The sequence below is a fragment of the Acinonyx jubatus genome, chromosome B1 (genome assembly GCF_027475565.1).
Source record: "Acinonyx jubatus isolate Ajub_Pintada_27869175 chromosome B1, VMU_Ajub_asm_v1.0, whole genome shotgun sequence".
NCBI lineage: Eukaryota > Metazoa > Chordata > Mammalia > Carnivora > Felidae > Acinonyx > Acinonyx jubatus.
In genome coordinates, this window is record NC_069382.1 from 91849342 (window position 1) to 91921430 (window position 72089).

Below are 72089 nucleotides of genomic sequence, written 5' to 3' on the forward strand. Positions count from 1 at the left end.
TCCTTCTTGTTTCGTGGACACTACAAGCATGGAAAGCATTTCTTCTATTTTCATGTTACCTTTGATATACTACAATGGTCCCACTGCAGCCTCTACCAAGGCTGAGAATTAAACTTAACAGACTGTGAAACTTTTTAAGCCGTTTCCTTGTTATATACACCAGGCATCATATCATTTTTTAGTTTATCCCAACTTTTCTTAGACTCTATTTGGATAATCGGTCATATAGTTTTTCTGCATTCAGGTCTGGTTCACCAAAGTAATTCTGAATGTTTGCCAAATCCCAGGCCTACAACAGAAGGTATAGAGTTCTTCCCCTAAACTTTCATTATCTCTTGTATCAATCCTGCAAACTTCCAAAGTAGAGGTTAACCTCTCTTATTAGGGGCAGAGGTGGGAAAAAAACCTACTTTGCTTATGATGTTTCATTCAAGACTTTGACTTTTACATTACCTTAATGGCCTAGGTCTCTTAATTATGAAAGTCAGAGAATACACTTTTATTCTATTTTTCATTATGCAACATCTCTTAAGTCTGGGCCCAGAAAAGCCTATCTGTATGAATAAAGTGAAAAAAATGCTTTGCAGAAAGGGAAAAATTAAACTAAGCAAAAATAATCTGTTTATAATGGCAAAACTTTGTATAAGAATAATATATAAGGCTTGGAAAGTATAAAGGAAAAGGTGAGTTGGGTCACGTGGATGGTTCAGTTGGTTAAGTATCCAACTCTTGGTTTTGGCTCAGGTCATGATCTCACAGTTCATGGGTTTGAACTCCATGTTGGGCTCTGTTCTGACAGAGTGGAGTCTGCTTGGAATTCTCTCTATCTTCCTCTCTCTCTGTCCCTCCCCATGTGTGTTCTCTTTCAAAAATAAATAAATAAACATGAAAAAAAAAGAAAAGGTGAATTGTTTGGACCCTGATAACTAGAAAATTGTATATAAAAATATAAAGTCATAGTCAATTAAAAAACTGGAAAAAAATTTTGTTACTTTGAAAAAAACAGCTATTCATGTAACATTAAATATGGCATAAATATTCATATATAATGTAAACATTTGCTTATAAATATATCAAGAAAAACAAAAAGAAGCAATGAAAAATTGAGTGAAAGCCATAAATATTCAATTCAAAACTAAAAGAAATTCTCAATAAATGTGTCAATAAAATATGTTTGAGCATATTAGTCATCAGACTTGACTTAAATATAGATAACTTTATTTATCTATCAGTTTGGCAAAGACTGAAAATAACTTGATACCTGAAGAAGTCAAGAATATGGAAAGCAGATCTACTCATACAGTTCAGGATACATATGAAAAGTGTTCTGCTATTTTGAAAATAATTTAATAATGTATATTAAAACATTATATATGCATACACTGTTCTTCAATTTTACTTTAGGCACATAAGATTATCTAACCTATTAACTTATAGCTGTTCAATCTAGATATATGTCACATAATTAAAATTACTAACTTATCTGCAATAGGGAGTTTATTAAAGAAATTTTGATAATTGTATAAAATGAAAGACTTCTCTGACATTAAAAACTATGATATAAATCTGCATTATGTCTGGGTGTATAAGTACATATATATATATATATATATATATATATAAAGAATTTTAAGTAAATTATTAAGTGATTAAAAAGAAAGTACTTGTAGAGAGAGTATGATCATACTAATGCAAATGTGTTTGTTCCACAAATATTTTTCTAGCACTAGTGTGTATTAGAACCTGTGTTAGGAACTGGGAAGAAAACTTTAGACACAGTAATTGTAATCTTTTCCTCATTCAGTTTTCAGTCTAATAAAGAATAAAGGGGAGCACCTGGCTGGCTAGGTCAGAAGAGCATGTGACTCTCAGTCTCAGGGCTGTGAGTTCCAGCCCTACATTGGGTGTAGACATTACTAAAAAAAAAAAAAAAAAAAAAAAAAAAAAAGAATAAAGTCAATCCTTAATAAATAGTCATAGAACTTCTATCATGGCTTCTCTTTATCTCATTTCTATCTAATTAAATTAACATATTTATATTAACCTACTTCTCTATATTTTATATATTAATTCAGTATATATTCTTCAAGGTACTGAAATTGTAGCAGTGGACAAAGTTTACATGTTATTACCCTGTACATAAGTAAAAATACAATACAGGTCCACTGGAGATTGTGATTATAAATGTTTGAAGGCCATATATGCATTGATTCCATTCACTTCTAGCACATCTTATTCCTTATTATGCATGTCTGAAATAGCTCATTATAATAAAGACTGAAACTCAAGACCTTTAAAAACTCCATGTGTGGAAGATGGCAGCATAGGAGGACGCTGGGCTCACCGCGCGTCCTGCTGATCACTTATATTGTACTTAAACCTGCCTAACTAACCCAGAAAACCACCAGAAGACTAGCAGAACGGAGTCTCCGGAGCCAAGCGCAGACGAGAGGCCCAGGGAAGAGGGTAGGAAGGGCGGAGAGGCGGTGCGCGCTGCACTGACTAGTGGGAGGGAACCGGGGCGGAGGGGCGGCCCGCCAGCCAGCCGGCCAAGCAGAGCCCCCCGAGTCTGGCTGGCAAAAGCGGAGGGTCTGGACAGAGTGTGTTCCTACTGCAAGCGGGACTTAGCAACTAGGAGGTCATAAGTTAACAGCTCTTCTCGAAAGCGGGAAGGCTGGAGGACAAAGGGAGGGAGAGTTGCTGAGCCCCGGGGGGACAGAGCTCAGCTTGGCCGGGAACAAAGGCGCTCGCCAGCGCCATCTCCCTCGCCCATCCCCCAGCCAAAATCCCAAAGGGAACTGGTCCCTGACAGGGAACTTGCTTGCACCATGCAAACACCTAAAGCTGTGCTTCTGTGGATACATCCCTCCAGCGGGTCTGACTCCCTCCTGGTGCCGCAGGGCACCTCCCGAAGTGGATCTCCGAAGGAAAAGCGAGCTGAGCCTGTCCCTGCCGCCCCTGTGCACCCTGCCGATCCAGCCCAGCTAATACGCCAGATCCCCAGCACCACAAGCCTGGCAGTGTGCAAGTAGCCCAGACGGGCCACGCCACCCCACAGTGAATCCGGCCCCTAGGAGAGGGGAAGAGAAGGCACACATCAGTCTGACTGTGGCCCCAGCGGTGGGCTGAGGGCAGACATCAGGTCTAACTGTGGCCCCGCCCACCAACGCAAGTTATTCAAGACAGCACAGGGGAAGTGCCCTGCAGGTCCACACCACTCCAGGGACTATCCAAAATGAGGAAACGGAAGAATTCCCCTCAGAAAAATGTCCAGGAAATAACAAAAGCTAACGAACTGATGAAAAATGATTTAAACAATATAACAGAAAGTGAATTTAGAATAATAGTCATAAAATTAATCGCTGGGCTTGAAAACAGTACAGAGGACAGCAGAGAATCTCTTGCTACAGAGATCAAGGGACTAAGGAATAGTCAGGAGGAGCTAAACAATGCTATCAACGAGTTGCAAAATAAAATGGAGACAACTACGGCTTGGATTGAAGAGGCAGAGGAGAGAATAGGTGAACTAGAAGATAAAATTATGAAAAAAGAAGCTGAGAAAAAGAGAGATAAAAAAATCCAGGAGTATGAGGGGAAAATTAGAGAACTAAGTGATGCACTAAGGAGAAATCATCTACACATAATTGGTATTCCAGAGGAGGAAGAGAGAGGGAAAGGTGCTGAAGGTGTACTTGAAGAAATAATAGCTGAGACCTTCCCGGATCTGGGGAAGGAAAAAGGCATTGAAATCCAAGAGGCACAGAGAACTCCCTTCAGACGTAACTTGAATCGATCTTCTGCACGACATATCATAGTGAACCTGGCAAAATACAAGGATAAAGAGAAAATTCTGAGAGCAGCTAGAGATAAACGTGCTCTAACATATAAAGGGAGACCTATAAGACTCGTGACCGATCTCTCTACTGAAACTTGGCAGGCCAGACAGGAATGGCAGGAGATCTTCAATGCGACGAACAGAAAAGATATGCAGCCGAGAATCCTTTATCCAGCAAGTCTGTCATTTAGAATAGAAGGAGATATAAAGGTCTTCCCAAACAAACAAAAACTGAAGGAATTCGTCCCCACTAAACCAGCCCTACAAGAGATCTTAAGGGGGATCCTGTGAGACAAAGTACCAGAGACATCGCTACAAGCATGAAACCTACAGACATCACAATGACTCTACACCCATATCTTTCTATAATACTGAATGTAAATGGACTAAATGTGCCAACCAAAAGACATAGGGTATCAGAATGGATAAAAAAACAAGACCCATCTATTTGCTGTCTACAAGAGACACATTTCAGACCTGAGGACACCTTCAGATTGAGAGTGAGGGGATGGAGAACTATTGATCATGCCATGGGAAGTCAAAAGAAAGCTGGAGTAGCCATACTTATATCAGACAAACTAGACTTTAAATTAAAGGCTGTATCAAGAGATGAAGAAGGGCATTATATAATAATCACAGGGTCTATCCATCAGGAAGAGCTAACAATTATAAACGTCTATGCGTCGAATACAGGAGCCCCCAAATATATAAAACAATTAATCACAAACATAAGCAACCTTATTGATAAGAATGTGGTAATTGCAGGGGACTTTAACACTCCACTTACAGAAATGGATAGATCATCTAGACACATGGTCAATAAAGAAACAAGGGCCCTGTATGATACATTGGATCAGATGGACTTGACAGATATATTTAGAACTCTGCATCTCAAAGCAACAGAATATACTTTCTTCTCGAGTGCACATGGAACATTCTCCAAGATAGATCACATACTGGGTCACAAAACAGCCCTTCATAAGTATCCAAGAATTGACATCATACCATGCATACTTTCAGACCACAATGCTATGAAGCTTGAAAACAACCACAGGAAAAAGTCTGGAAGACCTCCAAAAGCATGGAGGTTAAAGAACACCCTACTAAAGAATGAATGGGTCAACCAGGCAATTAGAGAAGAAATTAAAAAATATATGGAAACAAATGAAAATGAAAATACAACAATCCAAGTGCTTTCGGATGCAGCAAAGGCAGTCCTGAGAGGCAAATACATTGCAATCCAGTCCTATCTCAAGAAACAAGAAAAATCCCAAATACAAAATCTAACAGCACACCTAAAGGAAATAGAAGCAGAACAGCAAAGACAGCCTAAACCCAGCAGAAGAAGACAAATGATAAAGATCAGAGCAGAAATAAACAATATAGAATCTAAAAAAAACTGTAGAGCAGATCAACGAAACCAAGAGTTGGTTTTTTGAAAAAAATAAATAAAATTGATAAACCTCTAGCCAGGCTTCTCAAAAGAAAAGGGAGATGACCCAAATAGATAAAATCATGAATGAAAATGGAATTATTACAAACAATCCCTCAGAGATACAAACAATTATCAGGGACTACTATGAAAAATTATATGCCAACAAACTGGACAACCTGGAAGAAATGGACAAATTCCTAAACACCCACACACTTCCAAAACTCAATCAGGTGGAAATAGAAAGCTTGAACAGACCCATAACCAGCAAAGAAATTGAATCAGTCATCAAAAATCTCCCAACAAATAAGAGTCCAGGACCAGATGGCTTCCCAGGGGAGTTCTACCAGACGTTTAAAGCAGAGACAATACCTATACTTCTCAAGCTATTCCAAAAAATAGGAAGGGAAGGAAAACTTCCAGACTCATTCTATGAAGCCAATATTACTTTGATTCCTAAACCAGACAGAGACTCAGTAAAAAAAAAAGAGAACTACAGGCCAATATCCCTGATGAATATGGATGCAAAAATTCTCAATAAGATACTAGCAAATCGAATTCAACAGCATATAAAAAGAATTATTCACCGTGATCAAGTGGGATTCATTCCTGGGATGCAGGGCTGGTTCAACATTCGCAAATCAATCAACGTGATACATCACATTAGTAAAAGAAAAGATAAGAACGATATGATCCTGTCAATTGATGAAGAAAAGGCCTTTGACAAAATCCAGCATCCTTTCTTAATAAAAACCCTTAAGAAAGTCGGGATAGAAGGAACATACTTAAACATCATAAAAGCCATTTATGAAAAGCTCACAGCTAACATCATCCTCCATGGGGAAAAACTGAGAGCTTTTCCCCTGAGAGCGTTCCCCTGTCAGGAACACGACAGGGATGTCCACCCTCACCGCTGTTGTTTAACATAGTGTTGGAATTTCTAGCATCAGCAATCAGACAACAAAAGGAAATCAAAGGCATCAAAATTGGCAAAGATGAAGTCAAGCTTTCACTTTTCTCAGATGACATGATACTATACATGGAAAATCTGATAGACTCGACCAAAAGTCTGCTAGAACTGATACATGAATTCAGCAAAGTTGTAGGATACAAAATCAATGTACAGAAGTCAGTTGCATTCTTATCCACTAATAATGAAGCAACAGAAAGACAAATAAAGAAACTGATCCCATTCACAATTGCACCAAGAAGCATAAAATACCTAGGGTAAATCTAACCAAAGATGTAAAAGATCTGTATGTTGAAAACTATAGAAAGCTTATGAAGGAAATTGAAGAAGATATACAGAAATGGAAAAACATTCCGTGCTCATGGATTGGAAGAATAAATATTGTCAAAATGTCAATACTACCCAAAGCTATCTACACATTCAATGTAATCCCAATCAAAATTGCACCAGTATTCTTCTCGAAACTAGAACAAGCAATCCTAAAATTCATATGGAACCACAAAAGGCCCCAAATAGCCAAAGTAATTTTGAAGAAGACCAAAGTAGGAGGCATCACAATCCCAGACTTTAGCCTCTACTACAAAGCTGTCATCATCAAGACAGCATGGTATTGGCACAAAAACAGACACATAGACCAATGGAATAGAATAGAAACCCCAGAATTGGATCCACAAACATATGGCCAACTAACCTTTGACAAAGCAGGAAAGAACATCCAATGGAAAAAAGACAGTCTCTTTAACAAATGGTGCTGGGAGAACTGGACAGCAACATGCAGAAGGTTGAAACTAGACCACTTTCTCACACCATTCACAAAAATAAACTCAAAATGGATAAAGGACCTGAATGTGAGACAGGAAACCATCAAAACCCTAGAGGAGAAAGCAGGAAAAAGACCCCTCTGACCTCAGCCGCAGAAATTTCTTACTTGACACATCCCCAAAGGCAAGGGAATTAAAAGCAAAAATGAACCACTGGGACCTCATGAAGATAAAAAAAGCTTCTGCACAGCAAAGGAAACAACCAACAAAACTAAAAGGCAACCAACGGAATGGGAAAAGATATTTGCAAATGACATATCGGACAAAGGGCTAGTATCCAAAATCTATAAAGAGCTCACCAAACTCCGCACCCGAAAAACAAATAACCCAGTGAAGAAATGAGCAGAAAACATGAATAGACACTTCTCTAAAGAAGACATCCGGATGGCCAACAGGCACATGAAAAGATGCTAAACGTCACTCCTCATCAGGGAAATACAAATCAAAACCACACTCAGATATCACCTCACGCCAGTCAGAGTGACCAAAATGAACAAATCAGGAGACTATAGATGCTGGCGAGGATTTGGAGAAACAGGAACCCTCTTGCACTGTTGGTGGGAAGGCAAACTGGTGCAGCCACTCTGGAAAACAGTGTGGAGGTTCCCCAAAAATTAAAAATAGACCTACCCTATGACCCAGAAATAGCACTGCTAGGAATTTACCCAAGGGATACAGGAGTACTGATGCATAGGGGCACTTGTACCCCAATGTTTGCAGTACTCTCAACAATAGCCAAATTATGGAAAGAGCCTAAATGTCCATCAACTGATGAACGGATAAAGAAATTGTGGTTTATATACACAATGGAGTACTACGTGGCAATGAGAAAGAATGAAATCTGGCCATTTGTAGCAACATGGATGGAACTGGAGAGTGTTATGCTAAGTGAAATAAGCCATACAGAGAAACACAGATACCATATGGTTTCACTCTTATGTGGATCCTGAGAAACTTAACAGAAACCTATGGGGAGGGGAAGGAAAAAAAAAAAGAGGTTAGAGTGGAAGAGAGCCAAAGCATAAGAGACTCTTAAAAACTGAGAACAAACTGAGGGTTGATGGGGGTGGGAAGGAGGGGAGGGTGGGTGATGGGTATTTTGGAGGCACCATTTGGGATGAGCACTGGGTGTTGTATGGAAACCAATTTGACAATAAACTTCATATATTGAAAAAATACAAAATAGAAAAAATAAAAAGTCAATGTGTTACATCGTCATAGATTAAATTCAAACTATTTCCCTTGAATAAATATCTCCTATGATCTTTTCCTAACCTCTAAATAACCAGTGTTATTTATTATTTTTTGTTATCACAAACTCTTAGCTTTTCTAAATTGCATTTTTTGCAGATTTCAAAGTATTTCCCATTTCCCCAGTGTTTAGTGTCCTTATGTGTGGAATGAATATCCCATAATGTAGATCCTGAAATCCAACTCAGTCTTCAATTTCCAGCTGCAATGTTAACTTATCTCCTAAATCTCATGCTCCCCATAAATGTTATCTCAATTCTCCACTGAAGACTCATTGAATTTGTCCAGGTTGGCCTTTGTTCTCCTGTATTGTTTTTTCTTCATTTTAGTATGTAGCTTACACACACACACACACACACACACACACACACACACACCCCTATGGGTATTTATATGTATATACAAAAATAATCTCTTTAAAAATTTTTTTAAATATGTTTAATGTTTATTCATTTTTGAGAGACAGAAAGACACAGACCTTGAGTGTGGGAGGGGCAGAGAGAAAGACAGAGAGAGAGAGACAGCCCCAGAATCTGAAGCAGCCTCCAGCTCTGAGCTGTCAGCACAGCCTGATGCAGGGCTCGAACTCACAAACTGTGAGATAATGACCTGAGATGAAGTCAGACGTTTAACTACCTGAGCCACCCAGGTGTTGCGATAATCTCTCTTTTTTTAAATTATAATCTCAAAATGAGGCACATTTTAAATAATTTTTGAGTTGTCCAAAGCAGAAATTTAAAGTAATATTAAAATATGACAAATATTCATTGGGTGTCTAATACATACCAGATACTATTCTAAACAGTGTGCATATATTCATGCATACTAATAATTCCAAAAGTATGTGTTATTATTATCCTTAAAGAACATTAATCTTAATCATTCAGGACATTTGCTTTGAACAGGTTTATTGAAAATAGCAACACACATAGGAAAGCATATTTGCTTTTCCCTCAAATCTCTAAAGCAAAAGTCACTTAATACCATTTGCTCACAAAGACCATAATTAGTGATGTTTAGCCATTACAGGTTTGTACACAAATAAAACAGTCCTCAGTGAAGCATATGCCCCAAGACCCTGGGTCTGTCCTTTTCAAACCCCTTTTGGTTCATGAACATGCTAACAGGTTGTACTCTTTATTAGACCCTCCAAATTTGAAACAACAGAAAGAATCTAAGAATTAAACAATGAAAATCAGTGTGTGTTTTACCTTGAAAGCCTTCCCCATGTGTTTTAAATTGCCTATCCAACTTTTTAGTACTACCATGCTTATACTTCTCAGAGAATCTTCCTTCTCTTAGTTTCTTTCTTTCTTTCTTTCTTTCTTTCTTTCTTTCTTTCTTTCTTTCTTTCTTTCTTTTTTTCTTTTTCTTTCTTTCTTTCCTTCCTTCCTTCCTTCCTTCCTTCCTTCCTTCCTTCCTTCCTTCCTTCCTTCTTTCTTTCTTTCTTTTTTATTAAATGCAGCCTTTCATTACCTTTTCTTGTTTCCCTGCAATGCCCACTTTTTGTACTTGCCTCAGGCCTCATAACTGAAACCTCAGGTCAAGTAGGTGGCAACTGCCTGTGTTCTAAGCACTAGAAGACTGAGGTTGTGATTGCTCATTACCATAAACGGTGGGAACCGGGTCTTCAGGGGGAAGAAGATCTATTAGTTACATAATGAAGCAGGACTAAGGAATGGCTCTTTCTCTGCCGGCTGCTGAGGTTAGTGGGGCACTGTTGCCAAGCTCACGTGCAGCGTCCCATGGGCATAACTGCTCCCTTTCTTTCACAGATCCACTGTATTTACTCTCTTATTCTTACCAAACATAATCCTTTCCCCGTTTATTGTGGAAAAATGATTTCGCCATATAATTCCCCAGCCTTCTTTTTTTTGTTTTCTGGGTTTTTGTTTTGTTTTGTTTTGTTTTGAAACAGCAATTGCAGCTGCTTCTTGAGAGGTTTAAAAACATCAATCAGTTTCACAGCTAGAGGTAGAGTGATGAAGATTCAGCTCCTTTTTTTCTCATTTTAACTTGGTTCTTCTATGAGAAACACTTTTGTTTGTGCTTTTGTTTTTGTTTCTCGCACAGAGTGCAACTGCTGGAGGAAATACAGAGTGAGAAGAACAGCCTGATCTTTGCCTTTGCCTGTGACTGGGGACAGAGAAGGTAAGGGAACAATTTCCTTCCCTGACCACTAATCATGGCAGCTCCACAATCCTGGCTGCCTCTGCTTTTCAGTCGCTTCTTTGGGCTATTGGCTGAATATTATTTTAAACTCTGGGATGCCTGGGGTGGCCCAGTCGGTTGAGCCTCCAACTTTGGCTCAGATCATGATCTCACAGTTGAGGTACCAGCTCCAGCCCCGCATCAGGCTGTGTGCTGACAGTTCAGAGCCTGGAGCCTGCTTTGGATTCTGTCTGTCTCTTTCTCTGCCCCTCCTCCACTCATGCTCCATCTCTCTGTCTCAAAATAAAATAAACATTAATAATTTTTTTTTAACTCCAATGACCTTCCACCCCATTTTTTTGAGTGTTATTGTATCAGCTGCCTAGTCCTCCTTCACTTGGTCAAACTCTATTATTACTAATGTAATGTTGCTTATGTGAATCAATTGTTTTTTTCCCTGTATTTTGTGATTGTAATATGTGTTTTAATTTTTTAAGAAACTGATATGTCTTTCCCAGTTTACATATCCTTAACATAACATGCAAAATAAGGCTGAAAATGGAGACTAGAAACATATTGTAGAGTTCCCTGAAGCCATAGTGAGGATTCATTGCTGAATGAATCCTATGGGTGATGGGGAGACAATAAAGGTTTATTGGTTCACTAAATGTCCACTCAAATACAATATGCCAATCATCTTAATTTTGTGATGCAGTATGTGCCCTTCATTCCCTATTAAAATAAATCTCTTTATCTTCAATTATTCCTCAGTGGCAGAACTTTAAGATCTTTCATCATAGACCTGACTTAGGCTAAGTGCTCAATAGATGGAAGATGTAGTAAATTTAAATGTGTTTTACTTAGTAAGTAGATAAGGGAAAACTTTGAATAGAGCTCACTTTTATAAAAGTAAATTCACCACAGTGCATATAGTATGCTTGGGCTCAGGAGTCAGTAAAAAATATATAACTGAGGAATTGCTTGCAAGCTTATTTTTATAACCCTAGAATAATGATTACACAGGTGAGATTTTATAAGGTCAGGGACTAGTGAGTTGGCAATAGCTACACAAATAGAAATAGAGTGCATGGACATTATGCTGGTACAATCTACAGGACTTTGCAAATTATTTCTTTGTTTGGAGAAAGAAGTGAGAGTAAAATATTTTTAGCCTGGTTTGAGCAAGATAAGTGTAAAACACTGAATTTCAAGAGATAACAGGGTGGGTGGAAAAGGAATATTCGAGGGGAAAAAAGGAAATTGAATTTTATATTTTGAAACTCTAGCTATTTTTCTCAACTATGACCATAACTAACAATGTGGCATCGAAGTAGTCCCTTAACTCTCAGGATCTTTATTTATCATCAATAACAAAAAAAAAGATTAAAGATAAAAATGCTGGGGCACCTGGCTTGTTCTGTCTGTAGAGCACCCAACTCTTGATCTTGGCGTCATAAATTCAAGCCCCACTTTGGGCCTAGAACTAACTAACTAACTAAATAAATAAATATTAAATTTAATTTAATAATTAAAAAAAAATCAAAGTGCTTCCAGACCCTTATTCCATGATTTCTGACAAGGAAACCCAAGTTATAAAAAGCAAGGTTAGACAGTGGGATGAAGGAGTGAAAGATATTTTCACATCCAATGGGAAGTGTTTTGTTTCTTTTGTTTTAAATTGAAGAAAAAATAATATATAGCTAGAGATGAGAAGATAGTTTTTAGCACCTGGCCTTATAGGACATTATTAAAAAGTATTAACAGAACAGATAAGTACCTAGTTTAGAATTGGCCAAGAAAAGGGAACACAGTAACATAGTTATGTTTCATACCTACAAAATATATTAAAATTTAATACATAAATCATATAACATATGTGTTACGAGGCAAGCAAATTGAGGACTGTTTTCTCAAATTCCTGAGAAAAGTTGAAATGAGGCTTCTATTGACTGAGAAGACCAGAAATAGGGTTAAGGACATAATGCATACCTCAAGGCTTAAAAACTGTGCATGAGAAAAGAGGTGATTCAGGAAGCCACTATTAAATAATTGAAAAAAAATGAAGATCACATTTGAGGAGAGATAACATGAAATTTAGTTTTATAATTAAGTATACTTTCTCCAAAAAACTTTCTCATCTTCCATTTTATGCATTTGAGGATGATAGAGAATCTGTTTCTCAACTGGCTGACAATATTATTTGGAAAGAAAATTACATAGGGTTACTTTAGTGGGTGATATTCTGGGTCAGAGAACTAAGATGAATCAAAGAACTTGAAGGGGATTTCCAAGGAGACTGAAGAATGGATTCAGAGGGACTACAGGAAGTTGGGTTCGTATTTCAGGTTTCAAAATGAAGAAAATGGTACAAATTAGTGTTGACAAGGTATAAGGTATAGTCACATCAGGGAAGATGGTGGGAAGATGAGGTAGAGGCCACTGAAGCAGAGCATGTAGAACATCTCTGAGGTCAAGGCTTTGTTAGGGACATAAATATAGCTGTTAACATATCCGGAGGACTTTTAGTGCCAGACACAGTCTGTTTTTTTAAGACTTTTTATTAAGGAAAACCAAAGAATAATATAATGAATACATTACCATTTTTCTACAATTGTCAACTTACAGCTGATCTTTTGTAATCTATATGCACACCCACCCCTTACCCTGGATTGTTATGAAACAAATCCCTGACATTGTATCACTGCTGCCATAAATACTTCAGTATGTTCTCTAAAACATAAGAACTCTTCGAAAATATACCCACAATACTTTTATCACACTGAAGAAATTAATATTGATTCCCTAATATCATCTAATATCCAGTCACTGTTTAAATTTTCCCAATTGTCTTGTGATTTACTTTTTTTATTTTTTAAATGTTTATTTATTTTTGAGAGAGAGCATGGTGTGTGTGCGGGGGTTGGGGGGGGTGCAGAAAGAGAGGGGAACCAAGGATCCAAAGTAGGCTATGTACTGACAGCAGACAGCCCGATGCAGGGCTTGAGCCCACAAACTGTAAGATCATGATCTGAGCTGAAGTCAGATGCTTAACCAACTAAGCCACCTAGGCGCCCTGTCTCCTGAATTTTTTTTATTTGAATTTTCACAAATCAAGATCTGACTAAGGTCTACACATTTCAATTGGTTGATGCATTTCTTGAGTTTCTTTTAATCTATAGGTTTTCCTTTCGCTATTTTTCCCATTTATATTATTTATTTATTTATTTATTTATTTATTTATATTCAAGTTAGTTAAAATACTTGGCTTCAGGAGTAGAACCCGTGATTCATCTCTTACATATTATACCCAGTGCTCCTCCCAAAAAGTGCCCTCCTTAATGCCCATCACCCATTTAACCCATCTCCCCACCCATACCCTCTCTGACAATCCTGTTTGTTCTCTGTAGTTAAGAGTCCCTTATGGTTTGCCTCACTCTCTGTTTTTATCTTATTTTTCTTTCTCTTCTATGTCCATCTGCTGAGTTTCTCCAATTCCACATATGAGTGATTTCACGGTATCTGTATTTCTCTGACTGACTTATTTCCCTTAGCATAATACCCTCCAGTTCCATCCACGTTGTTACAAATGGCAACATTTCATTCACAATCTGTTTCATACTCCAGGTATATATCACAGTTTTCACAATATAAAGAAACATCTGCGAGATTAAAGTTTCAACAAATCTCAAAGGTTCATCATCATCATCATCATCATCATCAGTATACCCTTGAAGTCGATGCTGAAGTTCAGGGGAATAAATGGGTAATAAGCATACATTGAATAAATGTATAGTCATACATAACAATGAAGAAATTGAGAGATGAGAATATGGAAATTTGGGAGAAAAACTGATTTAAATATGAATCTCTAACACATATCAGGGAAAAAAGTTTCCCGTAAAAAAATGACAGATGTGTTGGAATTAGCAAGATGAAAGCTTAGAGAAAAAATTCCTGGAAGTGGATGCAAGAAAGCCAAGAGTGAAATAGAGAGTTCACATCACTCCCTTTTGTCTGAGGAGGAGCTCAAGATGAAATTGAAGAATAACTCGCACTTTACATCACAATAAATGTGTAAATAAATTCTAACTCTGTATAGTAAATAATACATTTGATAGAATAGATAATCTATTTCCTCTTTTTATTTTGAATAACTGCAGATCAGGGTTGTTATTAACATGTTTTCAGTATATATAATACAAGAATGGAAAAGCATTGATTTAGATGTTAATAGAGAAATAAGAGGAAAATACATCTATCATGAAATGTATGGCATTTGCCTTGCTTTCTAAAAGCTCTAAATATTCTTAATTTATTTTTTAAATTATTTTAACATTTATGTATTATTGAGAGACAGAGAGACACAGAGTGTGAGCAGGGGAGGGGTATAGAGAGGGGGAGACACAGAATCTGAAGTAGGCTCCAGTCTCTGAGTTGTCCCCACAGAGCCCGACACAGGGCGTGAACTCACAAACTGTGAGATCATGACCTGAGCCGAAGCTCAACCAAATGAGCCACCCAGGCGCCCCTAAATATTCTTCATTTAAAACGGAAAACTAGAGCCAGGACGTTTAACAGAGGCAGGTGTTAAACTGCCTTTCTCAGTACAAGATTATAAACAGATTTTGTTGTTTCATTTGTCTTCATTGAAGAGACTTGCCTTTTTCCCAGCATTGGACACTCCATTCCTAGCAGCTCTGACACTCCATTGTGGTATCTACATACAAGTGTCTATGCTATCAGAGGAGGGAGTGTTCATTGAAGTTAGATCAAACTGGGACTGAACTGTCACTGGGTGGAGTAAGGGGATCCAAGTATTATTTAAAATGGATGAGGGGCGCCTGGGTGGCGCAGTCGGTTAAGCGTCCGACTTCAGCCAGGTCGCGATCTCGCGGTCCGTGAGTTCGAGCCCCGCGTCAGGCTCTGGGCTGATGGCTCGGAGCCTGGAGCCTGTTTCCGATTCTGTGTCTCCCTCTCTCTCTGCCCCTCCCCGTTCATGCTCTGTCTCTCTCTGTCCCAAAAATAAATATAAAAAAAAAATAATAATAATAAAATAAAATGGATGATCAAGGCATGACAGATGACAGCTGGTGATTTGTCCTCACAAGCTGGTACGAATAGTGGATGGTCTTTGCTCATGATTTTCCTCAGAACTTCTTCTGGAAGTTTGGTCCCTTCCCCTGTTGAATCCCCTCCCACAGCTGATATCAGCAAAAATGATGTATAAATATTTTCCCCCAAATTGAAAGTTGGTGGGCTATGGTCCTAGATACACTAGAAGTGCAATTTGTTTAGTGATTTTTAGCATTTATTTTTACCAAAGCACTGATTTTAGTGCTTCAGTGGATAAAAGATCAGTAAATTTTAAGGCATTTCTTAACATTTATTTCAAGAAGAAGACTGATAAATTCAGCCCAAACTGGATTGGGACATATCAAGAGAGGGTTATAAATTAAGAACTGTGGAAGATCATAGAGGGAAATTTCACAGAGAAGTTTCCCTGAGAGATGTTTGAGATGGACCTTGAAAAACTGGATTACTTTCAAGTGACAGAGCTAGGGTTTGGGGATATTGTAGGTAAATGTGGTAGACTGAGGTTAAGATCAAAGAATACCTGTCAAAACCTTTTGAAATGTTGATTAATTCTTCTGGATAGGATAAGGCTATGGATTTAAATTTGGCCATTATTTGCATGGGAATGCTAGTTGATGTTAAAGGAATGAACAAAATTCCATTAAAAAATTATGGGGTGAAAGTAAGTAAGACTGGGCACAGCATAGAAATAAAGCTCAGCAACCAACAAACCCCTCTGCTTCCTGCCCCCCCCCCCCGCCCCCAAGCACTCTCCACACGTTTCCCTTACTTTAAATCTCATAGTTCTGCAGGTTTTTGTGCCTTATACTATCTTTATATAATGGAGTGTAGGTACTCTTTTGTATTTGGCTTCTTTTGCACAAATGCTTGATTTGAATTCATAACCCATAGAGTTGCATGGTAACATACGGCATTCTTTGCTTACTATTAAAAATGGCACTGAATAAAGGTGGTAATAGTAAATGCTCTTTTCTTATAACCAAATTAAGGTTGGTGTCTACCAGTTGGTATAATGTAAGCTTCAGGTTTATTGGAGGTATCTTTTATCAAATAAAGAAAGTTTCCCTCTGTACTTTGCTGAAATGTTTTTGTAATAAAATGTTTGTTACCAAATGGTTTTATAGTAAATAAATAAGTGAATAAATAAACATTTAATAAAAGAGTTTTATAATAAATTTCATACTCTATCTATTTTAAAAAATGTTTATTTATTTTGAGAGAGAGCACATGTGAGCATGCGCATGACAGCTGGGAAGGGACAGAGAGAGAGATGGAGAGAGAGAATCACAAGCAGACTCTAACACGGGGCTCAATGCCGTGAAGCCTGAGATTATGACCTGAGCCAAAATCAAGAGTCAAACACCCAACCAACCAAGCCTGCTGGGCACCTCTGTGTATCTTTTGATGTAGGCATATGCTTTTTTCTCATTTTAAGCTGCTTAATTAGGGAGTTTTTTGTTTGTTTGTTTTTTTGTTTGTTTTTTTATTGTGAAACCAACTTTGCAACCCATTTTATATATTGTTGAATTCAAAATACTAATATTTTGTTCTGAATTCTTCTGTCAATGGTTATGAGCAATATTGGTCTTTCATTTTCTTTCTTGGTTGTGTCCTTGCAGATTTTAGATTTTGTTGGCCTCATATAACAAGTCAAGAAGTGTTCTCTATTTCTGAAAGAAGCTGTACAAGATTGGTATACTTCTTCCCTAAGTGTTAGGCAAATTCACCAGTGAGGTCATTTGGGATGAGTTTTCTTTGTGGATACTTTAATTCAATAATTAACATAGAATTATCCAGATTTTCTATTTCATCTTTGTCATTTTTTGTAAGTTGTTCTTTTTAAGTACTTTTTCCTATTTCATTTATGTTGTCATATGTATTGGCATGAAAATTTGCAATAATATCCCCTTGTAATCTTTTTAATATCAATAATTTATGTAGTGTTACCCCATCTTATTGGTAATTCACATTATCCCTCTCTTTTTCAATCACTTATGAGAGGGGCTTATGAGTTTTGTTAACATATTTTTAAAAAGCAACTTTAGCTCTGCTGATTTTTCTTCCTTCTATTGAGTGTCTGCTTTCACTTAATTGATTTATCTTCTTAACTGTATTATTTTATTTCTTCTTTTTGGCTTTATTTGATCTTTTTTCCCTAGCTTTTTTGGAAAATAACTTAGATCAGTTTTAATTTTTGTCTTTATTAATATATGCATTTAAGGCTACAAGTAGTCAGCTAAATATTGATTGAGCTAAAACCAAAAATTTTTGATATATCATATTTTCATTTTGTCCAAATTATTTTCTAATTTCCATTTTTTAGACCCAAAATATATTTGGAAATATATCTTATGTTTGCAAATCATTTAAAAAATTTCTGATCTTAGTCCCCAATAGTTCATCCTCTGACTACAGGGATATAGTCCTTATTTTTTCAATTGTATGAAATATTTTCAAACTTCTTTTATAATATATCATATGGCCAAAATTGATTTGGAAAATACCATAAGTAGAAACAATGAGAATACAGTTACCAAGGAAATTCTTTTTATAAATGTCTATTAGGTCAAGGTAGTTTCTTCATTCATCATAATCACATTATTTTAAAAATATTAGATGGTAGTATCAGTTACAGTTGTGGATTTGTCCATTTTGTAATTTTGTGATTTTTGCCTCAAATATATTGAAACTATGCTATTGGATTCATACATATTAGTATTATTACTTCTTGTTGCTTTGATCTTTTTCTTCTATTATGAATTCACCTTTATCATAAATAATATTCATTTGACTTAAAAAATCTATCTTGTGTGACATTAATATAATCATACTAGCTTTTTTATATTGGAATCTACATAAGAGTTTTGCCTAAAATTACTTTCAAACTAATTATGCTCTAATTATTAAGTGACTTTTGTAAACAGCATATAGTTACAACATTTGCTAGGTTTTTAGCCTGAAAAAAATTATCTCCATATTTGAATGTTTTGTCCATTTATATTTAATGTAATTAGATATAGTTAGCTTGAATCTGCCATCTTACATTTTGTCTCTGTTTCTTTACTCCTACTTTCTAGTTTCTTTAGATTAACAATTTTTTTCCATTTTTTTCTCTAATAATTTGTTAACTTCATTTTCATCCAGTTGCCATACAATGAAGTACAAAAATTTAATGTGAAAATTGTTTTGATATGGGTATAAGCCCACAAACCCATCAATGTAACCAAGGTAGTAAACATATACATCACCCCCTTTCCCATCAAAGGTTCCTAGTGTCTCTTTGCAATCACAACTACCTCCCTACAGCCCTTCTCCTAGGAAACCACTGCTAGGATTTTTTTTATTACTTTGTATTTAATAGATTTTTTATATGCATGAAATCATAAATGTGTACTTTCTGTCTAGCATCTATAATTCAGCAAAGTTATTTTGAGATCCATATTGTTGCATCAATATTTTTTCTCTTATGTTGCTAAATAGAATTTTTTACATGAGACATATTATAATTTCTTTATTTATTCACATTGTGATGGACATTTAGGTTGTTGTAGTTTGGAGCTCTTATAGGTATAACTACCAAGATCATTATTGTATAAGATTTTGAATGAAACTCCTTTCTTTATCTTGAATAAATATTTAAGAGTAGAATGACTGGGTTGTAAGAATGACTGGGTAGAATAACTGGGTTGTATAATTAACTTTTTAGGAAAATGTCAAATTATTTTCCCAAATGGTCATTCATTTTACATTTTCATCATCAGTGAATAAGAATTCCAAGGGGCGCCTGGGTGGTGCAGTCGGTTAAGCGTCCGACTTCAGCCAGGTCACGATCTCGTGGTTCGGGAGTTCAAACCCCGCGTCAGGCTCTGGGCTGATGGCTGGGAGCCTGGAGCCTGTTTCCGGATTCTGTGTCTCCCTCTCTCTCTGCCCCTGCCCCGTTCATGCTCTGTCTCTCTCTGTCCCCAAAATAAATAAACGTTAAAAAAAAAAAAAAAAGAATTCCAGTTCCTCCACATACTCATTAACACATAGTATGGTAAGTCTTTTTAATTTTAATCATTTTAATATAGTGATATGTAGACATATCTTATTGTGACTTTATTTATTTTTTTAATGTTTATTTTTGAGAGAGAAAGAGTGAGACAGAGCATGAGCAGGAGAAGGGAAGAGAGAGAGGGAGACACAGAAATCTGGAGCAGGCTCCAGGTTCTAGCCGTCAGCACAGAGCTCAGTGCAGGGCTTGAACCCACAAACTGTGAGATCATGACCTGAGCCAAAGTCGGAGGCTTAACTGATTTAGCCATCCAGGTGCCCCTCTTACTGTGACGTTAATTTGCATTTCTCTAATGATTAAATAGGTTCATCATCTTTTCAAATACTGATGTGCCATTCATATACGTTCTTTGCTGAAGTGTTCAAATTGTTTTTGTATATTTATTTGGAAGCTTTTATTACTGAGTTTTGAGTGTTTTTATAATTATATTATAGACACAACATCATATATATATATATGATTTTCAGATATTTTCTCCTAATCTACGTCTCTTGGTCTTTTTATTCCCTTAACATTATTTTTCAACAAGCAGAAGTTTTTAATTTAAATTTAGGCCAACTTATAAATTTTTAATGGATTATACTTTTGGTATTGCATCTGAATAATCTTTGCTAATCCAAGGTTATAAAGAATTTCTCATATGTTTTCTTCTAGAAAATGTGTAGTTCTAAATTTATTTAGGTCTATGATTCATTAAGTATTTTCTATTGTGTAAACTATGGATTGAAGTTAAATATTTGTATATACATATTTAATTTTTCTAGTACCATTTGTCAAATGCAGTTGAAAAGTTATAAATTTCTTGCATTTTGCAGGAAGAGTATAAAAGTATCATTTAAATATTGATAATGATACTTGAAACATGTGTGTGCTAATCTCTAGAAAAACCACAAGTCTAAATAAAATGTAATGTATTGAAATAACTCATAGTCTTTTCTATGATTTGCATAAAATTGATCTACAAATCAAAAATAAAAATTGAATTAACTAGAACACCCCTATATATGTGGAAATTAAGAAATGTGTAAATAAACTATATGTCAAGTAAATAATGAGCTTGTGTCAAATAACTTGCTAGAATGGATTTTAGGTATATTTTGAAGAACATGAAGATGAAAATGCAAAATGTCAAAACTTGTAGAATGCAGCTAAAGCCATGTTTACAGGAAAGTTATATAAGCACAAGATTTATCTCAACAAGCCTGGTATCACCTGATGCTTTTGTCTAGGGACACTTGGAGACATAGTGCCAAATCTTTGCCAAAAAAGCAATAGAATGTACTAGTTAACAATTATTGATTTTCCGTATTAAGATGTATCAGACACTAAGGAATAATCTGTAGCAGATTTTCAGCTTTGTCTCTAGATAATGTACAGATTTGTGTTTATGTTATCAAGGTTTGTATTATTGATGCTGGCTAAGAGCATGGTTTTAGCTAGCTAACAAGAAGGGCATGAAAGACTTGCTGTGTCCTGTTAGATAGAAACTACTCTGAAGACCTCCCTAATGCTATTCCAAGCTTGTTTGCTCTTCTTGCTATGTATTTTTTTGTTCGTTTGTTTACGTTAAAGTGTTTTGTGATAAATGTTTTGCTCTTGTAAGTCCTTTCAATTATCTAGACCAATATAATTAGCATAGTTAGAATATTTGGCAGAGTAATAATATAATCTGTTAATAATAATGCAATCTATTCAGTAACTTAGAAGTGTTTAGAGGTTTTTGTTTAATGAGAAAGGTCGAGAAGTAAAGGGTAGCAGAACATACCACCCCAAAATATGATTGTAGCTCGTTCAGGGCATCCCACCCCTAAAATACGCCAAAAAGGACAGGAGGAAGAGGAATGTGTGGTACCTGGGTTGCTGCTGAGCCATTTTTGGTTTGAAGTTGAGCAAATGTTACTATCACTGACAGGTAGGAAAAGCTTATCAATGGGATTTAGAGGTGGAAGGCCCAAAACTTGAGATCATTGCTAAATCAATAAAAAAGTAATTTAGACAGACGGGAACTCAAGTAAGAATTTGGAAAGCTATTGCTGAGCTGTGTATTATGCAGTAGGGACCGAAGAGTTATCTCCCTAGCTCAAGACACAGTGATCTAAGTGTAGTTTGGGCTTACTCAGCATCCCCAGTTAATCACAGCCCTGTGCAAATATAAATGGAGGGAAAGATCTCCAATCTGATGAGCTGTTAAAGGTGAGAGTTATGTAAAGATTACTATGAGAAGAAGAATTGCCCAAACCCATCTATATATTAAATGGAACATTCCCGAGTCTGCTAAATTTTAAGAAGGTAAGCTACTTTGAATTGAGTATATGATGATGTTAGGGTGCTAATTTATCCCCTTAACTGAAGTCATGATTGATGTCACATATTCCACCTCTTTGAGCATCTTATTTCACATTGTAACTAAAACACAAGATCAAATACAAGAAGCTGTCATGAATCTACTAGCTACCAGCACATACTAGGGTTGCATGATGGAAAGAAGATATGAATTACTCAGAAAAAAATAGAAATAATTAAAAAGAGGATTACAAAAAGGCAAAATGTTTAAATCAAGTGTAAGTGTTTAGGAGGGTAGTTAAATGTGGTACAAAAGTAGGACATAATTGAAGTGGCCACTAAAGTGATTATGGATGATTATGTGAGATTAGGTAGTCAGACTGCTCTAACAACTGCTAAGGTGAAAAGAAAGTAATAGACTTCCTCATTCACCCTAGTCCTGATGAATTTAAAACCTGATAATGACACAAAAGTGAAATCTATAATTGCTTCAGAATCAGTGCTGATCAAAATACTGTAAATTGAAAAAAAGGATTATGAGTCAGAATGACTGGGTAGCTGAGGTCTCACCAAAACCTCCAGAGAGAATCTGAGATCTTTTTATTGGTGTAGCTAAAATAGTTTGGAAATGGTGAAGAAGCATTATTGGGATTATAAGATATGGGTGGTTAACATATTCTGATATCTAAACCTGAAAATGAAAGTCTGAAGGGTATTTTGTTAAATTTATAAGATGTAGTGATGCTACTGTAGAATATTCCAAAGTAAAAATGTGGCATAATATGTAAATTTATAAGGGTACCAGGTGGCTCAGTTGGTTGGTGTTCAATGCGTGATTTCACTTCAGGTCATGATCCCAAGGTCGTGGAACCAAGCCCTGCAGCAGGCTGTGTGCTGAGTGTGGAGCCTACTTGAGATTCTCTCTCTCTCTCTCTCTCTCTCTCTCTCTCTCTCTCTCTCTCTCTCTCTGAAATAAAACCAAACAAAAAACCCAGATGTGAATGTATAAACGAGTTATCAAGTGTGATAATCATGTTGCCTATAGATTTATGCATCACCAGAATGAATGTAACATCAAGAGAAACTCTTGATTGAGGAATGAGAATTTCATGCAAACTGTCCTTCATTTTTTTGGTCAGATTGTTGTTTACTTTTATTTCATTTTTAAAAAGATTTATCTAGGTATTTTTGATATATGATAAACTTACAATATACTACACACACTTAAATTATACAAGTTAGGTGTTGACATGTGTAAAAACACATTGCACTTGCAAAGTGAACAAATCCATCACCTTGAAATATTTCCCTATGCCCCTCTTTAATCCCATCTTCCTAATCTTCTCACTCTTCCATCCTCAGGAAAGTATTGGTCTGATTTTTTTTTTCACTATGGATTAGTTTGCATTTTTTAGAATTCTCTCTAAATGGAATCATTTAATATGATTTTTTTTAGAGGGGGCTGTCCATCTCCTTTTCCTCAGCATAATTCCTTGAGATTAATCAATGTCATGACATATATCAAGAGTTTTTTTTTTCTTTTCTTGCTAAGTACTAGTCCATCGTAGAGATATGTGCCTATATATATATATATATATATATATATATATATATATGTTTCACCATCTACCTGTTGATAGACACTTGGGTTGCTTCCAGTTTGGAACTATTAGAAAACATCAGTTATGAAAATTAGTGTAAAAGTTTTGAATGACTATATATTTTTTATTTTCTCTTGGGTTAATACCTAAGAGTAGAATGATTGGTAGGTGCATCTTCAATGTATGAAGAGACTGCCAAACTATTTTTCCAAAGTAGTTATATATAACATTTTATATTCCTTGCTCTAGTGCATGAGGGTTCTACTAGTTCCATATACCAACACATGGTATGATCAGTCTTTTGAACTTTAGTGCTACCAGCGTGTAGGGTTTTCCCATTGTGGTTTTCATTTGCATTTCCCTAAGGACTCATGGTTTTGAGCAGCATTTCATGTGTATTTGCCATTTATATATTTTGTGATGACACTTATGTTCACTTTATTTTATTAAGTTGTTGGATTTCTTATTGAGTTTTAAGAGTTCTGTATCAAAGGTATGACTTGAACTTCTGTCTGGTTATGGTTTGTCTTTTCATTCTCTTAATAATGTCCTTTGTAGAACCCATAATTTTCTTTAGTTTAATTTTTTTTTTATTGAGTCCAACTTAAAAAGTCCTTCTATTGGTTAAAGTTAATATATTGCATATATTCCACTTAAAGTCTTCCTAGTCTTCACACAAGATTCAATTTAATTGAACCTATTTAGTAAGAGGTATTTAAATGAGAAATTAACCTACTACTCTATATAAAGACAGAATGGAAAACATTAATTTTGTTCCCTTTACCAGGTGTACCATTACCCATCCTGGTCATACCCCTTCTGTGCCTTATAGCAATCACAGTTATAACAGATTTCACTGGACAATGGTTCAAAGATACACAGCCCCATTTTTTTCCCCCAGAAATACCTATAGGAGTAAGACTGGGTTTTGGACCAATATCCTAACATAATAAATATAATACGTCTTTAGCAGCACAGTCTGTTTTAACCATTATCTAGATAAAAGCAGTTCTCAATTGTGTATCTTCAAATTATGTTATATAAGAAGGAGGCACCTTGTTGTTCTTTGTCCTATGTTCCATGTCTAGTCAGAGCTACAATGGCATGGTTATCAATGGCTTATCCCATTTCTATTAGCCAGAAAGAAAAGCATAAACATTCAACATCTACTTAATGCATGAACACACACACACATTCACACACACACACACACACACACATACACACACACACAATTCAAGAATAACAATAATTAAAATAAGATCAGTATGTATTCAATGCTTAATATGTACCAGGCATTGCATTAATCATGTTATATGTTATATACACAGGTTGTCCCTAGAATCTAAGCCAAACCTACAAATGGATTTTTGGAAAACAGTTAATTGTTTTCCATCTCACAGACCCAGAGTCAACCTACTCTGTATTGATTTCATCTTAGGAAGTACATTGCTTGTTTCAGACACCTTGCTTTAGGTACACCAAAATTTTAATAAATGTGACTTTGGAGATAAGTGTTTGATATTTGTTTGCTCCCTAGTAACCTTTAGAGTTTTCATATTAATAGAATCTCTCACACATAGAATATTGTTTTCCATTAACGAAAGTACATATATTGTTGTTACCTATTTATTTTTACTTGTTGCCCTAATCCACTATAGGCATCCACTATGTTGTTTTTTATTCACTATAGTCATCTTTGTCTATTAAGGATTTTGTACTTGACTTACTATGTGGCAATCATTGAGCAAAAATAAACAGACTCATCATGTAATAACTAATAAGGAAGTGAGTTCTGAATGTCTTAGTTTGACTGTAGACATTTTCCTTACCTTTTCTATGCTTTATCCCTAAAAAGAAGAATAAAATTAATAAATCCCTCACAGGGTATGGAATAGAGAGTTTTGCCAGAGGCTCAGATAAATCTCTTTTATCTTTAAAATTGCTCATACAATGAATTGTAAAATCATGGATTTTAATACTTGGTAAATCTTAGTACCTATGTTTATTTATATTATTCTGAAAGCAAATACAGTGTTTCTGGATCAAATGCAGATTACTATGACATCAATAACTGCACCAGTTCCCGCATTCCATCCTCCCCCCTTCAGAATGATGCCATGAAAGCCAGATGGATTTTGCACACCTTGCACATACAAAAAAAGTTTTATACACCCCAGGAGAGGGACTAAAAAATTATGAGTCTTGGAGTTTATAGACTAAACACTTCTGAGGGATGAGGGAAACATTTGCTCCCTAATGTGTTATAATCCTTTGGAATGTAAACATGCTGCTCCATAGTTCCAGGTTTCATTCTACTTTGAAGTGTAAACAGATTTTAAGATAAATATCTAAATCTCTCTAGAGGTCTCTCACTATCTAGTCCATCATCTTTTACCTTCCAAGACCTGACCTTTGACCCAAGTTCCAGTGTTTTTGCTCTGAGGAGACTAACTGAACAAAAACATCAACGTATTTACTTCCTGATATGTTAAATTTAAATTAAGTCTCTGTACAACTATGAGGACTAAATGTACTCCCCCAAAATTAAACATGAAACTACTAAACATGTACTTTTCTGAAACTCAACAAATGGTAGACTATTTTTTTCTTTGTGCCAACAATACAACTAGCCTGTATGACTCAAAGAGTGTTACACACATAAGTCAAACTATTTTTTTTAATGAAAATTAAATGCAACATGCTGTTTTCATCTATCTAATTGTCCCTACATGGGATAAGATGAAAATATTGCATTTCAAATAATTGTACATCATGCTATGTTTCCTCAGAGACTTAATCTACATGCAACATTTTTGGAAACAGCCAAAGCTTTAATAAGAGAAAGTCAATGAACCTCATGTACCTTTTATAAAACATGACATAAGGCAATATAATTAAAACTAAACTTATTTCCTGTGGTGAAATTAACTTACAGAAATGAAGGTGTTTATTTATTAAATGGGATCTCTGGAGCTCTCGCCTTATACTTTCCCCTCCTGGGAAGGTTTTGATTGTTTGCTTCCTTTCTCTTGCCTGCTTGCTGTGTAATTTAAAACTGATGCCTTCCTTTGGGAAACAAAATTTGATAGGGGAACAGCCTGTGCTACCAGCTAAACAAATTACCAACGCTTTACTCACTTTTCTTCCTGTATTCTTTTTTTCCTTTTTTTTCCTTTAAGAATCCAAAGAATTGCGTGCAGGGGTTTACAAGTGCTGCTGTACGGTTCGGATTTAATTTGTAACAACATGGAGGACATACTGGTCCCGTTAGTGACAGAGCTGCTTGATGAGAGTCAGCTTAGAAGCAAACAGGTTCCTTTTCTCTTTTTCCCCAATGCCTGAAGTTTGTTGTTGTTTTTTTTTTTTTTTTTTTTTTTTTTTTTTCTGATAAGCTTTTGGTTTCCAAGGAACTAAATTTTGATGGTGACTGATTAGATTACAAAGGCAAAATAATTGAAATAAAAACCATTATAAAATTGCTTCTTATAAAAGCAAAGACTAAATGATTTGAATAGCATAGTACATTCAATTAGTATCAGAGCATCTAACCACCTAATCGTTCATTAAATAACACATTAATTGAGTATAAACTCTGTTTCAGGTATTATGGAAATGATTGCTAATGCAGACTTAAGTATGAATAATATGCTTTTTTTTTTTTTGCTGGAGGCTGTTTATGTAACAGTCTGTTTACTTATTTTGAGGAAGACATACATGTAAATATATTTAACCAACCTGACCCCAGATTGCAATAAGCTAAATTTCTAAATTCACACTTGATTACTAGATGATGGTAAGAAATATCTTTTACAAGTGTAAGTAAATGCGGTCAGTTAATATATGCACTGAAAAACTATTTTTCTTTTTTTTTTTAATTTTTTTCAACGTTTTTTTATTTATTTTGGGGACAGAGAGAGACAGAGCATGAACTGGGGAGGGGCAGAGAGAGAGGGAGACACAGAATCGGAAACAGGCTCCAGGCTCTGAGCCATCAGCCCAGAGCCTGACGCGGGGCTCGAACTCACAGACCGCGAGATCGTGACCTGGCTGAAGTCGGACGCTTAACGACTGCGCCACCCAGGCGCCCCGAAACTATTTTTCACTTAAGCTCATATTTGTTTGAAAAGGATGTTCTAGACCATAGTATTTACCAAGACAAATCTAACTTTATTACAAAGGTTATTTTTTCTAAATATTTATTTTCTTTGTAATTAACAAATTTATTCTAGAGCTTAAATTATTCAAAGTTTAACCTAGAACATAGTTATTTAAATACTACTGTTTTAAATAAAGAAAGCCTTATTACCACTATTTATTTAATTTTACCTTTAAATTTGTGGACAATTTATAATGGCACAGGAAATTCTCCAAATTGAAGAGGACTTAGAAATCTGAAAATACCTAAAAAACTGAAATATTTCCATGTGGCCTCATGGACAGTGTCAAGGACTGATTATTTGCCCCCTTCCCCACTTCCCCCTAAAATATTCATGATGAAACTTAATGCCCAGTGTGATGGCATGCTGGAGTGGGGCCTCTTGGAGGTGCTTAGGTCATGACAGTGCAGCCCTCATGAATGGGATTAGTGCCTTTATAAAAGAGATCTAAGAGAGCTTTCTTGTCCTATTTCTGCCATGTAAAGTTACAGTGAGAAGATGGCAATCAGTAAGGATTGTCCAGTTCTCACCAGACACTGAATCTGATGGCACCTTGATCTTAGTCTCTGCAGCTTCCAGAGCGGTAAGAAGTAAAAATTGTCTACTGTTTATAGATGCCTATTGTTAGTTGTATTTAGCTAAGTCATTCCATGGTGTTGTGCCTTGGCATTCATTTTGTTTGTCCAAGCACCTGGCAGTAACCTTGAACCAACACTAGCCTCTCATGCAAGCACAACCTCTGCATAGTAACCCTCAGAGTCTCAAGTAAATGTAAGTTCCTATTATGATTTGTGATCAACAGTCTCCCTGCCTCCTATCACTTTTCCCTTATGCTCCCCTTAGATAAGACTCCCACAAGACTCACCCAAATCTCACTCTTTTGGCTCGAATTGACCAATTTGGCCTTAGCCTGGAAACTCCAAAGCACTCTACTCATAGATCCTACTAAAGTCATATGTCCCAGGTCCTGCCTCTCTTTATCTGTCTACACTCTATCTTGATCTCCCCAGTGGTCCTTGCAGGCATGCCACATACTTTATCTAGGACCTGTGAGTAATAAACTTCTCTATTTTAGTTTCTCTTGTGATCTCATTTTGACTCATGACTCACCATTCAGCACCCTGTGCTCTACTTAACCAGTGCTAATTTGACAAATATATAATAGTAAGCCACCCAGTTTATGGTATTTGGTTACAGTAGGCCAAACAGACTGAAACAGAGACTTAGTGACAGTCCACACTGTAATGCAGTCTTCCTTATACTGTGTCCAGTGTTTCTTCAATAGAAAAGACTAAGAAAATTAAGTATTTTGTCTACTCATTTATCCGACAAATAGGGATTCACTGAGCATCTACTCTGCCTGACATATTGCTAGGTGCTAAAGACAAAATAATAAAAAGGCCATTACAGGGCTTGTAATCTAATCAGGAGACAGGCACTGCTAATTATAAAATATATAAAGAAAATAATATCAAATTATAAGAAATGGTACAAAGGAAATAAACATAGTTCTAATATAGAGAATAACAGAGTTCTGAGAGTGTGTATTTGCTGTATAGTTTACATACAATAACCAAAGTAGACTTTCCTATATATGAAATTTAAATGGGAAGAGAAGTTGGAGTGAAACGTGTGAGGAGAGACTGACTTTGTATTACAGAGACTGAATGAAGACCAAAGATTGCATTGTATGAGGATGAATATAAGTATGTATGTCCCATATGTGTATATGTCCAGAAACTTAATTTTTCCAAATATAATAAAAATGATGAAATAATTTTAAGCAACAAAATGACATAATGCATTCCTTCACCTTCCCTCACACTGAAGGGATATAAGTGTAGACACTGCTTAAGAAACTGTTGTAATTGTCTAGTGAAGGAGGTCAGTGTGTAGATTACGATATTGATGCTGGTGATAGAGAAGAGTAGGTAGATTTGAGAAATATAGGACATAGTATTAAAGAGCATGTGGTAGAAGAAATCTCATTTGAAGGAGTATAAAGGAAAGAGAGGTACCAATGTGACCATTAGGATTATGGCTTAAGCAATTGAATAAAACTGTGATTTCCTAAGATTGGTGAATTTGGGGTATTATTGAGGCATTATTTGTGGAAGAGAGGAATTAAGATTTCAGTTTTGGACAAGATAAGTTTGATATGTCTGTGAGAGATAGCCAAGAAGAAATACCAAGTACATACTTGGAGGCATGTGTAGGAGATTACAGAGATTTGGAACAGAGACATAAATTTGAAACATAGCATTGAACTGAACTTTAAAACTTGGAAATCAATAATATAATTGATTGGGGAGTTCCAGGACAGAAAAGGGACTAAAATGATCCCTTTGAAGTACATAATTTCAGAGGACAGAGGACAGAGAATGGAATAAAGGAATTTGAAAAGAAAATGTCAGTGAGGTAGAGGTAAAAAGAATAAGAATTGGTGACAAAATACTACCTTTTGTATAAGAATGATGATGGGCTCACCTCTCTCAATGATGCCCAAAGATTAAAAAATATGGAAACGGAAAAGCTTATCTTAAATTTCTGAATGTTGAGGCCACTAGTGACTAGCATGAGAGCAGTTTCACTAGAATCCTGGCATTGGGAGGTGATTTTATACTTGATTGAAGCGTGAATAGAAGGTGAGGTATGGACACACTGTAGACGCGGCTCTTTAGAGGTAACTGAAAGGGAGCAGTGAATTTGATGGTCTCTATATTTTTCTATAAGGCAAGAACATTATTAATTAGAATATATCTGTACACCAATGAAAATTCTTTGGCTGAAATGAAAACAATGGTAGTGTGAGAGAAGAGTTAAGTAAAGTTGTAGATATTAGGAAGTCTAGAGAAGACATGATCCATAGCGCAAGTGGAGAAATTGTCTCTTGGTAAGAAGAGAATGGTTTATAGGAGGAAATAATTTCAACAGGAAGAAAGATGATTGGAACAAAAGCAGTAGGTGCACAGATTTCAGAGCATGACGGTGAGAGATATGTATCTGTTTATTTTCTCAATGAAATGTGGATAAAACCACAGCTGAAAGTGAGAAGAGATAGAGATATACGGAATATTTATTTTATTTTTTTTCAACGTTTATTTATTTTTGGGACAGAGAGAGACAGAGCATGAACAGGGAAGGGGCAGAGAGAGAGGGAGACACAGAATCGGAAACAGGCTGCAGGCTCTGAGCCATCAGCCCAGAGCCTGATGCGGGGCTCGAAGTCACGGACCGCGAGATCGTGACCTGGCTGAAGTCGGACGCTTAACCGACTGCGCCACCCAGGCGCCCCCGGAATATTTAAAGAAAGCAAAGTCTGCAAAGTTAACATTTCAGGAAGCGAGGAAAAGGAAGTTCATTATAAATAAAAGGGATTATAGGATGGTTGTATTTGTTAAAGTTAGATTATGAATGACAGAAAAAAAATAACAGTGACTTAAGTAAGACTGTAGTTTTATTTATTTTTTCATGAATCTTATTTATTTACTTTGAAAGAGAGAGAGTGCACGTGTGCTTGAATGGGAGAAAGGCAGAGAGAGAAGGACAGAGAGAATCTTAAGCAGGCTTCAAGCCCAGTGCAAAGCCGGACATGGGGTTAGATCTGACAAATTGTGAAATTGTGACCTGAGCCCAAATCAAGAGTCAGGCATGTAACAGACTGAAGCACCCAGGTGCCTCAAGACTGGAGTTTTATATTTTCTCATACATATGTATAGCCAGTATGAGGATAACAGGATCATCAGGAAACCAGTCTCCCAAATTTTTGCTTCACCCACCTCCATTGCTTTCGCCTGATGGTGCAGGCTGCCTGCTTAAGCTCCTGGGTGCCACCATTTGTATGCCTTGTAGGCAGCAGGAAGAAGAGACAGAAAAGGATGAAGGGAAAATTCCTTCTGTTCAAGCTCAAATCCAATTAGTTTCCTGCATCATTTTATGTTATATGCAATTTTGGAGGAATTTAGACATGTAGTCATTCTTAGCTGCAAGGAAGACTGAAATACAGTCTTTATTTTGGCCAGGTGTCCAGTAATAATTTGGGATCTGCTGCCAGGGAAGGGGAGAACAGATATTAGCCGATGTAATGGTTACTTTTATGTGCCAATTATACTGGGCTAAGGGATACCCAGATAGCTGGTGAAATGTTATTTCTGGATGTGTCTGTGAGGTTGTTTGTGGAAGAGATTAGCATTTGAATCAGTAGACTAAGTAAAGAAGATCTGCCCGTACCAATGTGGGCAAGGCATCATCCAGTCCACTGAGAATCTGAATAGACAGAAAGGTAGAGGAAGAATGAATTCTCTCTCTCTCTCTCCTTGAACTACAACGTCCATCCTCTCCTGCCCTTGGTCACTGAAGCTCCTGGTTCTCTGGCCTTTATATTCAATCTAAATTATGGCATTGATTTTTCTTATTCTCCAGCTTGTGGACAGCAGATAGTGGGAATTCTTTGTCTCCATAACTGCCTAAGTCAATTCCTATAATGAATCTCCTTTTATATACATATCTCTTTGCATGCTATATGTTTCTCTGGAGAATCCTGACTAATTCAGGCAATAAATTTGTGCTATACCATAGAAAGGACATTTTTAAGTTTTTTATTATGGATTTCAAGTGAAATAAGGCAGCTTCACCTATTCTGGCACTATTATCTAGCAACCATGGGATATGTATCATATATACAGACAGGTTAAGGGTACAACCAAGTTTTGGATTTTTCTGGATGATCATGAATATAAACATGTTTTATATGTTTACATGTATATATTTTTATATTACATATATTTTATATTATAAAACATGCTTATATGTTCATATAAAAAACAGAAAGTATTTGAAGTTATGTGTTAGTATTTCAAGCTAACTGAGCAGCAGAAAAATCCATATTTTAAAGAAATATAATTGGATTTATTTATTTAAAGGAACTCAAATAAGAAAATATCTGTTTAAATTAAGCAATACAAACTTGTAGTGATTATATCCACATTTATTTATCTAATGGATCTTTTGCATCCTGCTTTGGAACACACAATTATCTATCCAGATAATTTACCTTTCTTTAATTCAAGTATCGGTTTGTGTCTTTCTTTCATATCCATTGAAGTGAATTGAGAAAAATATGTATAAACTTGTTGACACTACACAATAATTTTAATGGTTTAGTATAAAGTATGGTTTATCCTTATATTTCTAACTTATGCCCCTGTCACCTGACCCTTATTTTCACCCTCACCCCTTTTTTCCCCATTATTAAAACTCTAGTAGATTTATCATCCAAAAGCAATTGTGACTTTGGATACCAATATCCATCTCACAGTAAATAGAAGTTCTTGAGGGCTATGGAGAGAATATGGAGATAAGCTGGATGATAGAACCTAAGACTTTTATGGGCCTCATGACACCATTCCTACTGTGGAATCAGGCAAAGCCTTATCCTATGACCAACAGAGAAGTTTTCATGTGCAATTTATGAGCTATTTTCCTCTTTATCCTCTTAGGTTTTATCAAAGAAACTTTTCTAAATTTTGATAGTCCAAATATGTACAAAAATAAGTTGTGTGATTTATATTGATGTTTACCTGAGATTGTATACCATTTAGATGAGATCTCTTTAGGAATGGTGAACAATTTGAATGCTTAACTGATGTCCTAGAAAGAAGAACGGAAAACCATTGTGCAGTAGCTAGGACACTCAGACCCTCTCTGTAGAACTAGTAAAGACTGGAATATCAAATTATCCCAGTTTTGCTGTGGCTTAAACATAAAACAGGACAAAACAAAACAGCAAAAACACTTATGTTTACTTCTTTTTCATGCTACATGTCTGGTTATTATGGACCATTAAACTGTTTTGCTCCACACAGGCTTTCAAGAACCCAAGCTAACAAAATCTCTATCATTTCCTTTCTGCACCACCTGAAATATGCAGCTGTTTTAATCAGTCAGTGAATAGAGGAAAAAGATTAGGCACTCATTAATAGGCTTCCCATTGCTCACACTCTGTGTAATGTGTATCACCTTCCTTCATAGCCCTTTGGCTAGATACACATAGCCTCACATATATGAAGAGTCTCTGGATAATGTGGATAAGAAATTACAAATGGAACATTTAGTAAGTGTGAATATCTGCTTCAATTCAATCTTTTCATTACCAAATTCCATATTTTTTTTTCCTTTTCCTAACTCATAAAAAAATGTTTAACAATTTCACAAGCTATTTAACTCTATGTGAAATGCTTCCATGATCCTTATCCTACTTGGCCACGTATGAAATAGCGTAGGAATGTATGCTCTTCCTGTGGTCATACATTGTTCTCAGCTCAATATCTGAATATGGAAATTGTTTGGATCAAAGCATAGCTACAGTTCAAACCAGTCACCAATATCCTGGTGATAAGGATAAGTGATAAGGTCAGATTATGACCTCTCAAAAAAGTCAAAGAGATATTTTAATTGCCTGACTCCAAATACATAAATACACAATATAGTAATAGAATCAGAGAAGCAAAACTGCAGTAATCACATTCAAAAAACTGGAAAATGGTATGGGTGACTGTTCCAAAGTAGTAATAAAATCCTGCTGAACAGACATTGAAAGAGTCTCTTATTCATTGTTTCACTTGAAACTCCTGGTTTCACTCCAGGAAGGAGCTTTCTTTCCAGCATGTGAATATTTGGGAGCCAAAGTACAGTTTTGGGATGCACCTGGCTGTCTTAGTCAGTGAAGTGTGTGACTCTTGATCTTGGGGCCCTGAGTTTGAACCCACCCTGGGTGTGAATATTACTTAAAAATAAAATCTTTAAAAAAATAGAAGTACAGTTTTTGTCTTAAACACTAACAGTATCTTACAGAACTGACTTTTGCCATTTTTGACAGAATTTATTTTTCTAAAATTTAGTAAACAAACACATATTTTTCAAGATTTTTAAAGTTGAATTGTTGTTTGTTTTGTTGTTTTTTTTTTTCACATTCTACTTCTTAGTCTCTATCCATCTTTCTTCCCATCTTAATATTGGATACCTTGAATGGATTGTCTTTGATCAGAAATCCACATTCTTCTTTGCTCTGAGTCATTGAATTGAAATAATTCACTAGGAGTCATACATTTGTTTTGCTTTCCTATTCCTGGTGCAATTTCATCATTCGAAAAATACTTACAATTTGCCATTCACATACTCTTCCCGTCTTACTTTTTGTTCTTTTTAGTTGAGAAGTCGTTTTTTTGTTTTGTTTTTGTTTTTTGTTTTTTAGCAATGAAAGTCCAATTATTTTTCTGGAAACTCTATTTTCATTTTTTATTTTGCTTTCAAATTATCATTTCTTTCCTGAGCTTTTCTTACTCTTTTTTAAAGTTTATTTATTCTGTATTCTTACAAAACAGCAAAACCACAAAACAGCAAAAACAAATATATTCTGTATTCTTACTTTTTTCATAAGGATCTAAGTTCATTAAACACGTTATCTTGCATCCATTTAATTTCAAATGACATTTTTAAAAAAAATATTTAGCTACCGTATATCATGGTATGTCACTTTTATAGCCTTTGATAAACTTTCTCACTCTATGCCACCTATTTTCGTTTAAAAATTTTGTTAAGCAATCATCTCATTTTTTTCATGTCAACTTCTTTGCTAGTCAGTACTAGAGAGGTTATGCCATAGTAACACAAATTATCAAGATTTCAGTGGTGGAACAGATACAAGGTTAAATTGATTCTTAGATTCATATTAGGCGCAGTTCCATGCCAGGAGGGGTTCTCTGCTCCACAGAGTCACTCAAGAACGCAAATGATGCTCGGTATCTTGGAGTTCAAATATCTATCTGGAATAAATAGGCATACGTTGCCAAGGCAAAGGAAGAGATCAGAGAAGCTACGACTAGCTTGGAAGTGGCACACACCACTTCTTCCCCCAGTTTGTGATGTGGTCTTGCCTAAACTTTAAGGAGGAGGTGAGACACAGAATTTTTAATGACCTTTACCCTCCTTGTCTTTTCTATATTGAGATAATTTATTCTTAAGTTATTTACTAAACATGCATACCATCAGCATCAAGATACTGCATTGTGACTAATGAAGAAGTCCTTGCAACACCCTTGCATAAAATATTCTGTTGCCTCTCCTGAATTAAAATATGTAGTACAAATGTATGAGCTGAAACTCAGCCTTAAAATGTAATTATAGGGGCGCCTGGGTATCTCAGTCGGTTGAGCCTCTGACTTTGGTTCAGGTCATGATCTCGCTGTAGGTGAATTTGAGCCCCGAATCAGGATCTCTGTTGTTAACGTGGAGCCAGCTTTGGATCCTTTGTCTCTGCCCCAACCCCTCCTCACTTGCCAGCACATGCTCTCTCTTGTCTCAAAAATAAATAAGCATTAAAAAAATGAAAATGTGACTCTAATCTTCCTTCTAACTATATTCTATTATAATCAACACCTTGTCTCTTCTATAACCTTCATTCTCCAAATATAACAGTTTCACTCACATAGAATTGTTTTATTAATTCATTTTTTATTCCCTTCAAAGTATCTAAATCCTAGCATTTCTATAGTGCCAACATTTAGGTCTTAGAATAAAGTGGAAAAAAGTGGGTATCAACTACCATCTCTGAAATTTACTTTGACAAGCTACCTGAATTCTTTGAGTTTATATTCTATTATATGAATTTGGAGTGCTATTCTGTGTTTTATGACAGCATGCTCAAAAGGCATTCATGTAAGAAGTCCTTAACAAATGTTAGTTTTTCTTTTATTCACCATTCCTATCTGGTGTTCTCTATCCTATGGGCAATAAAGAAGTCGAGTTACTGAAGAACTAGATTTCAGTCCTGCTTACAGATTCTATGATCAAAATATATTATCTCTTCTGCTTCTTACCTCCTCATTGATTGAGGAAGTATTTTCCTTTTCCATATTGTTTTCACAGACTTACTATGGGGAACAAATTGAACTCTGCTTGCACATGGTTTTTAAATTCTTAAATGTGTAATATAAACACAATGCATTGTTTTCATTCATCTTACTGCCACTATTGAAGGTTTATTCTAGACTAAAACTTCTTTAAAAATTTATACAGTATTCTCAGGCCAAACTTAATTATTCTTTTTCTTAAGCATTTATTAGTTGCAATGATTTTGCAGTTAAAAAATAAAACAGTCTCACAGCTCTTTAGTTTTTTGTTTTTGTTTTTGTTTTTGTTTTTGTTTTCTCTGTTCCTAGACACCCATTAACCTTCCTACAGGGGTTTATGTGAAGCATGATTTTTGTCAAGCTCTCTACTCGGTAAGTGTCCAACACTATCTGTCAAACTAAATTAACACATTTCTGTTTCTGGCCTGTTTACATTAATATCGTTATCAAAAAATATCTGCTAAAGGGAAAATTTGCTAAACAAAGAAATCTTACTCTAGTTCAAATGATCGTTTTGGAATTATTGGGATTTAGAATAAAGTGTTTTACTCTGTGTACCCTAAAGCTAAAGTTCAGGTCTGTTAAAAAAAATCACTCTGGTAATTTATCCACATGATTTTAAAAGCCCCATTTCAATTTTTAAATCTAACTCTTTTGTCTTAGGGTGAATGTCTTTTCTGGAGAAAAGTTGATCTCATCTCAGTTAACTTCTGCAATGTATTCTGTCACTAATCTTACTACTAATAATTTTCAAGGCTTTTATGTTTCACTTACAGTGGAAATAAACTAAAACTAAAAATATGTTAAGTAAAAACCACCAATACTTTGTTTCAGAATTATGAATGGAGGTGTAAAAAAGTTGTAGAATCATAATGCCTTAAAACTGAAGTGACATTAAATATCATTCTGGTAAACTCAGCACATTTCTCAGTAAGGAGAAGCCTGACACCTGGAGTATGTATTTGAACTTGCTCCGTCCACACCACTTGAGAGGGTAAGAAATGGATCCAGAGCTCATGTCTTCTGACTCCCAGGCAAATTTTTTACCACACTGCAGTAATTCAAGTTTGCTTTTGATACCTAAGTGATAATGTTAAAGAAATTATATTTAAAAAGAAGAAAGATACAGACGTAACTTTTATTTAGAGGCAGTACAAAGATATGTTTATCACACAAAATTCAACTAAGTGAATTCAATAACAAGCAAGTTATTATTATTTTTTAATGTACTTAAGGATTAGGAACATTTAGCTAATTTGGCAAATTCATAGAGACTAAAGGATTCATAGCAAATTAAGGAGTGGGGAGAGAGATAAGGCTATTTTCATACATGGCATTTTCTGTTGTACTCTTAATTCAAGCCTTGATTCTCAAGGTGACAATATTCCCTTTTGACTTGCTGTCAGTATTCCCTTTTGTCCTGCTATCTTCTCAACAGTGAAATGTAGGCCCTTCGTCTGATAACTGAAGAAAGGATGAGGTGCCTTTAAAATTATTGGATATAGGTGGGGCTGGATATAGGGAGAGCAACTAAAAGACATAAAATTATTTAATAAAGAAAGGATGAGTTATCAAACTAGGGAAGAATCGACAAGAGAGATGGAGAAGTCACTAAAACTATGTAGAAAACAGAATAGATTGGTTATGCTAATTAATTGGAGAGATAGATGGGAAGAGTAGTGTATTTAAGAGATTCGTGCTTAGGCAACAGGGCTATCCATGTCTTTCCAGAAGAAAGTCCATCTGGAGAAAAGAAGTTGTCTTGACGAGTTGCTTTGAGATACAAAAGGAATTCCAAGGGGGTGTTTCTAAAGAATCCTGATATTTAGCTTTGAGTTTTAAAAAAAATACGTATTTTCAAAATAAATTTATACCAATTAATATATAGGTTTTAGATGAAGCCAAAGGTATAAAGTGTTTAAGAAAGCATATGATGAGAAGAAAATAAAGCAGATGACAAGATGCTAGGGACCCTCAAGGAAACAAAAGGAAACATAAAGGCAGCACAGATCACACAGAGGTCAGCCACAAAATAAACAAAGGAAAAGTGGAGTTAGACAAACTGAGTGAGGCGAGATGCTAAAGTGCCTACCTTTGCAGAGAAGTCAAAGACAAAGAGATCAATCTGATAGGAGATCTTTGGTCATCTAAGTATGAAATAATTTACATGGAGTGATGATATTATGTGGCAGTGGGCTGAGAAGGTGAAGATAATACAAGGACTGTTCCTATAGTCCTACTTTATTCTTCTGGAAAATTAGCTGTCAGAGTGAAAACAGAGAAGGGGGAATACAAAAATGGAGGGAGATAGTGTTGTTGTTTTTAATTGCAGAAAAACAACAAAGATAATTGATCATGTTTCTAAAAGGTGTAGCATCCAATTTACTCCTCTCCCTATCACCCTTTTCATCTCACATATTTTTAAGCAAAATATAGCAGCCATTATGATGAGCTGAAAGTTATCTGTGTTTCTTGGTCCTCTCCTTAAAACCTGCTAAAATGGGCATAGTATATCTTTGTCTATTGCATATATCTTTCCCTGAGTTCAGCAGGCCATCTCTTCCTGCCACCTCACTGACACTAGCCTTTCTGTTATCTCCTCTGGCTGGACTTAAGCTAACAGCATTTATACATATTCTGGTAGCTTCCTTCTTAAAACAATACTCTCTTTTGATACAAACTCTCCTAAATTGCTGCTTTTTTGGCACGTATTTACATCGAATGTCTTTGAAGAGACCACTGAGCGCAGTACTTTCGTTTTTGTAAGTCTCTTTTCATTTACACCAATCTGGTTTCTACCTCCACTGCAACTGCTGTTTTTTGTGTGTTTTTTTTTTTTGTTTTTTGATTTTTTTTTAACATTTATTCATTTTTGAGAGACAGAGAGAGACAGAGCATGAGTGGGGAAGGGGCAGAGAGAGGGAGACACAGAATCGGAAGCAGGCTCCAGGCTCTGAGCTGTCAGCCCAGAGCCCGACGCGGGGCTTGAACTCACAAACTGTGAGATCATGACCTGAGCTGAAGTCGGCCGCTTAACCGACTGAGCCACTCAGGCGCCCCGCAACTGCTGTTTTAAAGTCAACTGTGATCTCTCTACTGCTTAATAAAAGGATTGTTTTGTGGGTTGACACCTCACTTTAACAATGTACCTTTTAAAAATGGATGGTACTTTTTCCTTGTGAATTATGCTCTAAGTTTCTGAACATGGATTTTAACTTTTTGTTGTTGTTACTGCTGTTCTACTTCTCTGGTTGATTTTCAGGTCAATGGCACCTTTCACCATCTAGTTATTCCAAAAATTTTGGAGCAATTTCCTTTTCTCTCTTTCTCAAAATTTAGAACCAGTTCATCCTTTATGTTGCAATTCTACATGCAAAATATGCACAACACTGGCCTATTTCTGTTGGTTTTCTCACAACTTTCTGGAATAAGCTTATATCTCTCATCTGGGCTACTATGTTCACTGCTACATAAAACTTCTTAAATTAACCACCTCCCTGACCTTGCTGTTTTAAGGGTACAGTTCAGTGATTTTTAGTATACGAACATAGTTCTGCGACCATCTCCATCATCAATTTTAGAACATTTTCATTACCTCAAAAAGAAACCACATATACCAATTAGCATTCAGTCCCCATTCCTTCCACATGACCCAGTCACAGGCTAATCTACTTTCCGTCTCTAAACTGAATCATGCAATATGTGGTCTTTTGTGATTTATTTCATTGGTGGTAAATTTTTCCAGGGTCATCCATGTTGAAGTATGTATCAGCACGTTATTCCTTGTGAATGCAGAATGATTTTCTACTTTATGCATATACTAAATACAAATGCCATCAGTTATTTGGACATTTAGGTAATTCCCACTTTAGGGATATTACAAATAATGCTGCAGTAAAGACTAGTTTCTAAGTTTTGGTGTGGATAAATTTTGAAATTTCTCTTGAGTCTATGATTAGCACAGGAATTGCTGGTTCATATGATAGCCTTCCATTTAATTTTTTGAGAAGCTGCCACACTTTTTTTTAAAAGTCACTGCCTCATTTTACATTCCTACCAATGTGGTATCAAGGTTCCAATTTTTCCATATCCTGGCCAACAGTTATTTTTGCATGTCTTTTTAATTGTAGGTATCTAGTGGACATGAAGAGATATGTTATTATACATTTGTTTTACATCTCACTAATAGAAAACGATATTGAACACCTTTTTGTGTGTTTACTGAGCAAGTATGTATCTTTGGAAAAATACCTATTCAAATCATATGCCCACTTTTTAATTGGTTTATTTGTCATTTTTATTATTGTAATGTAAGAGTGCTTTATTCTAGCTATGAGTCCTTTATCAAATAAATTATTTTCAAATATTAATTCACATTCAAAATGCTGTCTTTTTCAGTCTCTTTAACAAATGGTGCTGGGAGAACTGGACAGCAACATGCAGAAGGTTGAAACTAGACCGCTTTCTTACACCATTCACAAAAATAAACTCAAAATGGATAAAGGACCTGAATGTGAGACAGGAAACCATCAAAACCCTAGAGGAAAAAGCAGGAAAAACCTCTCTGACCTCAGCCGCAGCAATTTCTTACTTGCCACATCTCCAAAAGCAAGGGAATTAAAAGCAAAAATGAACTATTGGGACCTCATGAAGATAAAAAGCTTCTGTGCTGCAAAGGAAACAATCAACAAAACTAAAAGGCAACCGACAGAATGGGAAAAGATATTTGGAAATGACATATCGGATAAAGGGCTAGTATCCAAAATCTATAAAGAACACACCAAACTCCACACCCAAAAAACAAATAATCCAGTGAAGAAATGGGCAGAAAACCTGAATAGACACTTCTCTAAAGAAGACATCCAGATGGCCAACAGGCACATGAAAAGATGCTCAACATCACTCGTCATCAGGGAAATACAAATCAAAACCACACTGAGATATCACCTCATGCCAGTCAGAGTGGCTAAAATGAACAAATCAGGAGACTATAGATGCTGGAGAGGATTTGGAGAAACAGGAACCCTCTTGCACTGTTGGTGGGAAGGCAAACTGGTGCAGCCACTCTGGAAAACAGTGTGGAGGTTCCTCAAAAAATTAAAAATAGATCTACCCTATGACCCAGCAATAGCACTGCTTGGAATTTACCCAAGGGATACAGGAGTGCTGATGCATAAGGGCACTTGCACCCCAATGTTTATATCAGCACTTTCAACAATAGCCAAATTATGGAAAGAGCCTACGTGTCCATCAACTGATGAATGGATAAAGAAATTGTGGTTTATATACACAATGGAATACCATGTGGCAATGAGAAGAATGAAATATGACCTTTTGTAGCAACGTGGATGCAACTGGAGAGTGTGATGCTAAGTGAAAGAAGTCATACAGAGAAAGACAGATACCATCTTATGTGGATCCTGAAAAACTTGACAGAAGACCATGGGGGAGGGGAAGGGAAAACAAAAAGTTAGAGAGGGAGGGTGGCAAACCATAAGAGACTCTTAAAAACTGAGAATAAACTGAGGGTTGATGGGGGGTGGGAAGGAGGGGAAAGTGGGTGATGGTCATTGAAGAGGGCACCTGTTGGGAGGAGCCCTGGGTGTTGTATGGAAACCAATTTGACAATAAATTTCATATTAAAAATGCTGTCTTTTTATTTTTATGATAATTTTTACAAAACAAAACTTTTTAATTTTGATGAATTACAATTTATCAACTTATTGGTCACTTGTTCTTTTGATGCAGTATCTGTAAAGGCTTTATCTAACCTAAGTTCACACAAATTTCCTTCTATATTTCCTGGTAAGAGTTTTAGAATTTTTCCTCTTAAATTTAGATTCATGATCCATGTTAATTTCTGTATTTGTTGTAAGGAAAAAGTCCAACTTCATTCTTTTTACATGTGGATGTCCAATTATTCCAGCACCATTTGTTGAAAAGATTATTCCCTGCCCCATTACTTGTCTTGATACCTTATAGAAAACAAAAATCAGTTGACCATAAATACAAGGATTTATTTCTGGTCTCTAAATTTTGTTCCATTAATCTATATGTTTGCTCTTTTGCCATTACCACACTGTCTTGATTATTACCTTTTAATAAGCTTTGAAATCAGGAAAAATGAGTTCTCCAACTTTTTCTTTTCTTTTTTTGAGATTGGTTTGGCTATTTTTGTTTCCTTGAAGTTCCACATGAATTTTGGTACCAGTTTATCAAATTCTTCAAAACAAAACTAAACAAAACAAAACAAGCTGGTTGGGACATTGATAAAGATTCTACTGAATCTGAATCTGTGTATAAATGTGGGTAGTACTGCCATCTTAACAACATATTAAACTTTCTGGGGCACCTGGGTGGCTCAGTTGACTGAGTGTCTGATTCGTCATTTCAGCTCAGGTCATGATCTCACAGTTGTGAGATCCAGCCTTGCATCAGGCTCCATGTTCAACATGGAGCCTGCTTGGGATTCTCTCTCTCCCTCTCTCTCTGCCCCTCCCCCATTTATATGTGCAGTCTCTTTCTTTCTCAAAACAAATAAAAAATTTTTCAATGTTTATTTTTGAGAGAGAGAGGGAGACAGAGAGTGGTACAGTGGCAAAGAGAGGAGACAGGATCTGAAGCAGGCTCCAGGCTCCTGATGTGGAGCTCGAACTCAGGAACCAGGAGATCATGATCTGAGCTAAAGTAGGTTGCTTAATTGACTGAGCCACCCATACACCCCAAAATAAATAAACATTTAAAAAATAAGCTTTCTGATCTATGAACATGAGATATCTTTCCATTTATCATTTCTAATTTCTTAATTTCTTTCAAGAACACCTTGCAGTTTTCAGTATACAAATCTTGCAAGTGTTTTGTTAAATTTATTTCTAGGTATTTTATTAACATTGATGTTATTATAAAAAAAAAGTTTTCTTATTTCTATTTTCAGATTTTTTATTACTGTTTTATAAAAATATAATTAATTTTATGTTTATCCGCTACCTTGAAACCTTATAGTTTTTAAGTAAAATACTTAGAAGTTTCTTCATATAAGATCATATTATCTACACAGAGAGATAGTTTTATTTCTTCCTTTCCAATCTGGATTTTTTAGAGGTTGCTCTAGGGTTTACAATATACATCAGAATTTACCAGAATGTACTTCAGAGGTATTCTAAATTCTGATGAGATAGAGAAATGTCACTTCAATATGGCCTTATCAACTGTTCCTTTTTTTGTGCTATTACTGTTATACATATTATATTTATAGATGTTATAACCCCAAAGTAATTTTTATAATTATTACTTTATATAAAAATATATTTTTTATTTTTGAGAAACAGAGAGAGAGAGTTTGTGTGTGTGTGTGTCAGTAGGGAGAGGAGGAGAGGCAAAGAGAGAGGGACAGAGGACCCAGAGAGGGCTCTGTGCTGACAGCAGAGAGCCTGATGTGGGGCTCAAACTCACAAGAACTGTGAGATCATGACAGGGGCTGAAGTCAGATTTTTGACCAACTCAGCCACCCATGCACCCTTATAAAATTATATCTTTTAAAGGTGAGAGGTAGAGCAAACATATACTTACAATTCATGATGTTAATATTATTATTTTTTATTTGTGGTTCTCTTTTTTGTTTCCTGTGGTTTTTAGATACCATCTGTTGCCATTTCCTTACACCAATAGAGCTTTTTCTTTATCTGTCTCCTTTGTGCTATTGTTGTCAAATATATTACAGCTCTGTATGTTCAACTTCTGTTTCTACTTGTTTTGCTTGTTGTTATTATAGAGGTACCAGCCTTTTTTTAAATTTCTCACCACCAAAATCTTTATTGTTTTTTTACTGTATTTTTTGGTTTGAATGTCTCTACACTCTGTTGTGAATAAAATCAGTTCCTTCGAGGAGAGCTTCTGGAGCATCTGTTGTTATAACTTGCCATTCCTCTGGCCAGAGCATCACTGCTCTAAGGCTGAGGTATGGACAGATGCCTGCTTTTTTTCTTGGAGTGATACCCTTGGCCTATGAGTAGACACTGAGTTGCCCTGTTACAGATTCCTCATTTTACGAGCAAGCTACAAGGAAGGTGATCAGCGCCCTCTATTTCTGGCCTGCTCTTTGGAAATTGAGGGTAGGTAAAAGAAAGCCCCATTTTTTTAGTCATGTTTGCTTCAAATAAAACTTCGGCAAAATGGAATTGATTGGAAAGATAAGAAATCTTGATAGCTTGTCCCTCTCAGGGAGAAACCATATCGCAGACTGGGAGCTTAGGCCACACTCACTCAGAGGATCCATCTCACTGAGTCAAGGAAAGGGTTGTGGGTCATTTCTAAAGTCCCACAGTTTCTTCCACTTTTCTCACCAAGATGCATTTGCTTCCTCTGCCTGGAATGTTCTTGCACATGTTCACGTGGGTAACTTCTGCTTAGCTCTCTGTGTTCCATTTATCCATATCGATATCTCTAGAATCTGACACAGTATCTGGATTGTATTAGGTTCTGTAAAGTTACACACCGCATGAATGAATAAGTACATAAAAATACAGGAAATTTATAGAAAGGACAAAAAAACTATTAATAAAGTCCTAGAGATAAAGGGAGTGGTAGATTTCTAAAATACATCTGACTTGAATTGGGTCTCCTCTTCCTCTTACACAACCGAGACACACTTTCTATAAAAGAAGCTTTTGTGAAGCTCATACTTCATAGGAAACAATAAAAGAATGTTTGGTATTTCATATAACTTCCTGCCGATAATTTATAGTGCACAGCCTCTCTATTTTCTGCTTCCTACAATAAAAAATAATCTGGCCTCCGCTATCAGAGACATATGTACGGTGTCCAGTATTATATTTTCATCTCACAAATGCTAAAATTCAGAAGGAATTTTGAGCTGAAAATGACAAAATAATGGGGAAATTAAAAATATATACATATAGTTATACATATATGTGTATGTGTGTATACATATGTATATATATAACTATATATATACATACACACACATATATGTGTGTGTATGTGTGTGTGTGTGTGTGTATATATATATATATATATATATATATATATATATATATATATATATTGTTTCCTGAGCATCAGAAACACATAGGTGGCTGTATCTCAAGAATACATTTTAATCTGTTTTTTTAAATTGTGTTTTGAATGATATTTCTTTGGTTTTACACATGAAGAAATTGGGGCTTAACAAGACTAAGTTTTTACTTCAAAAAGATTAAATAGCAGAGCTAAAGTTAATTCTTCAATAATATAGCATTTCTCTAACAAAACATTTCATTCATTCCTTAATTCATTTATTCATAAATACGCATGCATTAAACTTATTATTCATTTAAAAATGATTTATTCATTACCTGGAATTATGCAGTTGAATTAGGTTATAGTTTTCCAAACCTAGTGGGCTGTGTATGAACTATTCAGTCATACTAGATCAGAAACTCTTTGGTATGGATTGAGAATCTGTATATTGACAAGTTTACTGGCTGATTCTTATTTAGTCTACAATCTTATATAAGCTAAGGGTTATATTTGTGAATGACTGCACCGGAGATATAAAGTAGGCTTAATTCCTATTTATAATTACCTAGTAGGAGTATGATTTTTTTCATGAAAAGTATAAGCCAAGAGTATGATTTATACGAAGAACATGTTTCAGTTGAGGAAAAGAGGAACAAATTTGTATTTTGGCTGAAATATTAGTCCTTTACAGCCTAGCCTCAGAATGAATGGCTAAGATTTCAGGCTTCGGTAGTAATGGATTATGTATGAACACAGGTGTGGAAGTCTAATTTTACATGCACACATGCAGTGTGTTGCAGTGTGAAAGTATTATGGGGTTCAGGGAGAGAATAGTGAAAAATCATGCTAGAAGTTTAGATTTGTGCCAGAGAGTGAGGGTTTTGACTGTTGGCCAGGAGGTTGGAATACGCAACACTTATTTCAGACACAGGTGATTTTTTGATCAAGGGCAAGACATTTTAATAATATTATGTGAGGAAAAAGTAATCGTTTAGCCTTATATATGGCAGATTACAAGAAAAGATTCTAGAGGTAGAGGAGATGTAAGCAGACCATTTCCAGGGTCAGTTATGAGGTAATGAGCTTTTGAACTAAGGATTTTAAGGAGAAATTAAAGGCACAGAGTCCAGAAAAAAATAATAATAAAACGGGAAATTCCACATCACAAAGCAGAAACAGAAAAAAAGGGACAACAACCTAGTAATACTTTCAGAAAAAAAAGGCAAATTCTCCCTGTAATATTGGAAACTAATGAAAGAGAAATACAGACTATAGGATTTTTTGCAGTGCAGCATTCCTCAAGGAGATAAAACAATTATTACACATTATTTTCTCACTTCTTTCAAGTTCCACATCGATTTCTACATTATTTCTCTCAAGCTTCATAATGGAATTGAATGCCTACTGAACACTGGAAAATGAGGTTTGCTTATTTAAGAGCACCATGACTTTGGACATTTCAGATTTATTTCAGTCACCATCATTTCAACTCATATATAATGCTCAACTTCAGCTGAAAACCACACAAAACATAACTTTTTCACAAGAAGGCTAAAGTCACTTATTATTATTCTTCAAACTGCAATAGTGTATGGCTATTTGGCTCTAATTTTATACTGCAATATAAAATGTATAAAAATATAAAATGCAGTATTAAGAATTCATTTAAGCACACAAAGGAAACACATTCTCCACAAGAGACACCCAAATCCTCGCAGACTTCAATCTATTCCTTCCTTTGGTCAGCTGTAGAATCTTTTTCTTTCCAGTTACTGTGCTGGGTTATAATTCTGTTCTATCAGTTTTCCTGATTACGGTACAATTTATCTCTTATTAGTGATTAGGAGAAAAAAAGATCAGCCAGGTAGTAGGCAATGGGATAGAGGTAAGTAAGAGGGGTATCTGTGTATATAGTCAGTAAGGTAAAGCATAATCTCAGAGGAAACTGCTCCTTTTAATATAATGTGTTTTCACAGAACAAAGGAGCAGGAGAAAAATTATCTACTGGAGGGCGTTTGAATTTTGCTGACTTTTTCTGCTGGGAATAAGTGTAAGATAAGCATAATATAATTCAGCTTTTTGAATATCTTTTAATTACATTGTCATCTGAATCTCTCAGTATTCTAAAATTGCAATTGTGAATATGATTGTCTGTGTTGCAAAGGGGAAAAACCGAGGCTCACAAAAGCTGCTGGCCAGGCATAGACAACAAAAACTGACCAACTGAGGGCTCCAAAGATTTTTCATTTCAAAATCCATTTTCCTCTCTCTCCCAATTTTCTTTTTATTTATCTTTCGTTCTTATCCCTCTCCTCCCTGCTATATCCTTTCTATCTTTGTCTTTAAGTCATTCATGAAACATTAATTATTCTAGTCATTTTAACTTTACTAGAGTTTCAAAAGTGATTAAAATACAATCTGTGACCTCACACTACTGTGTGCAACATATGAGGCAGATGTTAGGAGTTTGGTTGGATAACCTATGATTTCTACTTATGCCAAAATGCAAGCAAAAAAACAGGGTATTTTACATTCTCATAAAAAGAATTTCTCAAGAATATGAATGTTTTCTGAATCTTTTGTAGAAATACTGAACAAAGTATTTAAATCATAGGCCTCATCATTTCAACCCCAAATCCCCATTGGTTATATTTTCTTAAGTGTCTCCCTTAAACATTTCCTTAAGGAACCTAAAACCTCTCCTTATTCTAAGCTCAACACTTATTTTTTTTCTTAAACTGCGTTTTTCTCTTCTTATATGCATATTAATGTATTTCTGTTTTGTTTTCTTAAACATCCACAGAGACATCTACTTATATAAGGATAAAGAGAACTTTCAGGTGCCAGTGGGGAAAAGAAAATTGTAACATTTACTTTTTTTAATGTGTATTTGTTTTTGATGAAGAGAGGGAGAAAGAGAGACCGAGTGAGCAGTGGACAGAGAGAGAGGGAGAGAGAGAGGGAAACAGAGAATCAGAAGCAAGTTCCACACTGTCAGCACAGAGCCCTACATGGGGCTCAAACTCATGAACCGTGAGATCATGACCTGAGCTGAAGTCAGAAGCTGAATTGACTGAGCCACCCAGGTGCCCAGTAATATTTACTTTTGCTGTCAAAATTTCTATATTGGAGTGTTATATATGGTACTGAGGGCTGAAGGCGCAGCAGAAGCAGAGGGCAATTAGAATTGACAATTCTTACTTGCCTTCCTTTTGTCCCCAGGATGTCTAGTACAGAAATATTGCAACACATATATAAACATGTTAAGTATTATAATGAAAATCCACATACAAAACTGTTAGCCAAGATCATTTCTGTAATGAGAAAATCCAAATAGTTTAACAGCACCATGCTCTAACCAACTGAGCTAACCGGCCACTTCAAATAGTTCATGTTATATCATTTTTCAAAGTAGAATTAAATGTGAACTTTGTTGTAATTTTTATAAGCAATCTGCTTAGTTTCTGAAAGCAAATGGCTAACATAGCCAATGGTAACGGATTACATTTTCGATTTGAGACTGTGGTTGTAAACAGTGGTAAGGTCTCTGGCTTTGTTGGCAGAATCCTAGTTAACTTGGGTCTGCCATTTCTTCAAAGTACGAATGGGCAATTGTCTTGTTTTAAAATGAAATAATATTATAGTACGTTTTTAATATGCTTTATATGAGGTGATGTGTGCCAAAATATCTTGCATAAATATCGTTTTATTATTGTTAAACTAATGAAACAAGGAGGCCATTAGAATGAAGAGGTTCCAATAGCTTACTAGCCTGTAAAAACAAACCAAGACCAAAGCCTATGAATGCCTCAAGGTTAAGAAATCACAACCTAAAGAAACTAATCACAAACAGCCAACCAGACCTTCCCAAATTAGGCTAATGTTAAGCTACAGCCAATCAAGTGATTTCCATGCTTTGCTTCTGCCTTTTCTCTATGAAAATTGCTGTCTTATCTTTCATCATTACTAAGGGCTATTGCAAAAATCTTCAAATATGTGTATGAAACTATTAAAATGGAGTTAGAAGACTAATGCCCATATATAAACTGTGTGATACAAACTGAAAGGTAATAACGAAGAGAAAGGATTATGTCAGAACTGGAAAAGATCGGAATTATTTTTGGAGGTGCTAGGAACATGGATTAAAGAAGGGTTAAAACATGTCAGGAAAGAGCAACAGTAGGATTAACTGTAGGTAGCTGAGTGAAACATGATAGGTGTGGGCAGTGGGAATATCTGACTAAATATGAGCCATAAAACTCTCATGAAAATTTGCATTAAAGCAAAATTAATCTCAGAGCGTGGAATATGACAGCTATTAGAAAAATGGTTCTCTTCTTTCAATGATGAAAGTCGTCATATATTTGCATATTTATTTAGATTCGTAATATACTTTGAAATAGCTAATTACGTTTAGACTTCACAACACACCTGTGAGGTAAATATTATCATCACATTTATTTTGCATAGAGGAGTGATTTGCTCCATTTCACAATGTTAGTAAGTGGTGAACAGAGATGCACATACCGTGTACAAGAATGCCTGGCCAAGGAGGTAGAAAGTACAAGCTGAAAACCAGTCATGTGGTGCTTGCCAAATCCTGCAACTTGGCTCAGCACTGTGACAGCCTGGAGAAAGAGAACCTAACTGGAAATCTCATTTCTCCTCCAGATTCACCTTCAAACTTCTCCACCCTGTTTCCTGCCTTAGGCTTTCTTTCCCTCTGGCATCCAATTGTGTCGGTCAACAGGAATCACCAAGGGAGATTAAAGCGAGGAAGGAGAGTGTTGTTGGGGTATTTATTTTTCAGTCTTCCTTTCTGCAGCGATACTTGAGACTGGCTGTTTTCCAGCTCTCAAGATGGACCACTTTATCATCTAGCTTTCAAAACTGTTTCCCTCTCTTGTGCAGTTAGTGGAAGAGAAAGTAAAAAAAAACAAGCTATTCTATAGATTCTTGTAATTTCAAATATCTTTAAATGCCCTAACTTGATTATGCTATTTTTTTTTTTTTTCCTGCTGGGACCCTGACTAATACAGAACGTACTTCTACTTTGCATAGAAGGGCAGTTTCCTAATTTATTTGCTTTGAACAGAACATTTTATTTTATAAAAATGTACTGTAAGTGCTAGTATCTACTTCTAGTAAAACTAGACTTTAAACCTGTGTCTTCTCATCAGAAAACCAGATGGAACTTGCAATATATTTTCTAGTGCTTCCTCTCCTGTTGACCAGCTAGGTGACATTAGACTTTACATTTGACCAATCTGCAACAGTTTTCATTCCATTTTCTTAAATTAAAGTAATATATTTTTAAGTTTTTTCTTGTTTATATATATATATATATATATACACACACATATATATATGTGCAGAAGAAAATTATATATATACATATATACATTAATTATTATATATATACATATATACATATATATGTATATAATTCTATATATACATATATACATATATGTATATAATTCTATATATACATATATACATATATGTATATAGTTATATATATACATATATACATATATATAATTTTCTTCTGCCTTTGTTTTGATTTTAAGAATCTATAACATTTATACTTGGAAAGGTTAATCTGTAACATTAAATAATCATAGTGTCACGAACATGCCTAAGTTTACTGAAATTAACCTTATACGGAGGCAGTAATATATTTCATTTAAAATATTTCTAGGGGCTCCAGGTTGGTGGCTCAGTCTGTTAAGCATCCAACTCTTGGTTTTGGCTCAGGTCATGATCTCAGCGTTCATGGAATGATCTCAGCGAGTCCCATGTCATCCAGCTCTGCGCTGACAGTGCACAGCCTGTTTGGGATTCTCTCTCTCCCCCTCTCTGTCTTCTCCCAGGCTCATGCTCTCTCTCTCTCTCTCTCTCTCTCTCTCTCTGTCTCAAACATAAATAAATTAAAAAATAAAATATTTCTAGAATATGTTTCTTTTTTTTTTTTTTTTTTACATTTATTTATCTTTGAGAGAGAGAGGGACAGAGACAGAGACAGAGAGAGACAGAGCATGAGCGGGGGAGGGGCAGAGAGTGATGGGAGACACAGAATCCCAAGCAGGCTGTGCACTGTCAGCACAGAGCCCGATGCGGGGCTCAAACTCATGAACTACAATATCATGACCTGAGCCAAAGTCAGATGCTTAACCGACTGAGCCACCCAGGAGCCCCAAGAATGTGTTTTAATTGATATTTCTAATTATTTTTATATGTGTTATATGTTTTAGTTATTAAAACCATTTCCTGAATATATACAAATATAACACTTAACACTGCTTTAAATATCTCCAAAGTACATTTGTCCTCTAAATAATCAAATAACTTTTGTGAAAACTGTTGTATTAATAACTCAAGGTAATTATGATAATGGATTTAATATCATATATTTAAAATAAAATGCAAGAGCAGTCCAGTGCTTTCATTTTCTCAAAGTATATTTATACCTGTACAAAAAATCAATCTGAACCATAAAAGCAATACTTCCCCTGTACATAATGTTTTCTTATCTGCTGTATTTATGTTTTGTAGGAAATGTGTAATAAGTCTATTAAAATGCACAGAAATGAAACCAAAACATCATGCATGTAATTAATCTATAAACTCTGAGCCAAAAAATATTGGGGATTATTTCCTTAATAAAGGGAAAAGAAGAAGCATATCATTGATTTTTTGAGTGGAAAATTCATTTTAATCTAATGCCAGAAGTGTCAAGTTTATCACAGTATAACATAGCTTCTATTTTTCATGGTCATCTAAATAAAATTCTTCATAAATTACCAAAATTCTTTCCTCTGCCCAACAGCCATCACTTCCATCTTCTACTGATTAAATTTCAAATGGTTCACACTTAACTCAGCCAGACACTGGGCAAGTCAAACAACTCTACCATCTGGCCTAGGAAAAAAAACAAAACAAAACAAAAAACCTGACAGAAAACAGCGATATGCTACAATTCAAACCAGAACACCATGCATGTTAAGGCTTCCAATTTGAACATTTCTTTTCCAAAATATACTCCAATGAAGATTTGATTTAAAAAGTTATTATTAAGGTAAAATATAGTGTAAAACATAAAATATTATAACTAAGAAAAATATTTAAAAATGAAATATATATTTTATGATTATTGGGAAGGAATAAAAATACCTTTTTTTTCTCTACTAGACCATTAATTAAAAAATAATTACAAAATAAAGTTTAAAATAGGGAGAGAAAATTGTAATATAATATGACCTTCTAAGTAATCTGACCAAATATTACACTGAAAACGAGTAAAACTTCTATGGTATATATGTGATAAATAATGATAGATAGATAGATAGATAGATAGACAAATAGATAGATAGATAGATACACATATATATATCCCACAACAAAAAAGATGCTGTGAGGAATAAGAAGCAAGGAACATGATCTACCTGTCAGTTATTGAATGTATGTGGGTGTGTCTGTTTAAATGCATATATGTATTTAACAAATACATTTATTATCTGAATCCTTGATCAAATCAAATATTAATTGAAATGAGACCCTAGAGAAGAAATGAGAACAATAGAAGGCAGTTTTCACTTTGGGACATTTACTGATTATATTAAGCTCTATGTTTTGTTATCATGATATTCATCCTTGAGAATTACCACAAAAAATATTTCCAATAAAATAGAGTCCACAGCAAAAATATCAAAGTTACCACTCAGCATCATGAATGTGGACTATCACTAACAATGGGAGAAAAATTTAAAAATCAAAGGAAGACATCAGGTTACAAAATTAAGTACACTTAATAATAAGAATAAATAAAAGGTCAATGAGAATAAAGTAAGACTCCAGTGTAGGTGCCTAAGCTGATTGGGAATATAACCTAACTGAGCATATAAAAATTAAAACTATGAAAACTAAAGTGGAATCAAAGCAAATAATCACAAAAGCAGAAAAAGAGTGAATAATGCACAGACATTGGGAAAATTTAAAGGGCAACCTATAATATTAAAAATAAAGGTATAAAAATCAATAATTATAATAAATACAAATGAACAAAATACTTCAGTTAAGGAACATGAAGTCTATCAGGATGAGCTCTTCAGAAAGTATCTATGTACTGCTCAAAAGAGACACATCTACAACATAGCAAACAGAAACGTAGAAAGTAAAATGATGAATAAACTGCAGGGGTCTAATAGCATTACATTGCGTATAATCATTTATCAGTGCTTAATTTGAAAAACATTATGCCAATAATTTTGAAAAGATCAAGCAAATAAGTGAATTTCTAAATAAATATTAACTTGAAAAATATGTTAAAAATCAGATTCAGTTTATAACTCTGAAAGTATTGGCTGAGTAAAGTCCCCCCAAAAAGAAAACACCAAACTAGGGAGGTTTTCTGTTTGTTTGTTTGTTTGTTTGTTTGTTTGTTTGTTTACCAACAACTGCTAACATTCAAGGAACAAGTAGTCCCATTTCCCATATTCCACTCCAGGATATAGAAAACGAGAAATATTCTCCAACTATTTTGCATTGGATTAACACATTCTATATACTAGAACCCACAAGGACTAAAACCCACAAGGACAATACATGAAATGATTACAGACAATCTTAATTACTAAAATAAATGCAAAAATTTATTTACAGATTTAGCAGATGAAATACAGTGAATCTTAAGTTTAAGTTAACATAACTGGAACAAATTATATTTATTCTGGGACGTTTAGGTTGGTTTAAAATGAGAAAGAATCTGGGGCTCCTGGGTGGCTCAGTCAGTTAAACCTCTGACTCTTGGTTCTGGCTCAGGTCATGATCTCAAGCCTGCATGGGGCTCTGTGCTGACAGTGTGGAGCTTGCTTCGGATTCTCGCTCTCTCCCCTCTCTCTCTGTCCCTAGCTGGCTTGTGCTCTCTCTCTCTCTTAAAATAAATAAATAAAATAAATAAATAAATAAATAAGAAAAACACAATTGAGGTATCTTATATTAACAATTGAAAAAAAAACATATCATCTCAATAGATGAAGAAGATACATTTAAACATTCAACATTTTGTGATTAAACATTTTAAAAAGAAACCAAAAAATCTAGGAATGAAAGAACCTTCCTAATTTGATAAATACTTTTCTTCAAAAATCTCATATAAAACTTTATACTTAATGCAACTAAGTATGCATTAAGTATCTCTCAGGAATGAGGGAGTGAAGGAGCACCTGGGTGGCTCAGTTGGTTGAACATTCGACTTCAGCTCAGGTCATGATCTCACTGTTTGGGGGTTTGAGCTCCATGTCAGGCTCTGTGCTGACAGCTCAGAGCCTGGAGACTGCTTCAGATTCTGTGTCTCCCTCTCTCTCTGCCCCTTCCCTGCTTGCACTCTGTCTCTCTCTTTCTCTCTCTCTCTCTCAAAAATAAATAAACATAAAAAAGAAAAAAGTTGTTAAAGGAATGAGGGAGTGTCTGCTTTGTGTGAATGGAGGTCTTGGTTCTTGGATTCCCCATGAGATGATTTGCATGAGGGTCCAGGCTTCAATAAAGACAGCCAGAAGAAAAGTAGCAAGCACAAAGGGATTTATTAAAGGAAAAGTACACTCTCAAGGTGGGAGAGCAATTTTTCCAAGGTGGAACCATAGTAGAACTCTTCCACAGAGAGTCGTGACACCGAGGCTCTTCTTTCCAGGAAGTAACCTTATTCCTGCTGGCACTGCATAGTTGGGTTTGTACCCAAAGATCTGAGCCTGGAACACCACATGGCATAGTTTTTTGTACATTTTCTACTTCTTTGATTTCCATATATGGTAAGGCACAAACATGCAGTCTGATTAAGTGGTCTCATGTTGCGAGGTCATGAGGGATGTTGGCTATAGCCAAGTTGCCTTGATTTTTTTTTCCTTTCCTTAGGGAGGGGACCCTGGCACAGAACCAGCCCCTAGGTATTTTGGAATTGGATATTTGTTGCTTCTCTGGGTTGGGGGGAGCTGTGAAGGACACACAGTGGGTGGTGTCTATTGGAGGTCACTGCCCATTATTTGGGAAACTCTTCCCATAGGCTGGGACTGGGAATTTTTGACCCTACAAGCTGTGGTTTGTACTGAAAAAGTCGTGGCACCCTGAGTCAAAGAGCAGGGTCAGTCTGTGCCTGCAATGCAAATGCATTATGAACAGTCTAAGGGTTACCCTGGGGCAAGGGTGGAAGAGGAGACCTCAAGCTCTGCACCTGTGGCTCTTATTTGTCAGCCCCAAGGTGTTAGGGGCCACAAGGTCAAGATGATGAGCTCCAGGCTTTATAATGTGCAGAATTTTGGTTTTGTTTTTGTTTTTTTGTTTTGTCACCATCCCTGCCTTCAGTTTATGTCTCTATCATTCCCCTTCAAGGATTTGGGATTCTGCCTCCAGGCATTTTTTCCACTGCTCTTGTCTGGCTTTTACCTAATAGAACATTGAAAGCATTATTTTAAAAGATGTATGCTATGCACCACTTTTAAGGATTCTCATGCTCATCACTTTTATCATTACAGTGAAGAGTCTAGTTAGTAGGAAGAAACAAAAAAGTAAAGCCACAGTAAATGAAAAATTTCAGAAAGAAGGAAAAACTTCTCACAGCCTAACAGATAATACTATTCTCTATAAATAGAAATTCAAATGAGTCTGCAGATATAATTACATGAAACTATAGTTTCAAATGTTTGCTTGATACAAATGTTTGCTTGAGTATATTTCTAGATATCACCAACAAACAGGAAGTTATACTAGAATATATCAATTAATAAAACTATTTTAATGTGTAAAATAATGTAGAAATATACATATAGAAAAATGTGTGTGCCAGTCCTTAGTGGAAAAAACTCTAAAACTTTATTGAAAGACTTTGAAGAAGACTTAAGTAAATAAATTTTAATATATACCAAATTCTTAGATAGGAAGGTTAAATACGACAAAGGTTGAAATTCTCTTCAAATGGATAGATAGATTTAATGTACTTTCAGTCAAATTTCCATAACAGTTTTTCCAAGGAATTCCCAAGCTAATTCTAAAATTATACGATAAGGTGAATAATTAAGGAATTACAAGACAATTCTAATGCAAAGCTAACAGGATGGATGACTTCTGTTACATCTCAAGAATTACTTATTCAGCTAAAATAATAAGCACATGCAATATTGCTGCAGAGCAGATAAATTGAGCAATTAAACAGAAGGCCAAGAAACAAATATCACTATATGGAAACTTGATTTATGACAGAAATGGTATCGTTAGTCATTACTGAAAGAACTTTACAATTACACATACTGAGATAATTAACTATCCATATGTCAAAAAATAAAACCGAAATCCTCCTTCTTCACAACATAAACAAAGATTTGATTAATTACAAATTTGAATATGAAAGGCAAAACTACAAAACTTGTAGAATTTATATGAAAATATTTTATAATGTAAAACTAATAAAGAAAAATTTCTCCAGTTCAAAGGCAAAATTATAAGACAAAGGTAAAGATTTATAAATGAGACTACATCAAAATAAGAATATTTATTCATGAAAATAACTCATAACAGGTGGAAACATAAGCCATGAATTGGAAGAGGACATATGAAACTGATACACATTCAGGATATATAAAGACTATAAATCATTAAGAAAAAGAGATAATCCATAATATGAGCAAAAGACAGAGTTCCCTGAGAATAAAACCTTATTAGGGGGATTCTGCTGGGGATTCTGTCTCTCCCTCTCTTTCTGCTCCTTCCCTGAGCATGCTCTCTCTCTCAAAATAAATATACTTAAATTTTTTTATTTTTTATTTTTTTATTTTTTTATAATGTTTTTATTTATTTTTGAGGCAGAGAGAGACAGAGCAGGAGCAGAGGAGGGGCAGAGAGAGAGGGAGACACAGAATCTGAAGCAGGCTCCAGGCTCTGAGCTGTCAGTACAGAGCCCAACGTGGGACTCTAACTCACGTACGGTGAGATCATGCCCTGAGCTGAAGTCAGATGCTTAACCAACTGAGCCACCCAGGCGCCCCTTAATTTTTTTTAAATAATAGGTGGGATTCAAACTGAACTTATAATGAGATGTCATTTCATATCAAACCAAATTAGCAAAGATTTAAGTCTAAATCTTAAGTGTTAGTAATCATATGAAGACACTGGAATAATTTTATACTTCTGGTGTGAGTACACATTGATAAAACTGCTTTAGAAAGAAATTTTGTATTTTCTAAGAAAAATGAAGATATCCATAACTCATAATGCAGCAATTTTATTCTTTTGTATATACCTCTGAGATTCTCTGGCACGTGTGCTCCAGGAAATATATCTATGAATGATCATGACAGTATTTTCATATGAACCAAGAGCTGGAAATAATCCTATGTTGGATACATCTGCTAGTGTTATTCAGTGGAGTATTATACAATAATTAAGAATCTATGATAACTATTAACAGAAAACATAGATGAATTTCAGGAACACAATGTTAAGTCAGGTAAGCAAGTTGCAGAACAAGACAGAGGGTGTGATTTCATTAACATAAAGTTTAAAAACATCCAGGCACAAGAACATAAATTTTTGTTCAGGGACACGTGATTTTCTGTGATGGGAAAGACTGGTTTAGGATCAAGCAAGGGCTCACAGCAGTCTCCAGGGCAATGTTGATCTTTATTGTAGAAAATATTCTAGATATATCAGCATTTCCTCTAAAGCTCACATATATTGTTACATATTTTTATATTTTATATTTAATAAACTGGTAAATATAATACTTAACAAATTCAAAAGGTAAGCATTAAGAATTAGGATTAATGAGTCATACTGGAGACAGAAATGGGAAGTAAGTAAAAGTAAAGAGACAGTGTTAGTCAATCTAAGGAACACTGAATATTTATTAAGTGAAGCCCATGTTGAGAATAGTAAAACTAACAATTGAAAGTCATTAACTTATAGAAATTCAAATTTAAAGAGAAAAAGAAGTATTCTTGATACTAAGGACACTTGATACGAGGTTTCGAAGATTAATTTTGATCTGCGTGTCTAACTACTTCAAAGCAAGGAGAAAAATCAAGTTTGGATTTACAAGAATCTAAGGGACTTGTACAAGCCTTAAGAATTGCTACTGTGAAGGCATTCAGTAAGGGAAGTTAAGGCAATCCATTCACTAATCATAAATCTTTTACAGCTTGTATTCAGGGGATGTGTATCAGGAATGTAGACAGAAGCATAAAATATGTAGGCTTTTAATGTATGTATGCTGAGAACAAACATTGAAGGCTTGTAAGGGGTTTTCTCGTAAGGACAATGTGTGAAGTAGACCTACAAAAAGAACAATTTATGATGATAGTATAAAGCAGATACAGGAAAAGAAGAGAATCTGGTCTAGATTGGGTTGAATATCATTTATTATAGTCTAGGGCCTAACAAAATCTCACAATTAAAATTAAACATTTTAAATGATGTTAACCTAACATTTTATGCATTGTTCCAGTAAGTATACTTTATGCAAATACCAGATTAATCTAGCAGATAGGATGAAATGACCAGCGCCTTGAACATCTAGATCTGTAGTATATTAGTTTCCTAGGGCTGCTGTAAGGCATCACACACACACACACACACACACACACACACACACACACAGTAGCTTAAAGCAAAAGCCATTTGTTTTCTCGAAGTTCTAGAGACTTAAAGTCTGAAATCAAGGTCTCAATAGTGTTGATTCCTTCTGAGTGCTCTGAGAGGGAATCTACTCCATGCCTCTCTCTTAGCCTTTGATAATGGCAGCTAATCCTTGGCATTCCTTGGCTGGTAGATGCATAATTTCAATCTCAACTTCTGTCTTCACATGAAGTGTGCCTGGTATTTCTGTGTCTTCACATAGCTGCCTTCTTGTAAGGACACCAATTATATGGGATTAGGGTCCATATTAATGGCCTCATCTTACACTTGATTAATTCTGCAAAGATTCTGCAAATAAGGTCACATTCCACATTCTCAGTACTAAGGATCATGACTTTCACATATCATTGGTTGAAAGAATTTGTTATTCATATAAAATTGTGTTGTTAGAAATAAATTCCAGTTCTCTATTATTCATGCCATCAAAAGTGTGCATTTTCTTATTTCTAAAATGGAAAAGTGGAAAATACAATGTCACTTTCTATGTAACCAAGTGATTTATCTGTAAGTCTCACAGCTTCCTATATAGTATTACTTGGATATAAACTATCAGCTTTTTAAGTATTAAAGACTTTTCTTTGTCATCATTTCATACATTATTTACACAAATAATTACAAACACTGTATTTGTTTTTCCAGATTTGGCATTTATTCTTTCAAAATTGACCCAATTCTTGTATAATTTCCTAGGATTTCTCTTTCATTTTCTTAGCCCCGAAGTAAATAGTTAAAATGGATCTTTAAACACTCAACTATGATCAGATGCACATAGTTCCAAAATATAGATCAGTCACAAAAATTAAAAGATACCTAATCAGCCCCTGGCACAAACAAAATCAGATTATAAGCCAGTCAAATACAAATGTAGTAAAACTAGATTTATACATTATAAGAATAATTCTCAAATAGACAATGCATAGTTTAAGAAACATGCCATATTTTTCACTAACACTCATTTTTATTATTTTTGCTGCAAAATTGACAAGCTAGTTATTTTCCCTCTAAAATGCTGTTAAAATCAGGGTTAATTTGTGACCACATGCTTTGTATAAGAGAAAAACAGAAGCAAAGTGAAGACACAAATCTTTTATTTTATTAAAGCTTTAATGTGAAATCCTACAATTGCCAAATTTATTCTAATTTAGTTTATCATGTAAATATCAATTATTGAGAATTACTTAAACCAGTAGTTTTTTAATAAAAATTTAGATATATCTTATCTCCTGATATTCAAGATATTATTATTTATTTCCAAGGTATTATTTTTAAGGCTATGTATTCTAGGAAAAAGCTTAGAATTTCTTATAGGTAAGTACAATTTATTTATGATGATTTTTCAATATGCAGATTACCTGTATTGCTTGGTTAGAAGCCATCTTATACTCAGGAGTCACTAACGGTTTAACATTTTTCTTGCTTGGGTTGTCATTAATGCACCACAGAAACTATTAAAAGTCAGAAACTCTTTTGGAAGGGCTGAGTACTTTCATTTGCAGCAGTTTGTAAGGAACCTACGATATTAACTGCTTTTCTGTGTGTGCTGGGCTAATTGGAATCCAGGCTCGGCATTATAGTCTGTATGCCTTAACAAACAATGAATTTCTGGTTAGCCTCCAATGCACATTCCTTTCAAATTGCTCTAGCTGCCAGTTGAATGTGTTTATTTTCTCATTTGGACTTCCATAGTAGCATTGACTCCTGCATTATAATCTTACTGTATCTCTTAATGACAACATAATCTGCTGGAGAGAATGCAAAACTCCTACAGAAATTACTTCTTAGGTAGAAAGAAGAGAGGTGGTGAGTAGCTAATATGTAGCTGGCATGAATCAGGTTAATGATAGAGAAAGAGGTTTTCAAAGAAAAAAATTGGAAGGAGGGAGACACAAAATTGCCTCATTACAAAATGAAAAATAGAACTACCAATTATTGTGCTGCTAAATCAAACCAGCTTGTGGGTGGGTGTGTGTACACATGGACAATATGTTTACTTGCATATTCTTATCCATGTTCTTTTTAATTGATTGTATAATAGGATGCAGTCCCATATCCTGCGATGCTTCTAAAATTGATTTGTAATGCAAGGTTTAGATAATAAGTAATATAACGACACTAAGTATTTTTTAAATAAGCAAATATTATCCAAATGCTAAAGTGCATATTAACAGGGCAGCAACAACTAATCAAACACCTTTAATAAAGAAAACATTTCTGGGTTTTTGAATATAGTAACTTACAGTATTTCGGTTATCAATAAATTATATTGGAAATGTATTGAATTCTTTAACATCTTAGATTTTAAACAGGCTATAGCTTGTCAAAACAAGTTCTTGCAAATTTTCATGAGGTAACAGTATCCATGTGCTTACTGGATTATATGAACACTGTGTATGTAACTGAATCAGTGATATTTTGGCATTCAGGGATTACATTAGCATTGCCTAGGCAGAGACTTATTGAAATTTTATTTCAGTTATGTGAATTTTACCAAGCCTTGTGCTTGAACATAAAACATCCTAATTTGTCATTAATCTTTTTTCTAAATCAACCCTTGAAAATTAATTTCAAGAATATTCCCATATAATTTTAAGAAACAAAATTGATGAAAAATTGAAGAAACTCCACAGGGAGAGAGAATAGTGCAATAGTATATATTATTTTTGTTGTTTATCCACCATAGAACCATTGCTTAAAATTCACTGTTACTTTAAAACAAAACAAAAATCTTACCCCCTGAATTTGCCTTTGGTCTTGATTATGCCATTATAACTTAAATGACATTTAATAGAAGGCTTAGCAATTGATGTTAATAATGCTCTGTTAACGTCCTAAGTATTCACAGAATTTATGTATAAAGTCATAGTAATTTAACAAAGGGAATTAACAAATTATTTACCTCCTTTTTTCTCTAGGTCTCAACTTGATATTTTAAAACCTATGATTTTAAAATAGAAGCAACAATGAAACAGAAAATATATCCTTCACTGCAATTTGATCAAGATTCATTTTACCTTTGTATTTCTAAGAATTAGCAAGTACAAAGACTGGCACTAAAAGCTGCCCCAGGGATGTGAAATAGCTCACAAAACACCAAACTGAATAGATAACATATACTTTTTAAAACTGCTTTTGAGATTCTTCATATATGGATGCTGGGAGTCAGGAATCCACACCAAAAGATGTTTCCATTATATCAAATGAAATGATCTTTTGACCTTTTCTTCAGAAATGATAATCTACCTCAGAAACAGAAAATCCACTCCTTGCTCTGAGACTTTTTTGCTTATTTTCTTCTCATAATTTATCCTAATAATAAGCGCATATCATCATATCATTCTTCTTATCACCTTGTTTAGATATTTGTAATAAACTTGGATTTATTTTTTATGTTTTTCAAATATATTTAGAATGATAATTGGCTAATTAAAAATAAATAACTTTTGGAGTGCCTAGGTGGCTCAGTCCATTAACCATCTGGCTCTTGGTTTCAGCTCAGGTCATGATCTCCCAGTTTGTGAGTTCGAGCATTGGCTCCTCACTGACAATGTGAGGCCTGCTTGGGATTCTCTCTCTATCCTTCTCTCTGCCCTTCCTCTACTGACACACTCTTTTTCTCTCTTAAAATAAATAAATTAAAACAACAACAACAACAACTAAACAATAACTTTTAATATTGCCTTTTGTGTTTTCTTTCTTCTTCCTTTTTTTTTTTTTTAATAGTTCTCATTTCCTGGAAGATGACTTCTTTGGTACAATTTCTTCTTCTGAGCTTCCCCAGTGTTGTCCAGCATAAATACCCGATAAATATCTCTCCTTATCTTAATCCAGACTAGAGAGCCAGCAATTTTTTGACAGAAAAATGTGAGTATTTGATCACAGGTTCTGTGTATTAATATTTTTAATAAAAGAAAGGAATTGACATGTTTCCTTTTTTCCCTTTCCCTTGTTATGTTAATGTGAGCTTCTCTAAGCTGAATCTTTTTTTTTTTAATTTTTTTTCAACGTTTTTTATTTATTTTTGGGACAGAGAGAGACAGAGCATGAACGGGGGAGGGGCAGAGAGAGAGGGAGACACAGAATGGGAAACAGGCTCCAGGCTCTGAGCCATCAGCCCAGAGCCCGACGCGGGGCTCGAACTCACGGACCGCGAGATCGTGACCTGGCTGAAGTCGGACGCTTAACCGACTGCGCCACCCAGGCGCCCCTGAATCTTATATTTAATATCATAATTGAAGTAATTATTGTCTGAAAAACAGTTAAAATATATTTTACAATATTCATTACTCCCAGATACCTTTGCAAGAGACATACTGAAGAACATACTATGTTACAGTGAGATTACTCTGTTACAACACTCCTTGGAAATGCTTCCAGAGCAAAATATTTTTTCCAGCTTTGAGTTATAATTGACATGTAACATTGTGAAAGTAAAGGTGCACAACATGGTTTGATATATACATGTATTATGAAATGATTACTGCCATGTTAGTTAACATCTGTCACTTCACAGTTACAATTTTCAATTTTCTTTCCTGTGATAAAAACTTTAAAGATCTACTCTGCTGGCAACACATTTCAAATATACAAAACAGTATTTTTAGCTACAGTCACCATGCTGTACCTTCCATCCTTAGAACTTATTGACCTCATAACTGGAAGTTTGCATCTTTTGGCCACCTTCACCCATGTCTCCAAACCCTCGATCACCACTTCTGGCAACCACCAATTTGTTCTCTGCTTCTGAGTTCATTTTTTTTTTTTAAATAGGTTTCACATATAAGTGAGATCACACAGTATTTGTCTTTCTCCGATCTGACTTATTCCACTTATGCCCTCAAGTTTCATCCATGTTTTGTCACAAATGGACCGTTTTCCTTCTTTTTTATGTCTGAAACTGTCATTTCAAAATATTAAGACTTAATATGATGAAACTCATCTCTTTATTTATTATGATACTGCACATCAAAAATCTACATGGACATATTAGATAGTAATATGGTTTAATAAGTTAGGAATTTGTTGTATGAGTTACATACAATAAATCGTAATACAATTTCATTTTGAGACAATGAAGGCAAGAGCCATCAGCAACGTATTGTCATTTAAACTGGTTTACAATTTATAATAATCCACAGCAATCTGTTGCCACTTAAATGGATTTACAGCTTAATTTATAATAATCCATAGCAAGGAAATAAGACTGTGACTAATTTTAGATTGTTTATTTAAAGTTGAAGATGAAAATGTGTCTTTACATGTCAATTAAGGAAAACTGCAGAAACTATTTGGTCAGGTTTATCAAGGGTCCCTCTCCACGATATGTTATGTGCATACCTATTAGTGCATGTGATTTTGACATGAATTGTTTGGGAAAGACAAAATTAATAATATTTTCTGATTCCATGTTGTAGATACAATTTTTAAGTATGCCAAATTTTAAGCATGACTCGTGTAAATGAAATAAAGTAACAACAGTGGAATAGATTGAGAAATTCTACACATGTTGAAATCCTGTTTTAGAAGCAGACTGTAGTTTGAATATTGACAATGGCTGTGATCAAATTTGTGATGAAAGAAACTAAGTTTATTGAAACTATTTATTGGAAATAGCTATAACAGCAATTTGCAGAAACATGATTATAATCTTCAATACACTTGTTATTTGTCAATAGCTATCTCCGTGCGTTAGTGAAAAAGTAATTTTGTGGGCATCATCAGTGTCGTAATTAAATCTTCATGCCTAAACAGTGCACCTCGAGGAAAAATTTACCTTTCTCACAGAAAAAAATTGAGTTGAGGAGCAGGTTCCTAAATTTATGTTTACTTAAATACAAAGATACATTTTTTCATCAATATTTTTGACAGGCTTGGATTGAATTCAGACCCACAAGATTTTCTGCAGATGTAAGGTTTCCCAAGCTATTGCTTTAGTGATTTTGCACAGTGTATTATAAATGTGTTTTTTCCCCCTGACTTCTCTTTGTTTCACCCTATCTGAAGACATTCTTTGCACATTAATGTGTTTCTTCTGAGTCCAGCTATTGTCAATCCAATTTTCTATGAACCTGCTTTTGTTGTTATCAAGGACTATGGCTTTGAGTATTTTGTGCTCAAAGCAAGGATTTATAAGTAGGTTTTATTCAATGCTGTATTTAAATACTCAAAGCAAGCATGTTTGGTTTTCTTTTAGTACTTAGAAAAAAATATATAAATAAAGATTGTGATTGAATCTATTCCCTATAAAATAATTACCTGTAGTATTCTGGAAAAATACAAATAAAGTGCCATCATAATCACAACTATTATTTCAATTTAATAATTATTTTAATTTAAGCTCAACCAGGATCATTAGGAGATTAATTAATGAGAAATTGGGAGGTACTTATTATAAGATGAGAAGTATACAGTTGTCTTCAAATATACAGATTGTGGGATTTATGTTTATGTTTATGATTTCTGGAAAATTATGTAATGTATCTAAATTTCATCTTATGTAACTTCAATATTCTAATAACTGCCTAGAATAGTGTTCTGAGGATTAAAAAACTATTCTCAGAGTCCTTGTAGTCTAATAACATTTTATTAAATATAAGATTATCATTGAAGTGAGCCGATGCAAAATATAAATACATCACCCAAGATATTTATTTATAACTGTTATACCAGTTATACATATTTTTGTATTGTGTTTACCACATATAAATATAATCATTTTTTTATTGATGTCAATATTTGTGGGCATCCTGTATCATGCCAAATGATTAGTCAAAATTTGACAAAATAGAGATAACAATGAGGTAAATGTCCCAGGAGAATCTAAGAATCAAAAGCAAAAGTTAAAAAAATCCTGGAACCTGATCAAAGTTTCTGGTTCAGTAAAATTGAAAAAAAATATTTTCAATAATCCTCAAATAGTTTGGGAGAATATTTGATAACAATGCAGTTATATTTTATTTCAAAAAATGTTTAATTAGTTTCCAGGAAATTCTGGCAATAAACTAAAGAGTCAAAAGTTTTTTGGGCCTTGCCTTCAATGAGTATTTTTCCAGAGATAGATTGACATTGATAAAGTATAATTTATTAAATTCTGTTTACATCCTTTAAGCAATGGACTTTGAGAACTTCATTTTTACTTATTAGTAGAATCTACATTTTTTCTTAGATAAAAGATCATTCCAGGCTCATTGAAAATGTATTTTAATTGAGCAATATTAGATGTTAGTTGACCAACAATGAAGCTACTGTAGGAGATAGAAATGAGACAAAATCAATGGGACTAAATTATAAATTGAATATACACATTTAAGAAAAGCAAAGTGTCAAAGATTACTTTTGGGGTGAAAGGTTTTTTCTTCTTTTTAATTTCTTTAATGTTTATTTTTGAAAAAGAGAGATAGACAGAGCAGGGGAGGGACCAAGAGAGAGGGAGACACAGAATCCAAAGCAGACTGCAGGCTCCGAGCTGTCAGCACAGAGCCAGATGTGGGGCTTGAACTCACAGACCACACTGCAAGATCATGACCTGAGCTGAAGTTGGACGCTCAACCACCTAAGCCACCCAGGTGCCCCTAGGGAGAAAGATTTTTAAATGGATAGATGATAATAGCATTTAACAAATCATGAAAGTTGAATACTTCGAGCTTTAGGATTCTTTTAAACAAGTACATTCAAATAAGTTGGTCTAGAAGTCATAGAGATGTCCTAATTGAATACATAAATTGTGAGTCGGCTGAGCAGCTGAATCCACAAGCATAGGTAAAATGACCTTGAAAGAGAATGTAGCATAATACAGAACATCATTACCCAGTATTGAGTCAGAGTGACTATTAGTGACCAGCTGATGAAAACATCTCACAAAATACCACTTATGTGGCACAAGCAGAGAGGCAGGAGTAATGTGTTCAGGAAGCCAGGAAAATGTGTTCAGAAACCAGAGGAAGAAAGCATTTTAAGAAACAGAGAGTGACTCTCAGAGTGGCTGAGTAATCAAATGATGATTGAAAATATATCTGATCTGTTGGATATTTTGGAGGCTTTGTAACCATAATGAAAACTGCATTAACATGAATATCTGAATGACAGATAGACCTAAATGATATGGGAAGAAAATAGAAATTCAGAAAATGAAGAAATATCTTCCCAAAATTTTGTCTACGAAGACAGAGAGAGAATTAAATAACTAAAGCGCCAGGGCTGAGTTTTAAATTTTGAAGTTTTTTGGTTAAAGCTTAAATGTGTTAAAACTGATGGAACAGATCCAGTTTATAAGGAGGAGTTGTCCAGAAGAGAGAGAAAAAGAAAGAAGAGATAGGGAAAGATGGTGAGAAAGAGAGAGACAGGGAAAGAGGGGAGAGAGAGAGAGAGAGCAAGAGAATGAAACAATACACAATTTCCAAGAAGGCAGGAGGTATTGGATCCAATAGGCCGATAGAAAATTTATTAAGAGATGGAGTTAATAACATCGAAAGCCAGATATTTTAGCACCATTGAATCATGGCATTTAGCATGTAGTGTTTGCCAAATTCATAAGAAAACTATCAGATAAATTAATTGTTTTTTGAGTTTTTCCCCTAATATTGTAAATGAAGAATTCATTCATATATAGGAATTTAGAAGGAAATGACGGCTGACTATAGAATCAAATTATATTGTTGAAGAGGCAAATAAATAATTAAATAAACCTTATCTATCCATGACCAATTGAACAATGTGTGTTAGATTCTTTCTATGTTACAAGTATTGTAGCCAGTGATTGGTGGCTTGTGAGAAACCTTCATTAAAAATTTAATCATGTTAAGTTAATATCTCACCTCAATGCACACTTTTACCTTTCTACTATGCATTTTGCAATGTACTTTCAGAGTATTTAATTGACCTGAGTATTTAATGACCTGAGGCAGAATCAAGAGTTAGACACTTAACCCACTGAGCTACCCAAGGACCCCTCCCACCTATTATTTATCAGGTTAACAACTTCACATATATTAAATGATATCTTAGGAAAATAGAAAGGCCAAGTTTACCCTGTTACCTTCTTTTAAATAATATCATTTAAATTTGGTTTATGAAGGAACAAAATTATTGACAAGTATATTAATATTACAGATGATTTTGAAAAAAATGAATCAAGAGTTATGAATGAAATATTCTCAGTGAATTGGCAATTGGATTTTACTTTTCTGGTACTGGTAAGTTCCTGTTTTATTCACACACAGAATCATTCTGAGATAAATGCTGACATGTCACCTCTCCTTCTTTTAGACCAAAATAAAACATAGATTATTTAATATTAAGACATATTTGATTTGCTGTTTGTGATGTTCACTGAGAGAAAAAGTTTTTTTGTTTTGTTTTGTTTTGTTTTTAGTATTCTCACAGGGTGATTTTCTTAGGGGTTGGAGAAAGTATGGAAACCAAACCTTTAGCCCTCAGCTCCACCCAGCTTCTTCCAGAAATAAGAATAATACTTTCACCCAAATTTTCCATGAATATTATTGGCAGTTTCAATATGTATCTTAAATTAAACATCATAAATGACTGATTTGCTTCACAATAATGTATCCAGATAATTTTTATTCTCTATAACATTAAAAATATTTGAAATAAGAACCTTTTCTTGAGAGAATTATTGTATCTAATCCTCTTTAGTTGTTGCCAGATACCAAAGCTCCTCCACAACTTCAAAAACTGTATCCTTTTGTCCAGATTTGGGGCCCTGGATCATTCAGTCTACGATTCTAAAACTCTTTCTAATTGCTGGAGTAGAAAATGGACTCTATTAGACTATAAATTCTGTACCAAACTCTTGGGTAAGATCATCCAAAGCTCGCCAAGAGACATTAAGTATAAATCTAACCCTCATATGTTACCTAGCTTCATTCTGTTTTGTCATTCAACAAAAATATATTGAGGTACTATTTTGTATACATCATCGCTTTAGCATTGGAAATCCATAGTGAAGAAAACCAACACAGACAGGAGTTTGTAGTCTAGGAGATAAGACATACATAAAATAAAGTGTTGCACATTTCCTTATTTAGCTGATATTATAAAGGAGTAGTACAAGTGCCATGAGCAGATGTTCCAAGTTGCCATGTTCTAGTATGGAGCTTCAGGGAAAGCTTCCTGGGGAATGTGGTTAAATTGAAATTCAAATGTCATTTCAGTAACAGGAAATAAATTCTGCATATATTCTGGGGCAGAAAGGAGTAAAGCACATTAACAGGGAGTAAATGGATTTTATTTATTATAAGCAAAGTCTTTCTGTATTTTTTATTTGTAAAACTAGAGTACGCTGATGTTGAACAGCTAGATGGGTAGAATATCATACATATTCAACATCTTCTGATTTCTTGTAACCAACATTATGTAATCCACGACTTTTTCCTAATTTGTTAAATTTCATAGGAACCAGAGAATACTGTCCTATTCTGGAAGATAAATGGTTCTAAGGAGTTGCATGACACAGCTCACTGATACAGTCTGTTCTTAACAAGCACAGCCACTTTCCAGTTTTAACCAAAAGCCAATCTGGCAAAGATGCAAGAATGATGGGAAGTCCTTTCTCAAGAAGTTATCCTGGCAGCAAATAAGAGTTCCTAAGAACAACATTGACAGTGAGGATAATGTGTCACCAAAGATCTGGTGCCAGGAAGTAAGATCTATTGGGTGCTCAGAAAAGTAAAAATCAACTTCTCACTGAGTGAATTTTATGGGTATAATTTGGCTCAAAACTTTGAATGTGGCTGATTTTGTGTAGCTCTGATTGGTTAACTTCTTCCCTTCTTGAAGATTTTCTGAGACTGGTTTTCCAGTCTTCTTCACTAATTTAGTTATCTAAACTATCAATTCACTTTTCTGCTTAAATAGACCATAGTGAGTTTTTATTATTTCAGACTAAAGTTAATTCAAGAATTGCCAGCAGGGAAAGATAGTGAAGGGGCTAAGAGAAGGTGATGGGGTGTTCTGGCTTTATTGGGGCAAAATGGAAAATCCATCAATTGCTAAGGAGTAGAAAGCTAGCAACCATAACATGAAGTGGAAAGTAATTAATTCCTTTGTCACCAAATGTCACCTGGAATGATGTTCTCCTTGAGAATTAAGCTTTAAATATTAGCATGGCTGATACCTTAAAACTATATGAAAAACAAGAAAAATTCAGTAACTTTAGTTGGGCTGGCTATTGCTAATAGTGATACACATCATAGAAGACTAGAACAGGACAAAAATATCCCCAAAGACATTTTATTTTAATACTTGAGGTATAGCCTGAAAGTGACAGACTTTCCTTTCATTGTTACAAAAAGAGTGGGACCCTGAGAAATATAATACAGAAGGTATAAGAACTCCGACTAAAAAACAAAACAAAACACCAATTCTCACAGAGTTTTCCTTGTCAAAGCAAAACCTTCTCCCCTTTATTATGAGAAAAGTATTTTCTTTCTTGAACAGTATGTAACTTGGGTCAAAAGCTAAATTGGAAAAAGCAGTGGTAGCAGATACTCCTTGCTGAGGATGTTGTCTTGTGAGGCGAACTTGGTTCTCCTCCTACACTAACAACTGCTCCTCACTATGTCTATACCTAGTAAGGTGAGCCATATGCCAACATGTGTGTGTAGGAGGGGAATGGTGGTGAGAACTGACGAGAGAATGAAAGCAGAAAGGACACCAGTTAAAAAGTGCTAAAAATGAACTAATATAGAACCACAACAAGATCTTGGTAATACTTATACAAATAAATTCTGAGAATTCTGAGAGTAGTAACAAAAAAGAAGGTATTTTGCAAATGGCTCAATCTTAAGTCACTGGTGGACTAAGCTACATGATGTTCTGAGGTTGTTTATTAAATATGAGAAGCATAATCCACAATGTTTGGGAAAGACTTTCTTTTGTAGGGATATTTGCCATGTTCAACTAGCTCTTAAACTCTGAGAAATAAATCCAAATATTTTTTGAAGTCAATATGCTAAAAATTAAATTTGCTAAAGCCAGTGAGGAACATGAACAATTCCTAATATGTATGTTTCCTTCAACTCTTCACTTTCGTTGATTACTTGAATAGAGCTGGGATGTCCACACATGCTGGCACAGCTATTAGCAGTGTAAAAATGCGGGAGGCCACAAAGAGAATCTAGGCACTCTGCAGATTGGGGACCAGGTAATAGGGCCTAGGAACGATTTGTCCCAATCCCACTGAATTCTGACATGTAACTCCAAGGAATAAGAGAATTTTATACTCACACTTAGCTTTCCATGTTGTTATGGAGGCATATTTGTCAGGAAGATAGGTTATATGTCATCTAATTTGATTTGTCACTTCTAATTATTTAGACCTACAGCATATGGACCTTCTTTTGTATTCTTGCCATGGGCAAGGCATGTATGTGTCTACCATACTTCAGTCAGGGCCACCATCTGTGGGCATCCACCACTTTTGGATATCCTACACAGCATTACTTTAACCAACACATTTATTTTAAAGTAAAAAGTAAGGTAATAAGCTGATACCCATCGATTTCTTGGTCTTATCACATTCCTTATTACCTAGGAGTAGAATGAAAAACAGTTAGAATGGTTATGTTTCCCAAAGTTGCAGTAAAGACATGGAAATGATGTATAGTAGTGTCATGAACACTGAGGAGTACTATATATATTAGCAACAAATGAATGGTGCTATGTTTCCCACAGACAAAATAAGGGGTACATTACAACTGGCTGAAGTTCCTAACACACTGGATGGGTAGAGAAATGATATGTGGATAGATACATAGATGAGAGACAGAGGGAGAGGAAGGGGGAGAGAGGACAGAAATTTAAGTAGCTATTAA